Genomic DNA, 59,512 nt, shown 5'->3' with positions numbered 1-59,512 from the left:
GGAATTGAACTCAGGACCTCTTGAAGAGCAGGCAGTGCTCTTAACCACTGAGCCATCTCTCCAGCTCCACATATGATGTATTTTAACCATACTTAACCACCTAGTCTCTCTTTCAACTCCAACCAGATGCCCCCTCCCTTCTCCCTCCCTGCTATTTGGGTTGTAGGCATCCCTCAGGCCTTACCTGTTGCAGGGCATGGCTGGCATACCCTGCCCTCTACCCTGAACTTTCAAGCCCAGGGGCAGGGGCTTGCCTTCACTTTGTAATCCAGACATTTTGGTTCCCCGCTTTCTCTCTCTCTCCTCTGCCCTCCTTTCTCTTTATGTATCTCTCCTCATCTTCTCCTCCTCCTTTTTTCTCTCTTCTCTCTATACATGCCCCCCTTCTCTCCCTCCCTCCCTTTCTCCCTGCATGAAGGCAGAGAGCTACTTCCAATAAACCTGTATTTATATACTATAACTTCGCTTTTTAATTAGCTCGTTCCCCCACTTCAATCACCTACTTCCTGTCTTAATGTTTTTTTTTAATTTTATGGCCAATGAGTCTAGCTAGTACTGCCCATGTGTGCAGGACTGTGAGGCCATCCACTTGAGGATGGTCATCCTCCCAGGGACACACCTCTACAGAAAGCCAACTCTCTCTCTCCTAGTGCCATACATTGCCAATAGTTCCTCAGCCAAGGGTGGGAGCTTTCGTGCCCCTCCTCCATCCAGAAGCATGGGCTTTATTAACCAAGAGCAATAGACAGTTCATTGAATTCTGAGTATCACATGGCAATAGAGATTTATCTATTTATCATTCAAAGACAAGGCCTGATACAGCCCAGACTGGCCTCAAACTCATGACTGAGGATGACCTTGAACTTTTTTTTTTTTTTAATCCTTCTACTTCTACCTCCCAAGTGCTGGAATTACTGGTATGCACCAGCACTAGCTGGAAGTGTCACCTTTTAAATGGATGCATGACCTTGTTTATATAAAATGTCTGTGTTTAGTGCACATAACACCATGTTGAGGTAAGGGAAGTGGGCAGAGTGAGGACTGGGTCAAGGGCTAGCCTAGGGCTTGGCTTTATTGCTGGCCTGAAACTCAGAGTGTTCCTTGGCCAGATGAGTTCCTCTCCCCAGGCCCTGCTTCTAGTCTATAAAATGGGGCCCGATGGTTATCTCTGATGTCCATTTTCTCTCTCACACAAGCTTGGAGTGTCTGATTGCAAACCAGAACTCAAGGCCAACAACTTCCAAATACTAACAGGCATTTGGGGGCAGAGGAGGAGGAGGAGGAGGAGGGCAGAGGCAGAAAAAGGACATTTAGCTCAATGGCGAAGAGTTCAGGTTCTGAACATTAAAAACAAACCAACTTCCCGTCCCCCATAGCCACGTAGAAATGAACAGGAACAGCAAAAACTGGATGAATCAATGACAGGAACTGTCAGCGAGCCTTTCTTTCTACTGTGCTGTGTATCACAGTGTGTGGGCTTCCCTGTGATGACTCTAAAACGATCACAACTTTGATGGCTTAAGGTGATGCAAATGTGAATAGATGCTTTGCTATCCAATGGCTGGCAGGGCTCAGTTCACTCTGGGGTTCCAGAAAAGAGGAGAATTCATTTCCTTCTTTCCAGCTCCAGGAGGCTGAGAGTCAGCCTCTGCCTCCATTCCTCACTCTCCTGCCTCCTGCTTTTCTTATAGGAACTCTCCTGCCACTCCCTTCCCTTGCGGGGGGGGGGGGGGGGGTAGACCCAGTACAATCTCTACATCAAAATCCTAGGTAGCTGGTTAGAAATCAGCAAGAAAGGGTTTTGGCGGTAGACCCCTCCCTTATAATCAGCAGGTGTGAAACTAAAGGCTGCGCAACTGCAGGATTAATTACTGGTCTGAGGACTAAGAGTCATATCTTTGGCCACAAGAGGACGCATGCAATCTTGAACTCGTGGTAACTAATTCCCTAAACCTGACAGCTTTCTGGCAGGAGCAGCAGGAGCCCAAGCCTTTTATTGTGGAGCTGGAGGCTTTCTGATAAATAGCAGAGATATCCCAATTGCCCTCTTGTGTAAGAGTCTGATGGGGTAAGCCTGTCAATGGCTTGCACAGGACAAAGACACGCCTCCCCCGACCCCCCAGGGAAAGCCTATTGTGTTAGAGCCTTGAGAAACACCATCAGGCTGACCTAGAAGGTGTCCCCCTGTGCCCTTGAGAATGTTCTTATTCCATAATCACTCCTACACTACAGCGTCTGGCTCATCTATTTTGTGCTGTTGTTTTTTTTGTTTTGTTTTGTTTTGTTTTGTTTTTAATGTTTTGTTTTGTTTTTTGTTTTTGTTTTTGTTTTTTGTTTTGTTTTGTTTTGTTTTGAGATAGGGTTTCTCTTGTGTAGCCTTGGCTGTCCTGGACTCACTTTGTGGACCAGGCTGGCCTCGAACTCACAGTGATTCACCTGCCTCTGCCTCCTGAGTGCTGGGATTTCATGCATGCACCACCACACCTGGCCTCATCTTAATTATTTTGATAGAGATGGTGAGGCTCAGGGAGCTAAGGTTACTTCGGTGAGACCTGGGAGAAGGGGATGGCATAGATCCTGGTGACATCTGCTTTTTCTTTCTGATTTCAGCTGGATTTCCTTTGCCCTCATTGTGGGAAAGTATGGATTTCTGTGCCTTGTATTGAAACCATGCAATTTCCTGTTCCTTTGTGCTCAGAGCTTCCCTTATCAAGTACACATCTATGCTTGGCTGTTGGGTCACCTTTGCTTTTCTATTTTAGAGAATATATGTCTCAGGTCCCTTGCTCTCGTCTCCTTCAATATCCATGCTAACCTACATAACTCATGTGCCTTTTCCTCTAAGGCTACACAGTGAAACCCCGTCTTGGGGGTCGGGGAGAAGAAAGGAAGGAAGGGAGGAAGGGAGAAAGGAAATTTTAATGACCTTAAATTATAGCCAACTTCATCACTTATCTTTAAGTCTTTTTTATAAAAGATTTATTTATTATGTTTATAATGTTGTGTCTGCACATATACCTGCATGCGAAGAGGGCATCAGACCACATTATAGATGGCTGTGAGCCACCATGTGGTTGCTGGGAATTGAACTCAGGACCTCTGGAGGAGCAGCCAGTGCTCTTAACCTCTGAGCCATGTCTTCAGCTCCTATCTTTAAGTCTTAATTTCTACAAGCCTTCTTGCAAACAGCCTTCTAGTATTGTCCTTATCTGTCTCTATTTCCATTTTGGCACAATGTTTTTCTTGTAGAACAAAACTATATTTTATCATACATTTTTTTAAAATAACAAAAGCATTTTAAAAAAAAACCCAAAAATATGCTTCTACACATTTAGCGCTTTCTCACATTTGCTTGTTCCTTTCTCTCCTACTTTCCTTTACAAAAATTCCTGGTATCATTTGGGTTTTTCTCTTAAAGCCAAAAACAAAACAAAACCCCTAAACACAGGCACATCTGACCACTTTTTGTCTTTTACAGGACAGATATATTGGGAAGATGCCATTAAAGCTTTAGTGAAAAAAAATTTTTTTAAAGCCAACAAAACAAAACAAAACAAACAAACAATAAAGCTGTAATGGCCCATTATTGGTCAAACTGCACTAACATCTAACTTAACTCTCCAGTGTCATTCACTGCAGGAATCTGGGGCTTTTATTGTAGAACACTTGCCCAGCCATTTACAGACAAGATAAATAAAACTCAAACTCTTAGGCCAAGTGAACTTTCCATTTTTAAGGTAGCAATTATGATGGATGAATAAACGGGGGTTGAAGGGGAGTTGTCTGCCATGCAGAGAAAGGATACAAGGCACACCTGGAGAACTCGCCCTTCCACTTGAGCCTCACCAAAACACCAGTGAGTGAGGAATGCACCCCTCACCCTTCAGGCAGGAGTCTGGAAATCAAGTGTAATATGACTTGCCTGACTCCAGAATTTTCCTGCCTGACAGAAACCAGGCTTTACCCTGGCACTCATCTTATTTTGTTTTGTTGGTGCGCAGTAAAGGTACAATGGCTTTTCTTAGATATACTATAAATTCCTTTTCTGCAGGTTCTGCAGAGATGCATAGGAAACCCCAAAAGAAAAGCCACATATTCTCAGCATGATGTAGCAGAGGCGAGTGGCCACAGAGGAACAGTAAGCTCCCTCAGGGTCCAGGTAAGCGCTTCAGAGACAAAAGAACTTGGCATTTGAGGTCTGGTACTACCTCTTTAATCCAGTATTGACCAGTTTAATCCAATGCATCAACCTTATCCCATGGCAATAGAGACACCCAGGAAATACTGCATGAGTGTAACTCACCCATGACCCCTTTAGAAAAAGATATGTGAACCAGGTGGTGGTAGCCCATGCTTTAATCCCAGCACTTAGAAGGCAGAGGCAGGGGGATTGCTCTGAGTTTGTGGACAGCCTGGTCTACAAAGTGAGTCCAGGACAGCCAAGGCTACACAAGAGAAACCCTATCTCAAAACAAAACAAACAGACAAACAAAAACAAAAACAAAAACAAAAAACAAAAAACAAAACAAAACAAGTTCTCACAAAGTCCTGGGCTGGCCCCCAGCACCTGGTGTGCACACAAGTCTAAAGAAAAAACAGTGCTTCTCAGACGTAAGAACAGAGTCTGCCTTCCAGCAGGCCCCTCCGTTCAGCCCCTGGGCTTCTTGGTGGCTGGAAGGGTGCCTGCTCTGTGCTGAGTGGGTGCAGAGGGAAGGGAGCCCTGACAGCCAAGCCCGACTTCAGGGACAAGCACCCTCGCAGGGATCTCTGCCCCAGTCTGTCTGCACAAACAGCCTCTAGCACCACGCCAAACAGGAACAGCAACTCTACTGCCTAAGAACTCAGGGGAAATGTGAGACCTCCCAAAGGAGAAAAACGGGTGTTTCCACCAACACCAACAGGTTCTTCCTCCTTCCAGAGAGGGGCCACATCCCGTCACACAAGCCAAGTGAGTGATGCTGAGGTAAAGGATGGCAGAATCCCAGCAACACTGGCTGGCCACTTTGAATAAATAAATAAATCCCCTCCCTTTATTACCTATGGGAGCAGGGACTCACCCAGAAATGCAATTCCATGAGGGTGCTTTTCACCTGTTGACAAGATTTAAGCCCAGATCCCTGTTACTGAGTAGGCTCGTTTTGCTTTTTGACTATCTTCCTGTGAGATCAGCTACCTGTCCTTAATGGTGACAAGGATTAAGTCTGCTGCTATCAGCTTTCTGGTCAGGACACTTCTTGGGCTCTGGAGAGAGGCAGAGGGCTTGCCCAAACAAGCCCTAATTTATGGTGTGCCGTCAAGAAGTACATGGTATTGTTAATGGTTAACTCTGTAGCAGATGATATCTCGGGAAGACCTGGGTTGAAACTAGAAATACACTTATGTATATTTATGGCTTTCTGAAAGGCAGATAAAGTTGAAAACTCCATCTGTAAACAAGTAAAAAGAGGGAAAGGGCTGCAGGTCGTATGCCCAAGCCTCTCCCAGGGGCATCCCTCCAGGCTGATTCCAAGATCTCTCAACACATTTGTCAAGGTGGACAGTGTAGACTTTTCAGAAAGATTGAATTTGTCTCCCGGGTTAGGAAGCCTGGACTCCTTGCCCATTGATATTTGGGTCTAAGCTGAAGACTACGGGGGGGGGGGGGGGGAGTGTCAGGACTTCACCATGTCCCTGTGCTCTACGATAGTGTCTCTTACTTGATAGCAATTTTCCTTCAGATTAAGTTTATGGCTGCAGGATTAGGATCTGATGGAGAAACACCTCAGCTTCCATAGCTGCCACAGTTAGGTCTTGGAGAGTGCAAATGTCCAGACTCCACAGTCCTGGCCCACCTCACACTGAACTATAGAAGGATTTCTGACAGTTAGATAAATGCCAGCATTCCTCAGGAACTTGTAAAACAGGTCCCCATCTGCTGAACGGAATCATCTCCTTTGTCCCTGGCAGAAGGGACATCCAGTTCTCCATGGACAGACACCTGTGGTTGCATATCAAGGCCCATGCTGGCCTCCACGCTCCCTCAAACCCTATTCATGTGTATTTATTATATATTTCTTTCCTTTTTTTGTTGTTGTTGTTGTTTTTCGAGACAGGGTTTCTCTGTGTAGCCCTGGCTGTTCTAGAATCGCTTTGTAGACCAGGCTGACCTAGAACTCACAGTAATCTGCCTGCCTCTGCCTCCCCGAGTGCTGGCATTAAAGGCGTGCATCACCACGCTAGGCTTATTTGTTATATATTTCAAAGCCCCCATGCTAGCATCCTGGCTTCCTCACCTCCTCCACTCCTCTTCCTCTCTACTCCCCCTTTACAGCAGCCAGGTTCCCCCCCCCCCCCCACCCCTCACTGGTGTCTTCTCCAGAGGAGACGGTCTACTGTTTTCTTTCTTGCTGTTCTCCAGACTCTCTCTGCTCCCAAGGGATAGCTCTGTCCATGTCCATTCTGCTCTGGACTCTCCCAGATGCTTCTTTGTGTTCGCTCTTTCTCATCCACAATAAAAATCTTTCCCCTACCATGGAGCAGCCATCTTGGTGGTTTCTTTATTGCCCCCCACTCTCTTCCAGGCCTTTGTATGTTACTCTCTTCCCTTCCTTCTTCCCCAGAGGCACAAGAGAATAATAAATATAGCTACTTACCCAGGCCTAAAGTCTAGGTGAGTGTGTGTGTGTGTGTGTGTGTGTGTGTGCGCGCGCGCGTGTGCGCACACCCAGTGTATTCCCTGTATGTGTAAGTAGAGGGGTGAGGGAACAAACTATTTCAGAATATTTGTTGCTGCTAGACACCGAGCTCTGTACTGACACAAGTGCCAGGCTCACCCCACTCTCACTCTCAGAGAAAAGCAGGCACAGTAGGCCTAACGACAGGCAGGAAGAGGGAGCTTTTGACAAGGCTGCACACGCTCTACAAGGGAAGGTGAGGGAGAACGGCTTTCTGATCAATTCTAGAACTGTCCACTTTATCCCAAATCTAGAGATAAGAAGCCTGTCTATAACTTGATTCTCATGCAGAGAACCCTGCTACTTTTAGTGAGTATATCCCTCAGGGCTTTAAAGTGAGAGCGCTGAGTTGTAAACTGGCAGCCTGGGAGCAGGAGCCAGTTCAACCCCCCCTGCTGTGTTTGGCACATACCATGATCTCTTTTTAGAGTGAGTTGCCAACATTAGTAGAGCAAAAGTTTCACATACATATCTCAAGTGCAGCCAGTTATTGGGAAAACAGAAGATTCAGCTCCCAAAAGCCCATAGTCCACACAACAATAGCCAGGTATTTGCTGATTTAGGTGGGTCTCAGGGCTGCAGTTCACCCCAGTCCTTGTGCCCATGGCCCCCACCCCACCCTACCCAGCAAGTTGAAGCTGCCTTGTTTAGTTATTGTACCTCAAAAACCTGTATCAGGAAATGGTTTGCATGTGCTTCTGAGAGAGGGCACAGTAAAGAAACCACGGACATGGCCACTCAGTGATTGGGGGGAAGGTTTTAATGTGTGTGTGTGTGTGTGTGTGTGTGAGAGAGAGAGAGAGAGAGAGAGAGAGAGAGAGAGAGAGAGAGAGAGAGAGAGAGAGAGAGAGAGAGAGAGAGGCAGGCCAGAGGTTTTGGGGCAAAGACAAAATGGCCTGGGCCAAAAAGTCTCCATCTCTCTCTTCTAAGCAGGAATCTGTACTTTCTAAAGCCCTCAGGAAACAATGGACACAGCCAGCTCCCAAGTTCCGGATTCCAAAGTGACCGCTGGACCTAAGACCTACCCTACAGTGCCCTCAACTCACCCAATAAAGCATTTAAACTTTATTTGGTACAAATAGGTACCTCACCATCACATCAAAACTCCCCCTTCCCTGACTTTCCTTTAAGAAGCCCCTACCCGTGCTCAGCCTTGCTACTTCCCTGGCCCCTCCTTTCATGCTGAGAATCTGGGAGAAGGTCTGGGGACCTCTTTCTCTTTTGTTCTACCCTGGCTTCTTGCTGACATGTTGATTTTGGACTCAGTAACCATCTCGTGGTAGCCTTGGAGAACCTGGCACTTTTTCCAGCTGCTGAGTCCTCAGGGTTACTGGCAAAGGCTGGGAAAATGGACACCGTGGGGTCTAAACCTCTGAACCTCGATTGCCAGACACGCCAGGGGCGTCTGCTGCAACATTAATCTGAACTGGGTTTGTCTCAGACCTTGCCTGGATGAGTTGAGTCTGAACTCCCTGAGTCCAGGTGTTTTGGGACCCACACTCTCGCCCCACCTGCCCCTGCACTGCAACATGTCTGCAGGACTCAACTGCTGCTCTAACCAAACTGCTGATCTGACTTTCCTTAAGTACGTGTGCATCATTTGTCTAGGAACTTAAATACAAATTTTAGAGTTTGATTCTTTAGCCAGTACTGTCCTCCACATGGTCTGCCTCTCAGCCCACCAACATGGATTATAGGCCCTCCCACTTCCTGGCCACCTGCCTCCGGCCTGCACTTGGCTAAGCATACTCTGGTCTTTCACGGACTCAGATGTTTTTACTAATTGGCACTGATTCCCAAATTCTCACCTCCATGGGCAAATGATTCCCAAATATCTTATATCTAATCTTGTTCCACTTTACACTTAAAGTTCTACTTCCTTTTTCTTAATCTTTTATATTTGATTTTTTTGCACTGTTCTCTCTCTCTCTCTCTCTCTCTCTCTCTCTCTCTCTCTCTCTCTCTCTCTCAAAAAGTATATACATATATTTTTTTCTTAAGCTTATACTCTAAACTCTTATTATCTAAACACTTATCTAAGGATTTATAACCTGCTCATTGGGTCTGGTTTACAATCTCTACAATCTGCCACAATATTTGGATTTAAACTTATAACAAAAGATTATCTCAAACCTCATAATTCAGAGCTAGTAATTGAAAGAATGTGTTTAGATCATCTTAAAGCATGCAGCATGATTCCATTCTGGGATATAAACACCACATGGCTGGTCACCATCTTGACTATAGGATAAAGAAAGTGGAATCATAACGTCCCTGTCATCTTGATTAAAGGAAGGCAGACAGCAAGCAGCCATCTTTGTTATGGGAAATCATAGCTTCACCGCCATTTTAACTAAAGGCTGCCAACATACCAATCTATATTAAGCTATAAATTTTTAAAAATGATGTTTATCTAGCTTCTCTGGCTTTTAAGCTTTAGCTGTTTAGATAAACTAAGCCATATAGAAAACTACAGTGGCTTATAATGGTGCAGCAAAGCTGCCAATCTCTATGGACTGTATATATGTTTTATTTTGATACTAAAAAAGCTTTAATTTTAAATTGTGATTTTTTTTTTAAGACTCAAACTTAACAGGAATAAGCCTCATTTAGCCTCCTGTGTATGTTTTCAAGGTTAAGCCTAGGATGGGTAACTAGAAACAAGCAAAGTTTGTCTATTCAAATATACTTTAGATCAATAGACGGTCCGCAGACACGTCAGAGATCTACTGCATGTGGCATTTAAGTGTTTAATTAAAGAAAAAAGCTTATTATGACAGAGACTCCAACTCCTAGCCATGACCCTAAGAAAATGGGTGGGTCACCGACGATGCCACAAGTATTGTGGTAATGCTAACCACTGGGCTAGACTGCCCCAGTGCCTTGCCTGCAGCTATGGCCTGGCCTGAACTTTGGGCAAGAAGGACACTGGAGATGCCTCATATTGCTGTGGAAGCTGACTAACTTCATTTTGAAGAACAGACTCCCTTATTCTAAGCCTGACTTGGAGTTACACTGCAGGTCCAGAAGAAAATCGCAACATATGCCCCAGCCTTGTATTCTTTGGATAATTCCCCTAGCAACAGACAGTTATCTCATTCTGGGAAAGTATCCAGAGCCCATATAGACTTCCTGCCGGTCAAACTGACTGCAAATGGTCTGGCACATAACATCAGCCAATCAGGGACAGACATGTCTGTCTGTTCAAATGTCATCCAATTATATACTGTTACCTATTTCTTTGTCTAAAATCTATAAAAAAAACCCCCATATTTTCTGAGTTTGGGGTTCCTGCTCCCAATCCCCTGCATCAGGAAGGGGAGGGAGTCCCTGCCCGGGCTTGAATAAGCGACCCTGACGCACTTGCATCAGAAGTAGTTCTGAGAGTTCGAGGACAGCCTGGTCTAGAAATTGAGTCCAGGACAGCCAGGGCTACAGAGAGAACCCGTCTCACAAAACCAAAAGAAGAAGAAAAAAATTCAAAGTTTAGTTTTGACATTGATCAATGTGGTCCCGATGGTACCATAGCCACAAGCTCAGAATTCTAAATTTCCTTTGATTGTCTTTTAATTATAGACTTTTTTAAAAAGACACTCCTCGCTGTGCTGAATTTATACACACCCAGTCTTCTGCAGAGAGGAAAGAAGCCCCTCTTTCACAGTTTGTAGTCATACTAAGGAACGTTCATGCTCTCAACTCAAAACAGTTCCCCTGGCCTCTACTATGACCCCAAACTGTGAGAGCCTACTGTTTTCTCTACGATGAGTGTTTTGGCACTTGAATCCACCTCTCATAGGTCCAATGGACTCCAGATAAGTTCTGTCAATCAACAGCCTTCTCCTGTTCCTGAGGGTAGGATCTCTTCCCTTGTCCCTGGCCTTGCTTGGAACTCCCATGGGCCTAAAAGTTGCAAGTGGACACCTAAGGAAATTTCATTTCTCCCCAAGCTCAACTTTATCTTCCATCCCTATCCATCAGCATCCTACCAGTTTGGAATGTTTTCCTCAAAATCTGCTGGCTCCAAAGCAGCTAGGGCTAGGCCGCAGGTCTTAGAGAACACTGGGCCTCCTCAAGGCAGACAAGGGAGGCACCTGCTGTTCTTGGAAGAAGAGCGCTGTTTCTATGTCTGGGTTGACAGAAACTGATGTGGAGTCACTCCACAAACTTTCTGAAGAGCTCCACCAATACAACCAGATCACATCTCCACTCCACCCTTTCTGACCTTACTTCCACCTTTACCTTACTCTTCACATGGCTAGCCCCATTCATAGAGCCGGTGGTAATTGTTAACATACTGGCCCCAGTCTGCCTAGCAACCTATGATGTCACACACGCCTGCCACTAAATGGGCCAGCTACCCAGGATCTCTTTTGCTCCTCTTCCCCTCTTCCCTCTCTTCCTCTCTTCCTCTCTCTGTCTCTCTTTCTTCCTCTCTGGGGTGCCCCTCCCCTTCCCTGTTCTCCCAGGGTCCTATAACAAACTTCTCTGTATCCTATCTGTTACGTGGCATCTCAATTTCAGTCATTACATTGATGCTGAAACCCAATGGGCCATCCCTCTGTCTTTACCCTAGAATCCCATTCCCTTTACTGTCCGCAACAAATTCCTTTCTCTAAGTTAAGTTGCCCTCCCGCTGCTGCTGGCTCAGACTCAGACTTGAATCACTTGTGTTGGTAAGCATATGGCCACTCCCAGCTCGCAGCTCGCATCTGCTTGGGGAGGACTTTCAAGTTGCCTGCCACCACTCAACACCGCTGTGGCTGTGCACCACCTGGCCTTACACGATAAGTTGTTTTTCTGTTTGTTTGTTTGTTTTTTGTTTTAATTGCAATGACACAGCCACTGCCATCGCTGCCCCTCCCTGCCTGAACTGGCAGCAGCGACGGCTACTTCGGAACACATTTGCCTTTCTGCTGCCACAGCAGACCACAGGGCTCTGCCGTCAGACAACGATTTTCTCCTCTGCTGAGGTAAATTTAAAATTATGCTTAGAAATTCACCCACATGGTTCGGGCTTTCTCTCTTTCCACATGGCCTGGCTACATGACCGCTCCCTGGCTGCCTGCTTGTCCCTGGCTCCTCCTCCTTTCCCTCAGCAGGTCTGGAGGTGCACAAGTGCCATAGCTACTCCCTAACTCCCGCCTGCCCACAGGTGAGCTAGGAGAGGTCAGGGGTGGAATCGCTCCTGGCCCTGCCCTTCCACAGTGATGTCACAGCAACCTGGCAGCAGCACTCACCGAATCCCCCGCTGAGGGAATTTCCAACTCTTAAAATTAAAACTCATCTCTGATTTCTTTTTCTGCTCTCAAAAACAAACAAGCAAAAACCTTAACATTACACTGCAAACTCTTACCTAAGGATTTATAGTTTGTTTATTGGGTGTGATGTTTAGAATCTAAATTTAATCTCTCATTTGGACCATGTGATTTAAAACGACATATATAAAGCTTCTTAGTCATAATTAACTCACTGTTTGTCTCCTGTTAAGACTAAGAAACCAAGAAGTCTCATTTTATTGTACCCTGGTTCAAAATGTTTTACTTCAAAGTTATAAAGGTCTATTTAAATTAGCAAGATGAATGCTGTTTCTTCAAAGGGGAGGGGTGAGCACCTGTAGGCTTCCTGATGAACAGAGTCGGCGTAATGTTCTTCTGTATTGCTACATTAAAATATATTAATTCTAGAAAAGAATTATTACGCCCTACCTACATTCTCAAAAACTTAAAAATCACTGCCTTAGAAATAGATTTAGTCTAGTTGTTACTAATTTATAATATAGCTTTATACTTTTTTAAGCTTGTGAAAATTTTATAAACTAAATCATGCAGGAAACTGTTACATTCTCTGTTTGTGGACTATGATTATGATTTTTAAGACCTCAACTTAACAGAGATAAAACCTAAAATACTAGTCTTTAATTATTAAGATCTTATAAATGATCAAATCCTTTAGCATGTTCAAGAATATATTTTTTAATCATGGTAAAAACCCAGTATGAATAATTATATTTTCAAGGTCAAACATAGAATAGGATCATAACATTCTATTTTATGTTTGCAAAGTATAGTTTAGTGCAGATAACTAGATACAGACAAAGATTGCTTAGCTCAAATACACTAACCCTCAAGTTTGTCAGAGGTCTGCTGAATATGGCATTTATCATTTGTAAGTTTATTCTTGACAAAACAAAACAAAAAACCCAGAGATTCCCAAAATATAACAATAGTTCCCCAAGGTCTCAAAAGATTTGAGTACAATAGCAGATAACTTCAACCCTGGATTGTGGTATGCTGACCACCGGGCAAGATTGCCCCCAACACCTCACGCTATTGCTAGGGCCCAGCCTAAAATGTGGACAAACTGGACACCCAGAGAGTCATTGTCTCACATTGCTGAAAATGAGGTGAGGTCAGTCTCTCTCATGTTCTCCTTCCATAGAAACAGCCTCTTGTCCTCTGTGCCTGATGGCCAGACTGTCTCAGCCCAAGGTGCCATGCTGCCACAGGAGACAGCAGGGACAACTGGCTAGGTGCTGGGATATGAGCAAACTAGTCCTCTCTGTCATTTTTATTAATGCATAGATTCATTTAGGTTATAGTTTATCCTTCTCAGGTCTCTGATCACATTGACAGCTAAGTTAGCTTGATAGGTAAGAAACAGACAATTAGCTCCTCAGCCCAAAGTAATCTGCTGTGTTAACTGACTGGTCAATTCATTAGCTAGTTAAAACAACTAGATACTAGATCTCTTATGTAGCTTCCAGGAAGATGTTTTGTGAATGTTGGAGGGTCTAGGAAGGTATTCTTAAGGTTGAAACATGCAAATTATGAAGGTCAGAATGTGTAAAAGGTTGTTTTATTTCTTCTTGTTGCTATGCCATTGTCGTCTTAACTGTTCAGAGTGTTGGCACTAATCAATGGAGCTCTGATTTATTAATCGAACTATGGTAAAACATTATGCTATATATATGTTCCTCTATCATAGTTCCAAGCTCAAAATTATTTCTCACTGTGCTTGAATTATATACATCCACTCTTCTGGACAGATATCTTTCATGATGTGTACTGATACTAAGAAATTAAGAACAAGTGAGCATTTGCCCTTTTGCTTTACAGGAGGCTACTGTGTTCCGTGTTACCGTCTCACAGACGTTAGAAAACTCTGTAAGGCTTCTGCCTTTCCTAAGCTCACCTCCAAGAGTATTCATGCTTTTTAACACAAGGTTTTTTTTCTCCTCAAGCCTCTACTATACTACCTTTTTCTACAATGTCTATTTGACTGCAAATTGTAAACAATGATGATGCTAATATGTCTAAAGTTTATCTCCTTTTACAGCCTTAAAAGGATTCTTGTAAGCTACAGGAAATCCACCTCTCGGGTAAAATGGAACACAGATAAGCACTGCCAGGCAACAGTCTAAGTTTTCCTACCTGTCGCCTATTTCACAGGGTGGGATTCCTCCCCCTTTCCTTGGCTTTGGTATTTCCCTCACTAACTACCTGATTTCTACCACTCTGCACCCAACACCAGCTCGATTGGTGAATTCTTGCTCAGAGAGTAAACTTTGTCCGAGAGACCGTCGACACCTCTCTGGTTCACTGGGAAGCAGGGGTACCCAACCTGGGTCTGCCGGACTGCGGCTGTTCTTCCTCGCTGACCTGCAACTAGGACTTTTCCATTGGGTGAGACTGACAACACGTTCTTTTGTTTTTTGTTTTTTTGTTTTTTCTGTCCCACCAGTAAAATCCTAGTGTATCAGGTGACTGTGTCTCCACGCTCAGCTCCTTCCTGTTTGAGCTGACCTCTTCCCTGATTGCTGGCCATCATCTACAGATGACTGGAACAGATTGCACCAGACGTTTTTCTTTTTGAGTCACAATCTGTTTCTAGGAATGCCCTAAGATATTACTGACTTCACCTTCCCATGGAAATAGTCCATTCATTGCCCTCCAGGCTCCTCCAGGATGCCTTCTGGAGAATTTCAAATCCCTATGGCCACATGACGGGCTGCTAAGCTGACACACTTCTGCAACCAAACTTGGACAGATCCAGAGATCCAAAACGAAGCTTTTAATTACCCCCAGCAATTGTGTAAATGGAGGGAAGATATATATATATATATTGGGGGGTGGTTTCAAGACAGGGTTTCTCTGTGTAGCCTTAGCTGTCATGGACTCACTTTGTAGACCAGGCTGGCCTCAAACTCACAGTGATCTGCCTACTTCTGCCTCCAGAATGCTGGGATTAAAGGCGTGCACCATCACACCTAGCTAAAGCTACATATTTTTAAGCCTTTTCCCTTTTTTGCTCTTCCAAAAGTTTCAAATATACATCGAAGGTAAATGGAATTAAGTACCTCACATTCAGGCTTTTCTCTTCTTCGCTCCAAAACCTCCATCTCTGCTCACTCTCCCAAAAGTTTCAAACGTCCGCCTAAAGGGAAAGGTCTCCGTAACCTACTAACTTTGCCTTCTGCCTACATGTATGTTCCAGTGTCCTGCCAGTATTTCCTACGTTCAAGACATCGCCAAAGCAGCTTACCCACAGGTGCTCCAGTCCAACCTCACAGATGGTGCCAGCTGGACCTGCACTGTCCCTCACAGCAGCAGATGTTCTCAACTCTGGACAGTAAGTACAACAGCCTCTTCTTCCTGGACTTGGCCAACATTTCAGCCTTTTAACCCTGTCACCGTCCCAGTGTCATCAGGATGTCTTCCTCCCTTATCTATTATCAACAGAAGGCTGAAATGGTGTGTTTCATACCTGGAACAAACAGCTCCACCTTCCCCCAGAACTGCTTGGTCCTCATCTGCTGCAGGACATGGCTGACACACTGCCCTCTACTCTGAACTTTCAACTTTCCAGGGCGGAGCTTTTCATTCCCTGTGGGTTCCTTTCTCCTGGAGGCTGAAAATCTGGTCACAGAGTTTTCTTCAGTCTTCTGGAGGCTAGCTGAGGAAGGCTCTGTCCAGAGAACTGGTGGTGAGGGTGGCCTCCTCAGCACTGAGGGAGCTCTCCGGTCAGACCCCTTAGCTTGAGGGAGCCCAGGGTGGCTGCGCACTTAGCCAGGATTGAGATCATGGGAGTCCATGTCCCTTCCAGTGGGGGGAAGGGAGCATCAGACGGGTAAAAGGCCAGATAACCTCCTGCACTTGGTTAAAATAAAGACACTCAAGAGTTGAAGAGCTAGATTTTAATTCACTAAGATTAAATGATAAAAGAAAGACAAAGACAGGGAACTACGAAGGGAGAAACAGGGAGTGAGTGCCCCCATCCCAGATGTTTGGATTTTTAAACCAAGGGTATCTGAATTGCAGGAGCCACACCCAGGACATCTCCCGGGGCTTGTCTCCAGGGCAGCTTTGATATGTGTTTTTTTGAAGAGCCAGCTTTTGACACCTTTTAGTCTAAAGTCTCCGCTTTGCTTTAGAAGTGTCCCTACAAGGAACTAGCCTTTTAATACATTTTAGGGCCTAGTGGACTGTTGCCAGCAGGGGAACACCCGCCAATTTCTGAGCACTAAGCTTACCAGGAGGGAACATTCTCTCTCTCTCTCTCTCTCTCTCTCTCTCTCTCTCTCTCTCTCTCTCTCCCCTTACATGGTACCCAAGAGCTACTTCCAATGCACCTACATTTATATACTTTAACTTACCTTACACAAAAAACAATCCAACATCCTCATTTTTTAATTATAGGCAAAGGGAGGAATGCTAGCATACTGTCCCAATTCTGCCTAGCAACCTATGATGTCATACCTGCCTGCCACTAGGTGGGCCAGCTACCCAGAATCTCTCTCGCCTTCCCTTTCCTGTGTACCTCTCTCACTCTCTTCCTCTTCCTCTTTCTGTGTCTCTCTCTTCGTCTCTGGGGTGCTCCTCCCCCTCCCCTGCTCTCCCACACTCCTATAATAAACTTCTCCATATCCTATCTGTTGCCTGGCCTCTCATTTGTAATCATTTTCTCTTAGCACCTTCTCCATTTTCTGCAGGACTGCACCCACCAAATAAGGCTGTAACTCCAGTATCTCACCATCACATCACAACCCCCTCCCAGTCTCCTTTAAGAAGCCCCTACCCCAATCCCAGCCTTTCCAATTTCACTGACCCCTCCTGTGAGGTTGGTGAACTCGCTGGAGAGCTGTCCCAGTGATCCTGACTTTTTACTATGAATTCAGCTCAAATAAAAAAAAGTTTAATTAATAAAAAATAAATAAATAAAAATCTGAAGGGCATTGTGAATAGAAAAAGCAATAAATAAATACAGCTCAATTCGATTTATTATGTTGGTGGAGAAGCCATTCAACTTTACTGAGCTTGAACTTTGGCAGGCATTTGTCTCTGGAGCTAAGAAATCTTAAAATTCTGTTTACCACAGTCATTTGTGAATCATATGTAGAAAATGCATTTTGCCTCTTTGTTTTGTTTTGTTTGGAGAAGGGCCTTCTATGGTGCAGCCTGACCTTGAATTCACTGGCAAGCTGGAGGTGACCTTGAATTTCATAGCCTCTTTTTCTCCTGAATGCTAGGATTATAGGGGTGCACCCATGCAGGTCTGTGCAGCTCTGGGGATCAAATCCAGGGCTTTGTACCTGCTAGGCAAGTATAACTACCTTTGAATTATTTTTCCGTATCTAAAATGTGACATTTTAAAAATGTTTAGTGAAGAGGCTATCTTGTGGGGGTTGGTTCTCCCCTCCCTTGTGGATGTCAGGGATTGAAGTCAGGCCATTGTGTTTGGTGGCAGGTATCTTTACCCCCGAAACAGCACACCAAGATCCAGAGTTCCCATACTATTTTTTTTGAAGGCAGAAATTTACATCACACACAATTAACCATATTAAAAGTGACCCATTTAGAACATTCCCATATTCTTCAGCCTGACACATATATCTGGTTCTAAAATATTTTGTTGTTGGGCCTTTTTTAAAAATCTATTTTAATTGTCGTTTCTTATATCCCTTCCTTCTCCACCCCAATTCCTTCCAACACCCCAACACCAGGTGGGAGAGAAAGGACATTAGAGGGGAGAAGGGGGCAAAGTTCTCCTTAACTACTTCCTGCTAGTTAGGGTCGTTGGGTTTCTTGGGGCAAGTCCAACCTTTGTTTCAGGACATCTCCAACTTGTCATTAAAGTGCAGCAACAGCAACCACAAGCAGCAATGGGGAGCAGCAGTCTCTTTCTTCTCTTTGGGCCCCCTGTCTCTCTCTGGGGTCTGGCTTTTATTCCCTCTCCAGAGTCCTCAGAATTAAACTATCTGCAGCTGGCTAAGAGCCCTTCTCAGAGCCCACACAAGGCAAATAGTCTGCTGCTATGTATGGATAATCTGAATCCGCTCCATATTTCACACCTGGGATTAAAATAAAAGCACGTTTCCATAACATAACTGAGTTATTTTTTTTAAAAGATTTATTTATTTATTATTGTGTGTACAGTGCTCTGCCTGCATGTACAGGCCAGAAGAGGGCATCAGATCCCAGTATAGATGGTTTTGAGCCACCATGTGGTTGCTAGGAATCGAACTCAGGACCTCTGGAGGAGCAGTCAGTGCCCTTAACCTCTGAGCCATCTCTCCAGGCCCATAACTGGGGTTTTAAAGCCACCAAAGTCCACTACATTTTGTCATCTGAATAATCCCTCATAAATGTTAAGCAGTCAATTCTGGCCTCTCCACCCTCCTCTGTGCCCAGCTGCGTTCTGCCTCTAGGAATTTTCTCACTGTGGGTATCTCATACGAATGGAGATAGTGGAGCTTTGTCTGCTTTTACCAGCATCTTCTTTTCCGGGCTCATTGCCACAATAACAGAGACCAGCACTGCAGTCATTCTAATGGCTGAATTATGAATAAAGTTTTGATTTTTTTTTTTTTTTTCAGAGAGGATTTCCCTGTGTAGCTCTGGCTGTCCTGGCACTCACTCTGTAGACCAGGCTGGCCTTAAACTCAGAGATCTACCTGCCCCACCCCCAAGCCCGTGTGTGTGGATAATAGGCACGCACCACCTCACCCCACTGTGAATAAGTTTTTTTAATTGAAGAAATTGAGAATTTATTCTTGGCACTTCTGGATTTTTGTTTATCAATTACTAATGTAGCAAAAGGAACCGAGGCTTAAGACGAAAGGAGAAAAAAATTTTTTTTTAATCTTTATAAGACTTATCCCTGAGAAGGTAGACAGAGTTTTCCTGTGTAGCCTTGGCTGCCTTGGACTTGATTTGTAGACCAGGCTGGCGTTGAACTCACCTGCCTCTTCCTCCCGATTGCTCATCACAGGTGACCTTTCAACAAGTGTAGGGTACTTTGCTATTAAAAAAAAAAAAAAAGTCAAGCTTTTTGTTTCCTTTTTTTTTTTTTTTTTTTTTTAAGTTTTTGTTTGTTTGTTTTAACATGCATGGATGTTTTGCCTGCATTTATAAGTTTTGCCTGCCATGTTCATGCTTGGTGCTGGAGGCCGGAACAAGATGTCAGATCCTTTGGGTCTGGGGTTTCAGGCAGTTGTAAGCTGCCCAATGTGGGTGCTAGGAACAGAGCCTGGATCCCCTGGAGGAGCAGCAAGTGCTCTTAAGCCCGGGGCTGTCTCTCAGACTCCTAGCCTTTCATTCACCTAGCCAACAGCAGAGGGAAAGCCGGAGGACCTGAGAGACATCCGTTTTCCTTTTCCATAACGGCAGGCCAATGATGGTCCATCCCTTCTATAAAACCCGCAGTTAACCTGTAAACACAAGGACCCGGTAACTTCCTGGAATACTGGGAGTGGTAGTTCTTGGATAATAGCAAAGCCTCATGGGAAAATAAGGTTGTGGTATGGATCTGTGCTTATAAGCCCCTGCAGAATGCATCTCGAGCTCACTCAGCTGGGAATCCCAGAGAGTGGTCCCAACCAAAGCCCATCCTGGTCAGTATTTAATTCAGTGCTTGCTTCGAAACAGGCTCAAATGGTGGAACTCGTTTTTTCTCCAAGAATCTCAGGCTTAACCTGTACCCCAGAAGACTGGCCGTTAGGATTCTGTCCCAGTCTGCCTAGCAACCTGTGATATCACTGCCTACCTGCCACTAGGCGTGGCCCTGCCCAGGAGTATATACAAGGACAAACCCACCTACCTCTCTTACTCTCTTGCTCTCCCTCCTCCACTCTCTTGTCCTTCTTCTCTTTTATTGTCTCTTTTTCTTGTTTCTCTCCCTCTCTTCTTTTGTCTGTCTCTCTCTGTTCCCCCTTCCTTTTCTCCCCATGCTCATATAATAAACCTCTCCATAGCATATCTGTTGTGTGGTGCATATGTCATATCTCATTGGAATTTTAAACTGACAATAGACATAATGACTTTCACCATGAATGTGGTCCAGGGTCTTAGAAAAAAAATCCTCTCAGGCTCCATTCTCAGGTGGGGAAAATGACAGCACAGCTTGGGGAGGAAATCAAGTCTCAGAAGTTCCACAGCTTAGTGGGATAGAAAGACAGGAATGCAGTTTAAGTGACTCCGTTTTGCACATGCGTGTTGAGGTGCTCGGAGTTCTCCAGGCTTGGAGGGTAGGTGGGAAAGGAGAAGTCAGCACGGTAGGGCCTGACATTCACAAAGCTCAAGGAAGGCTGTCTGGCCTAGGTTCCAGCACAGTTGGTCTCTACGCAGTCTTGGACATGTGGCCCAGTCCAGGAAGACCCTAGAGGACATCACGGCTGACAGTTTTAGTTTATGTAGGCAGCACAGTCTGCAGGGCCCACCCTGTGGAGTCTGATGCCGTAAGTGGGTTAGACAGGAAGCTACCAGGTAGTTCCTCTGTCTGAGAGAGATTGGCCATACTTTCATGTAAGAGCTGCTGTTGCCATCTTCCTCTTGGGAGCGTCTTGGAAATGCAGCAGCTGCAGAGGCTGTTTTAGATCCAGCAAGAACCCAAAGAAAGTCATGGCTCACAGGCCAAGTGAGATTTGCCCAGGACAGACTTTGTGAGCTTAAGGGAAGGCTGGTATTTTGGGCGAGCACTGGTAGATGTGCTGAGCTCTGGCAAGTACACACTTCATGAATATTTAAGTAGACTTGAACAGCCCATTTTCGACACGGAGAAAATTCAGTTAAGTCAGTGTCCAGCAGCCTCCAATTTGCTGAGTCACAATACTCTCGGTACCAAGTCACCTGCTTCACCTAATTAAGCCCATGGAAAAATACAAATAAGTGCTGGATGTGTGACCCTCAAATAAATGCCCTAAGACATTTATTTATTTTACTGGGTTCTTTTTTTTTTTTTTTTTTTTAAATAGACTATGAAGGATGGAAGAGAAAACCTAGAATCCAGAGACAATTAAAAATCACCAATTCTCTCAGGCCAAATGCAGAATTTAAAGAATTATTTTATTAGTTCAGGAAATAATTATTGAAGTATTAAGCTTTTTAGTTTAGAAAGGCATTTGGGCCTTAAGGTATATCTTAGTGGTGGAGCACTCGGTTGACTTGTGGGATACTGGGTTTGATCCTTAACACTTCCGGGGGTGGGGGTGGGGTGGGGGAGAAAAAGACAGAAAAAGAGAAAGAAGTCTGGGTGAGGTGTTATCCATCTGTAATTCCAGCATCAGGAGCCAGAGACAGGAAGACTGCTATGAAGAGGGCAGGCTGTGCTGCAGTCAAGACCCTGCCTTAAACAACAACAGAGAAAGAAAGAAGGAAGGAGAGAAAGACAGGAAAAAGGAGCAAAGAAGGAAAGACAGGCAGAAATGCTTGGAGACTACCAGCCAAACCAGCCGTTTGACACTGTATTCCCTTGTTGGATCACAGCCACGAGTGCTTAATTATAAACAATCTTCTGGAGAACGGAGACGACAGCACTCCACACAGAGCTTCTGAACACTGAACATGAGAAGCCAAAGGTGGAAAACAGAGAAGGGAAAATCATCAAACGTGAGAAGCCAAAGGTGGAAAACAGAGAAGGGAAAATCATCAAAGAGTCACCTTTGATTCCAACTGTGTGAGTGGACACATCACTGCTCTGATGCCTACTCTTTCTGTCTTAATGTTTGTAACGTGAGCGTTTCTGTCCAGTATGAGACTGACTTGGAAACGTTGTTTTCAACCTTCATGACCCAAACTCTGAATATTATGATTTATTTGACTTTTCTTCTGTCTTATATATGATAAATCACTTTTCTTTTCTTTTCTTCCTTCCTTTCCTTTTTTTTTTTTTTTTCCCCCCAAGACAGGGTTTCTCTGTGTAGCCTTGGCTGCCCTGGACTTGCTTCATAGACCAGGCTGGCCTCAAACTCAGAGATCACCTTGCCTCCCAAGTGCTGGGATTAAAGGTGTGCACCACCATGCCCAGCATTCTATTTTAAATGTTTTGCAGTACTGGTGGTCTCTTTCTCTTCCTCCCTTCCTCCCTCCCTCCCTTATGTTGGAGACAGGGTTTCACTCTATAGCTCAAGCTAGCCCGAAACTCACTCTACAGGATCGCAATAACCCTCCCACACTGGAATTACAGTCATAAACCACCATGCACAACTCATTTTTGTGTGTGTGTGTGTGTGTGTGTGTGACATATCTCTATGTAAGAAATGACTCATAAAACTGAGGTTGATTTTTTGTTTTTTGTTTTGTTTTAGGCTCCTGGTGTACCTTAAATATATACCTTTCCAGAAGGTTTATTCCAAAATATATCCCACTAGCACTATGTAAGTTCTATTACTGAAACTTGTAAGAAGTGCCCGTTATTTGACAAATAACCTTCTCAGCGTAAATTACATTTGTACACCTACCCCGTCGGTCCTAAGGGTGAACAGTACACACGTTTACCTTAAGGTCTTTCTTCCTTGTCTGCAGACACAACACATACAGACAAGATGTATGCTCTTTTGGGTTTTTATACTTGTAAATTCTGTCTCAGTGTTTGGTCACTTGCCTTTTATTTTCTCTTCTCTTCCTTGTTGGTTTGCGCATGTGTTTCCGGAGTGCCCAGTGTATCAGTGGAACAGAGAGCGCTGCCTTGGGAGCCCCTTTAGGTTCTTCAGCTACTAAGTAGGAGTGAAGTATTTTCTTTTCAAAGTCTGTACTTAGCACACTGTGTGACTCAGCAGCTATTCATTAAATTACAGTTGTTGTTGTTATTATTATTATTATTATTATTATTACTATTACTATAACTATCAATCTGTTAAAAGGAGACAGCACTAGCCCCAGTTTTCTGTGTATGGTCCGCCTTCCTCCTCTTCCTCCTTTTTCTTCTCACCTTCTGTAGCCCTGGATGGCTTGGAACTGTGTAGACCAGGCAGGCTTCTAATTTGGTCTCCTGTTTGTGCCTCCCGAGTGCTGGGGTTAGACATTCAATGTTTTTTGTTGTTGTTGTTGTTGTTGTTGTTGTTTTTTCAAAGATAGCCTCTTTACCTATCCTACTCTGGACTCAAAACAGGGATCCTCCTGTGGCCATCCTCCCTAATGCGGGGATTACAGGCCTGTTTATCAACTCCCGCTTGTGAAGTCTTTTTGTTTTTGTAGCCAGAACTCTACTTTTTCAGAGGCAAGCCGAGTCTTTGTATTTGTCTGCCCAGTGCAGGGTAAATTGCTCGTGCATTCTGTTAAGAGCGGCTTCGCACTTTTCTTTTGCTTGGTGCAGTTCACTTCTAGGTTTATGGGTGTTTTTCCATTTGACAATCTGCTGGCACCAGGCTAGGGAGCAAGCACACCCAACACGGCCCGCCCGGGGCCACCAAAGATCACCCCGGCGAACGCCCGCGTGCAGCTAGGCGGGCCAGCCAATCAGAAGAAGTTTGGCCCTATGCAGTTTCCGTCCGCTCACTAGGAGGCGCTGCGGCGGCCGAGGTTGCCGGGGCTGTCGCGGGCTGGGGCGGTTGGGGCTGGCGGCTGTGGCGATGGAGTCAGCGGCCGTGAGACGGCACCGTGGCGCGGCGGAGCGTCGGGAGGGACCGGCGGCCTCGCCGCACCCGGAGAGAGGGGCCTCCTCCTCGCAAGAGGACGCGAGGGGCGGCGGGAGGATGCGGAAGGGGACGGAGAGCGGAGGCGCGAGCCGCGGCGCGGGGACGGCGCTGTCCGAGGCGCGCACGGTGCTGGCGCTCGCGCTCTACCTGCTCGTCCTGCGGGTGACCGTGCAGCTCTCGCTGCAGCGGCTGTTGCTGAGAGGGACGGCGGCGCTCCCGGGCGAGTTCGACGCGCGCCACGCCAGGTAAGGCCGACCGGCCGGGCCGCCAGTCCTCTGCGGCCCCGGGCGGGTGAGCCCGGGGTGGGGGAGCGCCGGGTCACTGTGCCCCAAGCGGTTGCGTCCGGCGCTGCTGTGTGCTGAGTCCCGGGAGGTCTCCGCGCGCACGTGGGTGAGAAGTGGGATGGTCCTGCGCATCCTTCTGGGGGGTACCCGCGGCTTGCCAGGCTCCCTCTTTCTTTTTCGCAGGGTGGCCAGGTGGGTTGAGTTTGCTTTATTATCCGCTCGGCCCCGCCTGCAGAGGATTGGTTCCCCGCCCCCCCCCTTCCCCGCCGCTCCCGTCGTTCTCCTGAGAACTTCCACTTTCTTTTTCCTTTGGTTAATTCTCCTCATTTAAAATGAGGTGGAGAGTGAGGTTCATGTACCAAGGCTGCATTATAACGTCTTTCTGGGATGGTGTTGGAAGGAAAGGTGTAATGCAGTGTGCTGCGGAGACTCTTCAGAGTACACCCATTCAGACTTTTGCCTACAATTTCTGAAGTTCGCACTTGGTCTTTAGCTCTTCTGTACTATGGATTTTGTAGGGTTCAACCTTTTAAATTTTTTTTTTAATTTTTAAAAAAAATTTTTAAAAAATCTTTTTTCCTCCCCCCCCCCCCCCCCCCCCCCCCCCCCCCCCGAGACAGGGTTTCTCTGTGTGGCTTTGGCTGTCCTGGAACTTGTTCTATAGGCTAGGCTGGCCTGAAACTCACAGAAATCCTTCTGCCTATGCCTTCCAGGTGCTGGGCTAAGGGGCCAACCTTTTTAAACGACCTCAGGTGTACTTGGAAATGCGAGCTCCTTGATACTGTAACTCAGGTCTTAAACTAGATGAATCCTAAGCTAGGGAGTTGAAAATGTATTTTCTTAAGGTTTTGGGATTTTTTTGTTTTGTTTTGTTTTGTTTTTTGTTTTTGACAGCACCCTTAGCACTCCCTCCCCGCCAGGAGTACAGTGAAAGGGGGATCCCCCTGCATTGGAGTAGGGTTAGTTTTGGCCTGAAGTATTTAGGTTTGGTGTGTACAGTAAAAGGCTTGTACTTATTCCTTTCAAATATTTGTCTTCTCGACTTGATCTCATCCTGTGGTTTCACTCATTGGTTCCTCACACAACAATGCATAACTGGCCTTACTAGTCATGCCTGTGAAATTGCATGGCTCTGCCTAGCCTTCAGCAGTTATACATATTAAATATAAACCCTAGTCTTGTTATTGATTTGATGTGGAGTTAGTGAAGGAAAGTTTGCCAGCATTAGTTCCTGGGGTGCAATGTCAAATGAAGCTTCCAGGTAATTTTCTTGGGATATCTGTTTGTTTGTTTTCTGTTTTTTGAGACAGGGTTTCTCTGTGTACCCTTGGCTGTTCTGGACTCGATGTGGCCAGCCTCTGCCTCTCAGAGTGCAGGGATTATAGCCAGGCCCAGCTTGATTTTTTTTTTTTTTTTTTTAAAAGCATCTTTAGTCTCAGCACTCAAGAGGCAGAAGCAGGTGGATCTCTGAGAGTCTGAGGCCAGCTTGGTCTACAGAGTGCCAGGACAGCCAGAGACCGTGCTTCATGAAGGGTGGGTGGAGAGAGCACAGGTCGTTTGTTTGTTTTAATGTGAACAGTCAGAAGAACTAAAGTTTCTGAGGTGGGAGGGAGGCACAGTGGAAAGTTGCTCCAGGAAGTGCTGATATTACGTCCTCAGGAGTTTGTCATCATGAGCCTTTTGATTGCCTCCAGGGATTATCTGGAGCACATCACAGCCATTGGCCCCAGGACTACAGGGAGTACGGAAAATGAAATCCTGACGGTGCAGTACCTTCTGGAGCAGATCAGACTGATCGAAGCACAAAGCAGCAGCCTTCACAGCATCTCAGTGGATGTACAGCGGCCCACAGGCTCCTTTAGCATTGACTTCTTGGGGGGCTTTACAAGCTACTATGACAACATTACTAATGTTGTGGTAAAGCTGGAGCCGCTCGGTGGAGCCAGGCATGCTGTACTGTCTAACTGTCACTTTGACTCAGTGGCAAATTCACCAGGTATGTACTTTTTAGTCATTTAAACTCACTGCAGCCCAGGAAGCTTATTAACTGAGCCCTAACATGTTTGAGCAGTTGTGGGAGCTGTTTTCCTTTGACCAGCATTTTCTCATTGTGATGGAAGGCATGATAATTAATATTGGTTTAGGTCTAACAATTTAACGTTCCCTTGGTTCATTATTGTTACAACTATGTCGCTGTAACTATTAACTAGTGGTCTACAAGCTGCATGACAATACATCAGATGCTTTTGGTAGATGAAGTAGCCTTATTAGTTTACCAATGTGCCTGCCCACTGGTAAATGCTTACACAGCCAGAAGTTGAGCTAGGGTTTGGGGGTACTGGATAAAGGATCCCCATGTTTAAGGGATGAACAGATTGGAGGAAATTACTTCTGGAAGTTTCTGCTTACTTTAAAAGTTATGGTCCACCTAAGGTGAGACATCCTGGTAGAATACTTAGTTAACATTGTGCTTTGAATAGACATTGGCGAGACAGAAAACTTGATATTTAAGACAATGCCTCACATAATACATATCTGTCAAATCAGTATGAATCCTTCGAATTGAACTTGTTTTTTTAAATAGTAAGATTTTACAGAAACATGACTTCAATACTTTGAGTAGTTTTTGATGTGCCCTGAGACCAGACTCTGGGTGTCTTTCTTCTTGCAGTGGCACCAAAGAGTACAAGCTGCGTTGGCAAGGATCGGTAAGAAAGGCATGTAAAGCTTCCTTCAGCCGTTTGGTAGGGTGTTGGTTGAAGTGATGTAGCCAAACCTTAAACCAAGAGAGGCATTAAGCGTCCACATAAATCTCAAACAAAGCATTACAGTCAGCACTAGGAGCTTGGAGGTGGAGAGCGTCACTAAGCCTGGAAGCTAGAGATCGCGTTCTCTCAGAGCGTGGAGGGCCGGGGTAGTGGTGAGCTACAAGGACTCTTTCTTGCTTTTGAAAAAGATGTATTTATTAAATATTTATTTTATTTCTGTGGATGTGTGTGCTTGTGGGTGTGCATGCACGCATGCATGCAGACCAGAAGAGGGTGTGATCCAAGTCAGAGTCCTTGGAGCTGGAGTTTGGTTATCTATGAACAGCTGTCACAGATGGGAGTTCTGGCATCTGAACTCTGGTCCTCATGACTGAGCAGCAAACGATCTTAACTGCTAAGTCATCTTTCCAGCTCCAAGGATTATCCTTTACTTAGAGATTGTGATGTTTTTGGAAAGTTTTATAGAGTAAAACAAAAATCACTATTGAAATTATAAGTTATGAAGCCTGCTCATTGTACTAAAGTTCTGACATCTTTTTTGTTTGTTTGGCTGGTTTTTTGAGACTGGTTTTTTGAGACAGGGTTTCTCTGTATAGCTTTGGCTGTCCTGGACTCAATTTGTAGACCAGGATGGCCTCAAACTCACAGAGATCCTCCTGCCTCCCAAGTCTACAAAGAGAGTCCAAGATAGCCAAGGCTACACAGAGAAAACCTGTCTCAAAGAACAAAAACCAAATAACCCAAACCCCAAACCCCAAAATACTCCTCCCTGCAAACCATACAGCTTACGTAGGCAGATACGAATACAAAGTAGTATTTACAATGGCATTCTGAGATTTTATACCTAAAAAGGCTCCCTTCTCTGACTGGTCCCCACTGGTGAGAAAAGAGCTGTGGTGGGTGCTGGGCCTCCTGACTAGGAGGAGAGTATGTGGCCTCCATTTGGCATCTTGGTTAACTTATTCCTTCTTGAATTTCTTAACTGTTAAATGGAAAAAATATTTTTTCCTAATAGTGTTGCTCAAGAGTTAAGTATAAGGAAAACATTAGGATAGCATCTTTCAGGGAAAGTCTTCCTTTGGTGGTAGTACTGTTGAGAACAATACTTTTGGATTGCTTGAATGGATAGCAGGCCCAGTATAACTATCTGGAATTACATAGATAGAAACTAGTCTTTCCTTGATGAAATGATATTGTGATGAGACATTTCTTTGCATTTAGAATATATTTTGCTTGTTCTGAAATCAGTATCCATACATTCATTTAAAACAAAACAGAAATGCCTTAACGTGTGCAGGTATGCTAGAAGTCACCCTGTGCTCACTCTGAAGATGCTTAAATTTGGGGGCTGGAGAGATGGCTCAGAGGTTAAGAGCACTGGCTGTTCTTCCAAAGGTCCTGAGTTCAATTCCCAGCAACCACATGGTGGCTACAACCATATATTCTGTGACCTAATGCCCTCTTCTGTCATGCGGGTGTACATGCAGGTAGAGCACTGCATGTATAATAAATAAATCTTTAAGAAATATTTTTATTTTATTTTTTTATTTTTTATTTTTTGGTTTTTTTGAGACAGGGTTTCTCTGTGTAGCCTTGGCCATCCTGGACTCACTTTGTAGACCAGGCTGGCCTTGAACTCACAGCGATCCGCCTGCCTCTGCCTCCCGAGTGCTGGGATTAGAGGCGTGCGCCACCACGCCCGGCAAGAAATATTTTTAAAAAGATGCTTATATTCTGGAAAGGGACACATAAATGCTGTGGTTACTTAAGAGCATCATATTAGAAAGACTGGATATACAGGTATCAATCAAATGTAGGACCCCCTGATTTTTCCTTTACCTTTCATAATTCCTATGTGGAATGAATCCTTTTAAGAAAAGATAATCAAGAGAAAAGGAGACAAGGTTATTGCCATGCACAGGTGTATCTGAGTAATACCAAGGGAAAATGAATTATTTCAAAGAAGAGGTTCAGCTCTCTGGCTTGAATATTGTCTTCATCAAAGAACATTCCTTTTTTGGAAAGTGACAAGACAAAGGGAAAGAAACAGGTTGGGCATATCTTAATGGTAGAGCCTAGTTTGTGCCAGCCCAAGTCTATCCTTAGTGCTGCAAACCAAACCAAACCAGATGAAATCCTGAACCAAAGCAAAAAACCACAAAAGTGAAAAAGGAGAAAGGACCTAGAGTCTGTGTGGGCAGCAGGTTGTGGGAAATGACGTAGATGGTAAGTAAAGTCTAGTTGGAAATTTGCTGTCTGTATGCTCTTCAGAGTCTAAGGTTGTCTTTGGAGATTAACCTTTGTCCTTCCGGGTAGATGGGGAAGTGAAACACCTGCGTAGATTATGTTCTGTTTTTAGCCAAACAGGAGGAGAGCAGAGAGCTGTTCTGTATCTTGGGATTTCTTTTAACACCAAAGAGTCTTGTATTAAAGTAACATATTTTGAATGGCATTTTCTGCTGCTCTTCACATAGTGCCAGGTGTACAGGTTACATGTGGAGTCCACTAATGAAAAGATTCTCTAGAGAGCCATTAGAATGTTTCCCCCACGTCTTTTTCTTAGACACAGGATCTCATGTAGCCCAAACTAGACTTGAACTGGTCTCATACTTTCATAGCTGAGGAAGACCTGGAATCTTCTGATCTGAGTATGCCAGCATGCATGGTTTAAATGATGAAAAAAATGTTTTGCTTTTTATTAATGAACCTATACAAATGCTCTACTTATAGTTCAGAAATACTTTTTACCTAAAATGCTATAATCCCCATACTGACGGTGTGAAGGAAGCATCTATCAATAATAAGCTAAGAGTAGCTTTTCTCTCCTGCACCTCCTAGTTGTCACCTGACTCCTTTCTGTGGACTAACTCACTGAAGCATGAATATTTGTGTGTGTGTGCACACTGTGCTGGGGGTGGAGCCCTATACCTGTACACACCCTGCCTCTGAGCTGTACCCCAGCCTCAGGAGTGTTATCGAGGCATCCTGAACCATGTGGTCTGGGCTGGCCTAAGTCTTATCAGCAATTCTTCTGCTTTAGTCACCCAAGGGCTGGGATCACAAGCCTGCACAGCTGGGTTTGCTTTTCTGTGTGTATTATTTTAAAGCTCTCAGCAGCGTATCTGGACCAAGGGATTGATACCAATTAGAAGTAATGTTGCCTACAGAAGGTCTTATTTATCTTCTCAGGTCTGCTATGTACTGCCAGGTCACTGGTAAAAGACATTTGAATTATTTTGGGGTGTCTTCAATTTCAAGGTTGATTCTAAATGGAAAGGGAAGCCAGGTCATCACTCAGCCTTTTTACTGTCCTATGACTGTCACTTTCCTAAAGATATTTTGATCCCTTTCTTCCCTAAGACACTAGATCCCTTAAAGTAGGTGGATGAGTGGGAAGTTTAATTTGTTAGTCAGCTGTATAAAGGTAAATGTTTTTAAATTTTACTTCTACTTTGAATAAAAAGTATTCTTGTTTGCTTTTTATTTTAAAAAGAAAATGTTTATCTGTTTTCTAAAAAGCGGCACACAGTAGGCATGTCAGCCTAACTTCCCGCTCTAATGGTAACTAGGTAAGCGTTGTTTTGTTTCACTTTGGCTAATGACTAAATACAGTCCCAGTGATCACCCAGACTAGTGTCATTAATACTGCTTCTTTTTGAGCATAAGTGGGGTTTGGATTTAATGGAGCCCCAAAATAAGCATTTTACTTTACCTGGTTACAGAGCCTTCCCTAAGGTTTCAGAGAGAAGAAAGAAAACTAACATGGGATGTTTCCCAGGTGCCAGGCAATCCGCAATGTGCAAAAAGCCTGCGGATGCGGTGGAGTTATCAGTCTGCTTTCTAGACCTGGAAATACTGACTGAAGTGACAGAGATAAAATTCACTCTGCATCCTTCCTACTCTTGAGTCCTCACTGAACACTCACCACATGCATGCCCAGAAGTGCAGCTGCCTGAGTTGTGGTCATGTTCACGTACTCTGAATGCCCTTCAGAAAGCAGAATTATTTATTGAACTCTGTGTGTCCCCCCTATTCAGTCCAGTCTTACTTTTTTCCACCTCAGCCCTCCCACCTGGTTATTTCGATGGGGGCTCTTAGCTGCATTGGCGCCTCTGTATGTCAGTTTATTGGTGAAGGATGAGGATGCCCTTGAACATGCTAACAATATTATGAGCTACCTCACTTAGAAAATTTAGCAGTTGCTTTTTAATGTTGTCAAATAACCAGTCAGTTCCTTTAACTACCTCTCACAGTGCTTTTAAAATTAGCACTTGGGCGCAGTGCTTAAAGGTGCCTGCCTCTAAGCCTAACTGCCTGAGCTTGGACCCACATGATGGAAGGAGAGCATGAACCCCTGCAGATTGTCCTTTGATTTCCATGTGTGCACTGTGGCAAGTGTGCTGCCCCTGCCCCTGTGCACAAAATAAATACGTACAAATGGTAAAGTAATGGCTTTCATTAAAAACAGTCAGAGCAATAGAATTCTTTGTGCAATCTTTATATGATGGTTTTTTGATGTAGAGGCTGGAGCATCTGAGTGCTGTTCTTTCTGTCTTGTCTGTCTGTCTTTTTCTACCCGCCTCCTCCCCCGAGACAGGGTTACTTATGCAGTCCTGGCTGTCCTGGACTCACTTTATAGACCAGGTTAATCTCGGTGCTGTTTTCAATGCTGGGACAGGGCACAATTTCCTCTTTTGTGTCTTATCATTTAGGTGCTTCTTTGTACTTCCCCATTATTTGATCCCTCTAGAAAACTAGAAAAAAAAAAAAAAAAAAAAAAAAAAAAAAGGCAGAGTGTTTCTCTCTCTGTAAATGTGAAGTGCTACAGCTTTTATGATTTTGAGAGTTGTGGAAGAAGCTGTGAGTGCCAGAAGCAAGACTCTTCAGCGGAGGGGGATGAGGGTAAATTCCAGTTGGCCCTAGGTTCCATCTGCTTAATTTATTCCACAGGTATTAAGTACATGTTGTAAGCACAGTTCCACCACCTCTGTCACTGAGCAGCCCAGTGGATTTTATGGGGCTTGTCTTTGTTGAGCATAGTTGTCACTCTGTGATGACAGAGTTATGCTTCTGGTCATGCAGCTTGTATAGTGCGTCTCTGGGGTAAACTCCATTTCACAGCAGTAATGAAAAGCACTCAAACTCTGAGAAGTGCATCTATTTTTCTGACTCCAAGGTGCCAGTGACGATGCAGTGAGCTGTGCAGTGATGCTTGAAGTTCTCCGAGTCATGTCGGTGTCTTCAGAACCCTTGCAGCATGCTGTGGTGTTTCTCTTCAATGGTGCAGAGGAGAATGTCTTGCAAGTAAGGTTTTATTGTTTTAAATATCTGAGTTGAATAATAATGAGAGTAATAATGATTGGTAACAATGTGTTTATTAGTAATACGAGTTGTATCATAAAATAATATAGAAAATAAGAACTGTATCTAGCAGCACTTTAAAAATATCTATGCATACCTACATGCTCAGTGTGTTAGAAACTCAACCCAGAACAGCTCATCTTGCTAGTATATAATTCTTTTTGTTTATTTTTACTTTCAGTTTTTGAAACAGGGTCTTGCTCTGTCTCCCATGTTGGCTTGGTACTTGTGAGCCTCCTGTCTCAGCTTTTTGAGTGCTAGGATTTCTGAGTGCGTGTGCCACTGTGACCAGAAAAGTGTCTGAATCAAGGGCTTTGTTTGTTTGTTTGTTTGTTTGTTTTTCAAGATAGAGTTTCTCTGTCTAGCCTTGGCTGTCCTAGACGTGATTTGTAGACCAGGCTGGCCTTGAACTCACAGCGATCCGCCTGCCTCTGCCTCCCAAGTGCTGGGATTAAAGGCATGTGCCACCATGCCTGGCTTTAGGGAGGGCTTTTTAATGGCATAATTATTCTCCTGATTTTTTTTATCCCCTGAGTTTAGAGAGATGATTTAAGGAAGGTACATATGCCTAACCATATGGATAGTCTCTCCTGTATTTTCTTATCTTTTCTTTCCTTTTTTTAAACTTTTGCATATACTCACAGTGACTTTTCACTTGGCAGACTGAATGAACACCACCATTTTATACAGGAAGATGCATTTTGAGAAATGGTTATTTTGCTCTCATAGTCCCTACCTTTTCAAGATAGCCAATCTGTCATGAGAATAAGCAAAATAAAAACATAGCTTAACTTACATTTTTTTTCTTTCCTCATTCAGGCTAGCCATGGTTTCATTACCCAGCATCCCTGGGCTAGTTCCATTCGTGCATTTATTAACCTGGAGGCAGCAGGTGTAGGAGGGAAAGAACTTGTGTTCCAAACAGGTATGTGAGGCTGTGCACTGAACATTTCAGTGCAATTCTAGTTTTATGACAATGGAAAGTTTTTCAGTGTAAGTTATCTCTTTAATGAGCTGTCTCTTGAATGAGGTTTATTTTTAAGGCATGAGGTAATCTGAACTTGTCTTTGTGAAATTTTGTTGTGTATGTATGTATGTGGTATATGCACACGTTTGTATGGTACACATGAATGTCTGTGTGTGCATGTGTGTACATACGTGTTTGCACATGGGCGTGCATGTGTGCACACACACGCTTTTGTGGTAGCTAGAGTTGCTTAGATGTCTTCCTCAATTGCATCCTACTTTATTGAGACAGAGCCGGTTGCTGAACCTGGAGCTCATCCATTGAGCTAGGCTCACTGGCCATTGAGCTCTAGGAATCTTCCTGCTTCACCTTGTTATGTTTATTTTTTTAACAAAAGAGTGTGACATATATATATATATATATATATGTCTATATATATGTATGTCTATATATATGTAATTTACTATATGCAAATGTTATTTGAAACATTTTATGTACATTCAGTTATTTAGTTCTCAAAGCATAAGGAATACATGCTGCTGTTTCTGCTTTATAGATGAAGAATAGAGGTGAGAGAGCTTAACGTGTGCAAGGTTTTCCAGTTGGTATGTGACAGCATGATTGGCGCCTAAGTGATAAAGGCTTAGCATCAGTGGAGAGCCAGGAAGGATTACAGTATATTTTCTTGGCAACATGACACAAATTCGGAGTTATCTGAGAAAAGAGAGCCTTAGTAAGGACTGGCTTCCATCAGATTGGCCTGTGGGCATTTCTTGATTAATGATGGGTATGGAAGGGCCCAGCTCAGTAGAGGTGCTGTCACTCCTCTTCAGGTACCTGAGTTTTATAAGAAGTAAGCTTAGCAAACCATGGAAAGCAGGCCAACAAGCACCACTCCTCTGTGGCCTGTCCTTTAGGTTTTGCCTCCAGGTTCCTGATAGAGTTTCTATTCTGGCTTCTGTTGGTATGGGCTCTATAACTTGTAAGCCCATTTCTCCCCAAGTTCCATTGGCCAGCATCTTATCACCGCCCATTTCTCCCCAAGTTCCATTGGCCAGCGTCTTATCACCACGGCAGGGAAGCAGATGAGGACATGCGGCAACATAAATATTGCTTTTATTAATTATGGATAATTATGATATAAGGGATTTAAAATGATAGTTATGAGTTAAAATGAGAAAATTTACTCATAGTTTAAGGGATTTAATTCCATCACTGAGTTAATTTGAATGTCAAGAAATCCAATAAGTATAATAGCCAGAGAGCGTTTAAATTTCAGGATGAAGCTTTCCTGAAGATAACAGGGTATAATTGCTAAACAGCATGGACTTTTTTCTTTTTTCTTTTTTTTTGAGAAAGGGTTTCTCTGTGTAGCCTTGCCTATCTTGGACTCGCTTCGTTGACCAGGCTGGCCTCAAACTCACAAAGATCCACCTGCTTCTGCCTCCCAAGTGCTGGGATTAAAAACATGTGCCATGATTCCTGGCTAGGAATTGTCAATCTTAGCAGAATCTAGACTGCATAGACTTGATCAGCAGGATCTGATCTATTTTTAGGTATTTCCATATAATTATATACCATTTTCATAATTCTAGAGCATTTTAAGAAATGTATGCATATGCTAGAAGGCATCTTCTTCTTTCCTGCCTCTGCTGGAAATTGGGGCTGCTTTTGTTGTTGAGAGTCAAGATGGTCTCGCTTTGTATCCATGGCTGCGCCAGAACCCCTGATTCCTCTGGCTCTACTTTTAGAGGCTGCAATTATAGGCATGAGCTTCCATGCCTGCCTTGCCAGGAGTGTTTTGTGTGAGAGGAGCTAGAGGAAGTGAGTAAGGCAGTAGAAACTTACTTTGTAACATTTGAAAGAGAAATTGTACTGTTTAAGTTTTGAAATTTCACTAAGTACTAAATGTTTTTAGTAACCTAAACAGTATCATATTTCAGTACTGTCTCAAATTTACTTTAAACTCTTACCTTTGAAAATGGTCCTGTATTGTACTTCAGTTACACTTTTAAGGAATTCAGGGTTTCCAGGTTGTAGTGTAGGCCTTTAACCCTAGCATGTGGCAGGCAGAGATGGGCAGATCTCTGAGTTCCAGGTCAGCCAAGGCTACATAGGGACACCTTGACTCAAAACACACATATGCACATTCATGCATGCGCACACATGGAATTCAAGGTCACAAGGTAAGATACAGCAAGACGTTTTTAGTTCCCAATTTTTTCTACTCTTTCTTTAATCACCGAGATTAGACAGCTGAACTCTGTTATCTGTAGGGATAGGTAGCTAAGAGCGTTTAGAGTACCTTCTAATGTTCCAATCTATTTCTCAGGATTTGTCTCTCACATCTGATGCCACTGCCCATAGAAAACCAGCTTTCTTGTTCTTTTTTCTAGAAAGCTCCTTAGTGTTGATTCCATGTGTGACTAAGTCCAGCAGATTTAAACTTGTGTTTGAGAATGTGTCCTAGATGGCTCTGTCCTCGGCTTTTTTTCCGCGTGGTGACACTTGTCCTGTCCTGTCTTTTCAGATAAAACAGTTTATTCTCTCCAAAGCTGCATTGCCACTTGAGAGGGAAGGCTCAGTTGGGGAGCTTCTGGTGGCTGGGGTCATCTTCTTTAGCATCAGAAGGGAACACTGTAGTGAGTCAGGAAGGCGTGACTGCGTCATTTTTGAAGGTGTTAGTGTTAAGAAAATATTACTAAGATTTAAACAGATTAAATCATTAATATATGTCCTGTATTGAAGTAGTCAGGCTTTGCCATCTAAGTACAAGAAATCCAGTAAGCCAGAAACTCATGCCATTTCTACCGCTCTGAGCCAACCAGTGTTAATTTGCTCTACAGCCTTTTGAGGTTTAAAAAAATGTATATTTATGCACATGAACACATACACACATTAATATCTTACAATTGTAGCCTTCTTTAGAATATATATTTTAAAATTTATGGCTTTATTAAAATATAATTTAAATGTCCTATAATTCACCAACTTAAATGGTAAAATGAGTGTTTTTTAGGTATTTCCATATAATTATAAACCATTTTCATGATTCTAGAGCATTTTAAGAAAAGGCTTGTTTATGTGCATGTGCATATACATGTATGAATGTGGGTACAGGTGGCCAAATGTCTGAAGAAGTCACAGGATCCTTTGACACTAGAGTTACAGGTGTTTGTGAGCCTCCTGACATGGATGCTGGGAACTGAACTCTGGTCCTCATAACTGAGCAGCAAACCTAACCACTGAGCCGCCTCTCCAGCTCCTAGAACATTTTTCTTCACTCCTAAAGGAATCCCCGTACTCATCAGTGCGCTGTCACTTATGTTTGCACAGTGCAGCCTACCACGTGTGGGTGTGTTGAACAAGCTGCAGAATTTATCTTGTGTTGTTTTGTCTTGTTTCATTTCAGGCCCTGAACATCCTTGGTTGGTCCAGGCTTATGTTTCAGCAGCTAAACACCCTTTTGCTTCTGTGGTGGCTCAGGAGGTTTTCCAGAGTGGAATCATTCCTTCTGATACCGACTTCCGAATCTATAGGGATTTTGGGAACATTCCAGGTATTTCTGTCTGTGCTCACAGGGCTTCTGTGGCAAAGGCAAACCTTATCTGTTGAGAGTTGTAATAGGTTCTGAGAGGCCACTGTATAAGAGAGCTTTGCCTTCCGACTCACCACAGTAGAGTTCTTGATGGCATCTTTGATAAGGCCCCACAGTGATTTAAATGCCTGCCTCTTCTAGGGGTTGTCATGTCCTCAGTGTGGAAGATGGAGAGAACTGATTAGCACCTCATTCCCCATGGACTCCAAGGGTCCTCAGGACCTTTGACTCCCATGCTGGTGTCTTGCTTTTCCAATTCCTTTGGTGACTTGTACAGTTTATTTGAAATTTCAATTTGGCTCTTAGCTGCCTAAATCCTAGTCCCCAAACTTTCTTCCTCTAGTGTGTGACTTTAAAATACTTCCTTAATTATATATTTTAAGTTGTGGACCATAGTAAACGGTTTATGTCATTCATGAATACAACCTCATGTTATAACATTTTGTCTTTCAGAATTTAAAATGTTAAGTAGGCAGGCTTAACAATGTCTGATCTTTAAAGTAAAATAACTTTTCCCATTGTCTGTCTTAGGAATAGACTTAGCTTTTATTGAAAATGGATACATATATCACACCAAGTATGACACAGCAGACAGAATTCTCATAGGCTCCATTCAGAGAGCAGGTTAGTATCAACAGGTTTGACTTTTGATACACAATGGTGGACTGCTAGGGATGGTGGATGAAGTGCGTTCTGCATCCTGTGTGGGAGAGAGGCAGTATGTGGTCGAATGAGTTACAGATTTGGAGATGGAAAGACAAGGGTTTGAATTTAGTCTTTGCTTTCTGATTTAGCAATTAAAAATGTAGAAATAGTCACTGTGAATACTTGGAAAGGGGTGGCTCAGGGCTGTGAAAGAGTAAAGAATGCAGTCAAAGTGACAGTGGTGACGTGGGGTTGTGACACCAAATGAGATCAGAGAATAGATGGGGCCCATGACAGGCTGGTGAGGACAGATGGGGCACCTACATAGCCCCGAGAGCTAGAGGCTTTAGGGGAGGCCAGCCTGAGCCTTGAGTAGCTGGCAGGGAGAGACGGTGACTTTTAACACACAGTATGGAAAAGGAGGAAAGGTGGGTGGGCGGTGCGCTCTCTCTGACTGGAACAGAAGTAGTGTTTTCAGAACTAGAAGGACATAAAGTTGACGTATATGGAGGAAGGACATTGTAGATGGCTTCAGAAATTATTAAGGATTTGCTGGTAGAGTGCTTGCTTAATATGTGCAAGGCCCTAGATTCCATCCCTAATGTTAAAAAAAAAAAAAAAAAAAGTGGTTGATGAAATGGCTCAGCAGATAGAGGCACTTGCTGCCAAACCTGACAATGCGAGTTTTATTCCTGCACCCACTTGGTGGAAGGAGAGAGCCAGCTCTGAAAAGTTGTCCTCTGACCTCTGCATATGTGCAGTGGCAGGAGCACCCCAGGAGATAAAAGTGAGAGAACCTAGAGGAATAAGGACTCATTGACGGTCTGTTTGAGTCTATAATGAACTCATGAAGATGGCTTTCAGGGTTACTAGTCTGGCAGTGCAGTGTGGATAGAGAAGGAGGGGCTAGCATTCTGACCGTCATTCATAAGGACTAAGAAGAACCCTGACTGGGGCTAAGAAAAGAGGAACAAAAGGAGGAGTTGTGAGAAAGTACATTTTGAGTATTTGTCTCTTATCCAGGATGCTCGTGTGTGTGTGTGTGTGTGTGTGTGTGTGTGTGTGTGTGTGTGTGTGTGTGGGCGCGCGCGCGCGCGCACGCATGCATGTGTGTTTGGAGCCTTCTCCTCTTCATGGACATAGGACTGTCAATCTGGACAGTCTCTTCATTTAGCTAGGTTCTACCCATTACTGTATAGCCCAACTGCCTAGTACTTGTCAGTTTCCTGCCTCTGCGTCTACACGCTGGCATTACGGGCATATATGATAATACACCTGGCTCACCTTGACTGCTTATTGTTTTTCTCCTGAGGTAGGACTTCACTGTGTAGCCCAGGCTGGCCTTGAGGTTGCAACCTTTCTGCTTCCTCTCTAAGTGTGCTTTTTATTGTTATGTGTTCTGGTTTGGCCTTCAGTACTGGGAATCAAACTCAGGTCTTGTATGTGCATCACTAGTCCCAGAGCCAACTCTCCAGCCACTTTTTGGAAAAATTGTTTTATTTTTAACAGAAGGTCTTGCTGTATAGCTCAGGTTATCTTTGTAACCTGTGTAACCTAGGCTGGCCTTGAATTCATAGTCCTTCTGCCTTTGCCTCTCCTTCCTAATAATAATTATTTTTTAAGACTTATCTTTATGTGCATTGATGTTTTGCCTGCATGCATCTCTGGAACTGGAGCTACGGACAGTTGTGAGCTGCCATGTGGGTGCTGAAATTGAACCCAGGACCTCTAGAAGAGCAGCCAGTGCTCTTAACCACCGAGTCACCTCTCCAGCCCCTCCTAATATTCTTAACATGCTTTAATAACTTTTAATAACTTGTTCTGTGCTGATGAACTTCATGAGAGGCTTTTTTTTTTTCTTGATTCTGGTCTTTAGAACAGTGTCTTGCATGGCTATAGTGTATCAATGAGCTTTGGGGTTGTACGGTTGGTCTTAGAGGCTCAAGGTTGAGCTTCTGAGTGGCGAGGAAGACGAGCTGGAGCAGGGGCCTTATCTGGGGAAATTGGCAGGAGAGGGGAGAGCAGTGGAGGGCGGGAGGCAGGGTCTGTTTGCATTCTTCCCAGGTACTTCATTTTCAGATAGTGCCTGACCTACTTTTGCTTCACATGGCTATATGTGGAAGTCACAATCAAATAGCTTACTAGGCCTCATTATCTCTCCTAATAAAAGGTGACAACATTTTAGCAGTTCTTAAACACCTAGCCACATCTGACATGCTGTCTTCTTCGTCTGAGTATCGACATGGAAACATGGTCTTCTTTGATGTGCTCGGCCTGTTTGTCATCGCATACCCTTCTCATGTTGGCTCAATAATAAACTACATGGTGGTCATGGCTGTTGTTCTGTACCTGGGAAAAAGACTGCTGCAGCCCAAGCACAGGAGTAAGTACTTCCCTCTAGACTGGGGCACTGGAATGGGGTTGGGAGTCGGTGAAGAGATTTTAGCCATTGTGTTTGTTTCTTCCCAGAAAGTACAGCATCTTAGGAGAATATTACTTGATTTATATTTTTAGGAACCGCTAGGTAAGTGTTGAGTCAGCATGCTCACCACACTTTCAGGGTTGGGGAAGACAGCGGCTTTTATGCACTTGCTCTGAAACTGGCAAAGTTAATTAACTTGTCTTTCTTAGCCAAACTAATGAAAGGCAAAGCCAAATAAGTCCAACAGCTGTGGTGCAGTGTGATGCCCTGTGCCCTGCAGGGGTCTGTTACTCATTTGATGGTTGTGTTCATTTAGTCTTTTGTTATGGTGTGAAATTACTAATAATACTGAAATGGAACTTCAGTAATGTAAGATGTGTGCGTTTCAAAAAAGAAAGAAATTGCTAGAATGTTTTCCCTCCTTATGAATAACAAATTTTAATATTTCTTGAAGTTCAGTAATATTTTACACAAAGATCAACTCTATAACCTGTGTTAAAACTAAAATTTACACACAACCAAAAAGAAAAAAGGTCTGTAGTAGGCGACTTATTATTTAAAAATGTATTTATTTATTTTGTGTGTGTGTGTGGGCACATGCACAGTGTGGAAGTCAGAGCGCAGCTTGTGTAGCTCCTTCTACCGTGTGGGTCCAGGGGATCAGACTAAGGTGGTCGACTTGGCTTGCCAAGCCATCCTGCTGGCCCTGTAGATTGACTGTTAGAAAGTTCCATTAAGTCTCCTACAATACAGGACATTGGTGCACAGTCTAATGGGTGCAGCACTTCTGGTTAGTGGTCCCTTCTGCCTGAAACATTTCTGCCTGAGGTGTTTCAGGGTCTAAGTTGTCACATGTTACTACAGTATGAGTGTTTAGCAGCAGTTTCGTCACCACTTATCTTCCCTGGCATTGTTTCCCAATGTTAGTGTCTTTACAACCATTTTTACATTTATTGATTCATCTCTTCATTTGTGTCTGTGCACGTGTGGGTGGTAGTGTGCCACAGTGTGCATGTGCATCAGTAGACAACTTGTGGCTTCAGTTCTGTGGGGTCTGGGCATTGAACTCAGGCTGGCAGACTTGCATGGCTAGTGCACTTGCCTGCTGGAACCATCTTGCCAACCTTTGTCTTTAGCAAGAGTTTAGATGGAACTTTGCCTTTTGAAATCTTTGCTAAGATTTTGATGAGCAGAGAACCCTAAAAGTGATGAGGATTACCACCTCTTTCCTTAATCAGCAAGGCGTCTCAGTCATTCCTCTGAGACATCTTAGAGTTGTTAATATCCTTGGATTCTTAGTGTGTTCTTTGAATATCATCTTTCCTCTTACCCTGTTTTTGTGTTTGACTGTTCTTTATACTAGGACACTCACATCTCTTCAGTTACAGTAGTGAATTGTTTGTTTTGTGATTAATTTGATGAAGATGGTAACAGTAACTTTTTCTTTTCTCCTCATTAGATGCTAACTACATCAGAGACTTCCTGTGTGGACTTGGTATCACTTTCATTAGCTGGTTCACTAGCCTTGTTACAGTTCTCGTTATAGCAGTGTTCGTCTCTCTCATTGGACAGTCTCTTTCATGGTATAACTACTTTTATGTCGCTGTTTGCCTGTATGGAACTGCAACTGTGGCCAAACTGATACTCATACATAGCCTTGCAAAAAGATTTTATTATGTGGTAAGTGGTTGATGTATTTATTGCTTCCTTTTTGCTGTTTTCAATAATTGAAGACAAACAAGTGAAATTTATTGTGTATGGTCTTTCAGAGCTATGAGAAATTGCTCAGCATGGCTACAGAAAAAAATGCTGCCATAGTCATGTTAATTTTCTGGAGTTTTCTTATTCTGAGACTTAGGGTGCAGAGTTCAAGTGAAGCTACAAAGCTGTGTTTTCAGCAGTGTTTAGAATGGTGGTGAGAGTGAGGCTTGCTTGTGTGGCGCTCTGCCTCTGCTGCTGTTTCTGTAACTGTTTGTCTGTTCATCAACCCATATTGGTTTACTCAGTTATCTAAGTGTGAATAAACTGTTTCTTTTCTGGACTCTATGGCTGATGAAGGTAGGATTGCTGAATTCTCTGCTGCATCGCCTGTACTTAGGCAGTGTCTGACGCAACTTGACACCGTAAGCACTTCTTCGTTAAAAGAATACTGCATTTAAAATTTTCTCATTGGTTTTTCTTTCACTTTTTCCTTTTTGACATTTTATCATTTTCTCCTTTCCTTTCTACCTTCTAACCCTTCCCACAGACTCTTCTTTGCTCTTTCAAATCCATAGCCTCAGTTTTCATTAGGTGTTAAACTCATATATGCATAAGTATATATGCATATGTTCATAATATAACTTTTTTTTAGTCTATAAATTGTATTTTTTTGAGCTGACCATTTGCTATTAGGTAACCAATTGTGTTCGTCCTTGGGGAAGACTATTGTTCTCTCACTCTCAGCAATCTTTAGTTGTCTGCAGTTGTTTGTGTAGGGTTGAGGCCTGTGGTCTTTACCCTGTCTACTTTACCATGTCTATCGTGGTTATCTTTGTGCAGCTAATACTTAGGCAGTCATGTTGGTGACTCTATGGATGTAGCTTCTGACATTAGGAGACATAATCTCATAGCAAATTCCTTGATCCTCTGGCTCTTAGAATCTCTGTGTCTCCACTGCTGAAATGTCCCCTTAGCCTTAGGTTCTACAGTTGTTTGTAGATGTACCCATTGGGACTGCGATCTAAAACTTTATATTTTGATTGGTTGTGGTTTTCTGTAACGGTGTCCATCTGTTGCACATTTTCCTTGATGCAGGGTGAGGACTACACGCATCTGTGGGTATAAGGACAAATATTTAGAATGTAGCTAGGGATTGTGGTGGTTTGGTAAAGTGGAGATTGTAGGTTCTCCAAGATCCATGACATAACAAGCCCTGGGTCATTCTAGGTTTCCAGTGCCAAGTATTATTTTTCCATCTTGTTGAGTAGCTCTTAAGTCTAGAGTTTGGTTAGCACCAAGATGTGTGTGCCATTACCGCGCCCTTAGGGTTTTCTTGCCATGCTGGTTGTTGCGGTTCACAGGCATCATAGCTGGGTGGGTAAGGCTATTGATTGCTTCCCTCCTTTGGAAGCTTCTAGAACCATGCGAGCTAGTCCTCAGGAAGGATACACTCAGGGCAGTTTCAGTTCGCAGGCCTATGGGTCCAATGTCTGTACATGGTATTTTCAGCAATAGGGACTTATCTGCTATCTCTGCAGGGCAGCCAAAGGTAATTAACAGTGGCCTGCAATGTTCTGAGAGTCTCTTGGGGGAACCCTGACCAAAAAGTAAAAGGAGGGCCTCTTATGCTAAAATGTCATATGGTGTGGTTTTGTACATTTTGTGTAGCTTTCCCAAAAATTCTGTCCTTGCTACTCTTGCCTACCCAGGATGAAGGGTATCAGTGACCATTTGCTTTCTCTGAAGCAGATGCTTAGTCATGAACCTCCTTGCCTGGATTGTTACTATGTTCTTGATGGCTGCAAGCCTGGAACAGTGAGGAAGGAAAAGAGCACCTTGTTTTGTGACACTGCGTCTCTCACTGGTCTGCGGCTTGCTTGTAAGAGCCAGTTGGCTGGCTGATTCCTAGAGAGAGACCTGCCTCTCTGTTGACCCAAGCTGGGAGTACCACTGAATGCCACTGTACACGGCTCATTTATATGGGCTCCTGGGACAGAACACACGTCCCTACGCTTGCATATGAAGGACTTACTATCTCCTAAGCTTCTTTCCTTCTTACTTATTTCCTTCTTATTTTTGCTTTTGAGACAGGCTGATTTCCTCAGGCTGGCCCTGAACTCATCCTGTATCCCAAGGGTGTCTTGGATGTGTGCTCTTCCTGCTTCAGCTCCCTGAGGAGCTGGGACTGCAGGCCTGCACCACCAGCATGCCTCATTGCTTTACAGAGACTCTTTAGCACTCAGTTGGCTGAGTGCCCCATGAGAATGTGATCTCTTTCTTTGAGCTCAGCTTCATTTGGTAAGATGTAAGAACTACAGTGATTCTTGTACATTGTGCAGTGATGTGAAAAAGCGTGGCATAAACAGTTCTGTCAGAATGCAAGGGCAGGAGACATGGGCTTCACATTGGATGATCCTTTATTCATGAAGATGGTGACATTTGAATGGGGCTCAGTCAAAAGTAGGAACGTGTAAGACACATTTGAACCATAGTGAAAAAAAAAAAAAAAGGGTTCAGTGTGGTGAAGGTGAAGACAAGGTAATAAAAACATTAGCAAGCAAAAAGTAGGTCAGGGTGAAATTTGAGATTGGAGGTTGGCTGTAAAAATCAGGGCACCATTAACTTTTTCTTTTTTTAAAGCAAGATAAAGTTAAATAGTTTTGTGATTTAGTAAGAAAACTCTAGCACCTATATTGGAAAAGGACAGGAGTGAGGGAAGGATCAGTAGAGGTGTATATGAAAAGAGACTTGAGGAATATTATTTCATTTGTTTAGTTTTGGACCTTACTGTAAAACATGCACAATAATCAGTGTTTCTTACTAAGCTCTCTGAGTTCATTCAGTTTCAAATTGAATTATTGCTACTCTTACTGTTTTGAATTTTGTGATTCAGAGTCTCACTATGTTCCCAGGTTGGGTAAGAGTCTTGCTCTGTAGCCCAGCCTGCTTCAAACTCAGGCTGCCCTACCTCAGCCTCTGGGGTGCTGGGATTACAGGCACACAACACTCTATCAAGCCTTCAGATTGAGTTCTGAGAATTATTATTTTTTTTTTAGGACCATGCTCCTTAACAGTGGGTTAAACATCTAAGTATTTAACAACTCAAATCGGTTTTGCCAGTGAACTTTAGAGAGAGGTCTCTAAAGACATAAATGTCTGGAGAAGTAGAGATGAGAATGAGAAAAAAGAAGCTGAAAGGCACCTAGTCTTGTTTGGTGTGCATGCATGGTAATAATACCATGGAGGTTTGCACTTACAGAGCCCCTTCTGCACGTGTTACAATGTTTAAAGCTCCTTAGGCAGCCTTCTTCTGAATAGTGTAAGGTGCCCTTGGACTTGACATCTTTAAAAGGTACTTCAAAGTTTGCAAGAAAAGTATCAAGAAGAAAAAAAAAAAGGTGGCAGCAAAGGTGATGAAGTAGCAATAGCAAAGACAGGAAATGACGTCACACAGCCACCGTGGCCATTGCTGTGAAGGGTGGATGGTTTGCTATGTGTTCTGTGATGCTGCAGCAGCTGGTAATGCCCTTCATGGACCACTGCTGTAGACTGCTTGAACAGTATTTGGAAGTTGCAGAAGCAGAAAAATAACATGGAATGGATGTCTTTATTGTGGATGTTTCCAAGCTTTATGACAGGAGCAGCGTTACTCTTGGTTTCTTTATCTTGTTGAATTGCCCTGTCCTTTGTAGCAGTTGGAATCAGTAACATCTGGCAGGAGCCAGCAGAATTAGTGTTTCCTTCAGTCAGTTGAAGGGTTGACCTGGCTGAAGATAAGATGCATTTAGCCTTGAGATAGAAATTGCAACAAGAGATTGTTATGAATGATGATGAATGAGACTGTATTTCTCTTTTAGAATGCCAGCGGCCTGTATCTGGGAGAAATATTCTTTGACACCTCATTGTTTGTGCATTGTGGTTTTCTTGTTACTTTGACTTATCAAGGATTTTGCTCTGCATTCATAAATGCTGTCTGGGTAGCATTTCCATTGCTCACAAAGCTTTTTGTGTACACAGACTTCAAGAAACATGGTAAGGTGATTTTGTTTCTTGGTAAAAATGGGAAATATGTTAAAAATACAAGGCTCCCAGAGATAATTTATTTAACCAGATTAGCTTTCTAAAATGTTTTAATTTTTTATGCCATGCAAGTATTTATCTTACACTATATACTCCTTCCTATTTTCATGTTTCTGAACATAACACTATTATATTACTTTAATATTATTTGTATTTTATCCTCCCTAATAAAAATGTCTAATTGTACTTTATTACATGTACCAAAGGTACTAGAGTCAAATCTAACTCATTTTCTGTCAGGTGCTATAGCAGGTGAGCACTGTGAAAACGAGCCATGCATCTTATATACTTTCATAGTTTTTTTTTTTTTTTTTAACCCCCTAGGTGCCCAAGGAAGATTTATTGCTCTTTACCTTTTGGGGATGTTTATCCCGTATCTTTATGGACTGTATCTCATCTGGGCTGTCTTTGAGATGTTTACTCCTATCCTTGGAAGAAGTGGTTCAGAAATCCCTCCTGATGTTGTGCTGGCCTCCATTTTGGCTGTCTGTGTGATGATTCTCTCCTCCTATTTTGTAAGGAAAATGACTTTCTTTGTTTTTATTTTTTTATGCATGTGATGCCTGGATTCTGTGAAATAATGTTGCTTATACTTTATTAAGAAAAATTTAAACAAAAACTGGTGTCAATGTCTATGTCTATGTCAGTTCAGTATGACAAGAAAATGCAAAACGATATGGTAGTGTACACGTTTAAAAAAATATTTATTTACTATGTATATATTGCCCTGACTACAAATATGCCTGGACACCAGAAGAGGGCAGCAGATCACATTATAGATGGTTGTGAACCACCATGTAGTTGCTGGGAATTGAACTCAGGACCTCTGGAGGAGCAGCCAGTGCTCTTAACCTCTGAGCCATCTCTCCAGCCCAGTAGTGCACACTTTTAATCCTAGCACTCAGGAGGTAGAAACAAGAGGATCTCTGTGAGTTCCAGACAAGCCAGGGGTACATGGTGAGACCCTGTTTTGTTGTTACAGTTTTTATGTTTTAATATAATAAATATATAATAAACTAACAACAAAACAGGGTCTCATTTTCCCCTTCCTAGCTCTTTAGATCTCCCCTTTCACTTTTTCTCACTCCGGTTAGAACTGAGATGGCCCTGACTTGTGGTACTCTGCCTGCCCCAACCTCCCAAGGGCCGGAAGCCATCATATGTAGTGTCTAAGTCCTCTTTTCAAGTAGCCTTCCATCCTGAGCACGTATGAATGTGTGGGACCATACACTGTGTGGACTGTGAGATGTTCTGTTCCCGATCTTCCAAAATAGTCCCTACGAGGCCAATACATAGTAGTTGTGTGTGTGTGTGTGTGTGTGTGTGTGTGTGTGTCCCTGAGGTGCTCTCATTATCATTTTACTCTTTCATTGCTGTCACGTCAACATTCATGAAGTTTGCCTCTTGGGAGGATACGCAGACATGCTTTTGTCTCTCTGAGTAGACTGCCCATGTGTAGTCTAACCTTTGCTTGTCTGTACTTCTTTTCCCATGAGAATCTTTAAAGGAAAGAAGAGATGGTTGAATCAGTGTGGACCAGACCCCTCAGGCGAGGTTCTTTGGCATGATGTCTGAGGCTGATGCTGAGCCTCTCTAGAGAAAACATCTGTTTTGTGCATTTTCTGTTGCAATTCCTAAGTGTGCACCTATAGGTATGCCAAACAGAGACAGGGATTGAAGTTCTTTACAACTTAGGTTTTCTCGGTTTTTTGTTTGTTTGTTTGTTTGTTTGGTTTTTCAAGACAGGATTCACTGTGTAACAAGAGCTTTGGCTGTTCTGGACTCACTTTGTAGACCAGGCTGGCCTGGAACCCTCCTGTGCTGGGATCAAAGGCATGTGTGCCACCATGCCCAGCTTACAGCTTAGTTTTTCATGGACAGAATAGTGAGCTTTCCCATACCATTGTTGTAAAGGGCATTCCTTGTAGAAAATAGCTTCTGAAGACCTAGGGAGCTAAGACGGATACGACAGTTATAGTCCACATCATGCATTGAAATTTCTTCAGTTACCAGGGAAGTACTGCATACATAGCTTTGCATGTGGAGTCATGTAAAGTAGTTGTGTGCAGTGCTTGCTGATGGCTACACTAGTACTAAAAGAAACCTGACAACTTTGCCTTTAAGATACAGAATACAGGCTGCAGCCTTAGCTCACGGAGAAGGACTTGCTTTACATGCCTGAGGCCCCACGCTCACTTTCCCAACACTGAAAGAAACCCCTCTCCCCCAGACAAACAGCAAAACCTGTAAGGTTATGGTTAGCTTTTGCTGGCACTTACAGAGGTGGATGGAATCCTAATGTGTGTTGCTTACTTCTTTTATTATAATATGAACGCTTCAGTCCTGTATTTCTGGATTTGTTAAATGTAGTTGCTTTTCTTTCCACTGTGGCAAAATACCTGATGAAAGGAACATTTTATTTTGGCTCCAGGCTCCTGAGGGCACAGCCCATCATTGTGAGATAGGCATAGTGGTGCTTTTGGTGGCAGGAGTCTGTGGCAGGTCTGGCTTTTAGCATGTGCCGGAGATTCAAACTCAGCTCCTCATATGTGCACAGTGAGTGCTCTTACCCATTGAGCCGTCTTCGCAGCTCCACTCATTAGTTTTGGTGTTTTAAGACAAGGTCTGGTGTGGCCCAGGCCAGCCTAACTTTCTAAAGTTAACCTTGAAGCCCTGGTCTTTCTGTTTCTCCTTACCAAGTGCTGGGATTACAGGACTGTGCTACCATGCTTAGCTTCTTCATTTGATTCTGTACCCAATCAAGATCTTAAAAGTGATATAAGATACAACATTTATGACAGAATACAATTGTAAAGTGCTTAACTATAGAATGCAAGCACTCTGTCAGTCATGTCGACTCCTTTATCTTCTTCATTCTGTGATCCATTTGCTTATAAGTACCCAGAAGATGAGCCTTATGATTTAGAAAAGAGGGAACTTCAGTAGGAGGCAGTAGCTTAAAGTTGGGTTTTAGGATAGCTTTGGCAGTAGCTAGCTAGCTTGGGAGTGCCAGAATGACATTATAGTAAGGATTTATTTATTTTTAAATTATATATATATGTATAATTTAATATATATTACTAAAATATATTAACTTCCCTCTATTTCCTTTCCTTTATCCAACTCTAACCGAACAGCTTCTGTATGTCCAGACTTAGCAAGATTTCAGTAGAGGGAGGAAGCTCATTACTTGGTGGGACATTTTGAGCATATTGCAATTTGGTAGAGGAACAGATAGGGCTACAAGTTGTTTCACTGTCTCACTGCCTTAAGTCCTGGGGTGTTTATTCCCTAACATGGTATGTAAACGTAAGATCTTTGGCCCAAGTGCAGTATCCTTTTGTTGAAATTGCCAGGTAAGGACACTGGAACACTAGATATGAAGAGCCATTAACTTTACACAGGCTTTGATTCTTTCTTATTTTTTTATTTTCCTCTCATGGAAAATATCTTTATATTCATGTTCTTTATGAGCTTAGGGGTAGGCAGGAAGATGAAGAAACAAAAATAGGAGCTAGATTCAGAAGTTTCTCAGAACTGAGGGGACTGTGAATATATTGTGTGTACTCATATTTCAATTTGCTGATTTTGTTTAAAAAAAAAAAAAAAAACTAAGTATATTTTGTTGGCTCTTTTGGATGCCAGCCTAGCAACTGAGCCATTCATGTTTACTGTTCCAAGTTTAAGTGTTAACCTAAAAAGAACAGTATTGTTTCATAGTATAGTTTTTCCTCAAATGCAATGTCTAGAAGGTCCATCTAAAAACGAGTCTATATAACTCCAACTCTCATTAGCATATTATAAAAACAATAGAGGTAGAATCTGAATTTTATTGAAACACATGCTTAGGCATGAAAACTTACCTTTGACAGTTTGGTGGCTTTAATGCCATGTTTGGGTTCAGTTCCGTGGTGTCTGCTGTGCAGGATGCCATTGCTGGCCAGTGAGTCATAGAAGGCAATGCCTTGGCCACTGACGAGATTCTGGTCCATTTTCCTCTGGTGCTTGAACACAGGCCCACCGTGCTTTGTCTCCTCCCTGCTGCCCTCTGGCCCACTGAAGGCATCTGCCATTTTCTAGGCTCTCATGTAGGATGGAAATACCCAAGGAATTGTTTTGTTTACCAGTTCACAGTTCACACCCAGGCTCCTAGCTTTTATTTTATTGTGTGTTAGATAATACCTACTAAAAGTTATCATTTAAAAACACCTCTCTACCAATGGTATGAATCATAATTTGTTTCTGTGCTTGTAGATTAACTTCATCTACCTTGTGAATAGCACAAAGAAAACCATTCTGACCCTAACACTGGTGTGTGCAGCCACGCTCCTCCTCGTCTGCAGTGGAGCTTTTTTCCCATACAGCTCCAATCCCGCGAATCCAAAGCCAAAGAGAGTGTTCCTTCAGGTAAGGGCAGTTCTTCCTAAGGTTCAGGAGATGAAGTTTGCTTTGTGAATTTTAAGCCTCACAAGTGAACAGAAAAGCTCACTTTTCTGCTATTGACATAATTTAGTTGATTTTGATTTCTTTGTGTATAAAGCAGCAAGAACATTGACCATCAAGTGGGCATTCTTATTACCTAAACACATTTTCCATTGTGTGTGCACGCGCGTATGTGTATGTGCACGCACACACAAAATATGCATACACACATACATATACACACATATATACATATACACACATACATACATATACACACATACATACATATACACACATATATACATATACACACATATATACATATACACACATACATACACACATATACACACATATATACATATACATACATACACACATACATATACACACATATATACATATACACACATACATACACACATATACACACATATATACATATACATACATACACACATATATATACACACATACATACATATACACACATACATACGGTGGATCACTGTGAGTTTGAGGTCAGCCTGGTCTACAAAGTGAGTCCAAGACAGCTAAGGCTACACACAGAAACTTTGTATCTAAAAACAACAAAAAACCAACCCCCCCCCCCACAAAAAGCCAAAAACAAAACCCAAAATCCTTAAATATCTGTAGGCTGACTAAAAGGTCTTAAACTATATTTTGGCAAAATAAAATAGAAATTAAAAATTGTTAGTAAAATTGAGCCATAGTAATAGCCAAAGTGGTAAGTGATGAAAATAACCTAAGAAAGGGTTATTAAAATGAGGTTTAGGACGTTCTTTAGATTTCATGTGTTTTTGTTTTTGGTTTTTTTTTTCCTCCAAAACCTCTCAGAAGTAAGTGGTCCTATATAGCCAGAGCTTTGCTTCCATTTTTGTTAGATAGAGGCTGTGGAAAGTTTAATTCCAAATGAGGCATAATTTAGTAGTTATTCAAGAATTGAAAAAAATCAAAATACTGGAACTTGAAAGATTTTGAAGGAGGACAAACTGACCTTTGGTCTTAAAGGACCACGATTTGTTTCATGTAAAAACTTTGGTGAAAAACAGCTTTTACAGTGGCCTGGTGTGGCTTTCAGTGGTGTGTGAGTTGTTCCAACTATAGTGGTAGTGTTTAGGAAAAGCTACATTATAATTTTTATAAGGACTGTGATTTGCTTTGGGCCCGTTTCCCTATAAGGGGCAGGGGGTGGGGGGTGGGGAAGCTATTTTAGGCCTTGCCAGGTGTACAAGTTACTATCAACCCAAAGCTCAACAAAACATGCGTCAGCTTGCCAGCCTATGTCACACAGGTCTGTTCTTTGCTGTTCCCTGGCTTCAGGGTATTTTCCACTGCTGAGTAGCTATTTTAAATGAATTGTAGGCCTGTTGGTAATGAGGACTGACATGTTGTGTGCTGCCATACCTGTCTGTCTGCATATAGATTAATTTCATGTTAACACTATAGAGGAAATAAGAATGAATACACATATGCTTCCTATGTTTTGTTTTAAATCTTTTTATGAAAGGGATTCTAACTTAAATTTGAGTAGAGTTTCAATTTTTTGATGTTTGGTTGTTAAGATATTTTATTTTTGATTATGAATACACGTGTGTCTGTGTTGGTGTGCACACAGAGTGCACGTGCTCTAGGAAGCTAGAGGCATCAAGTCCCTGGAGCTGGAGTTACAGGTTGTTATGAGCCACCTGCTGTGGGAACTGAACCATGGTCCTCAAAGAGCAGCAGTACATGCTCTTAACCACTAAGCCTTCTTCCCAGCCCCCATTTCACTTTTGGGACATAACTATTTGCAATATTACCTAGTTTTGCCTTCAGCCCCTGGGCTCAAATGACTCTCTATTGAACCTCTGAGTAATTGACTCGACAAACATACACACTCTCTTTGATCAATTTATATATATGTTTTAAATATTCATTCAACTATATTTGCGGTTTATAATAAAAATCGTTTACATATCTGTCAACTAGTTTAAAATAAAAAAAACCCCACTAACAATAACTTAGTAATTATTAAGTCTCCTTTTTGTTTTCCTGCTTCCAATCAATTCTTGGAATGGTCTTTTCATCTTGATTGAACAGGGGTAGGAATGTGGGTGAACTAGCTGAAACAGTTTTCTTATGAATCTTGTTCTTTTCAGCATGTAACCAGAACTTTTCATAACTTGGAAGGAAACATAGTAAAAAGAGACTCTGGAATATGGATCAATGGGTTTGATTATACTGGAATGTCTCATGTAACACCCCACATTCCTGAGATCAATGATACCATCCGCGCTCACTGTGAGGAGAATGCCCCACTTTGCGGCTTCCCGTGGTATCTTCCAGTGCACTTTCTGATCAGGTTAGTTCATTACTTTTTCTTAAGTTGGAAGGTATTCCCTAAATTCTATCATTGTGTCAAGATTCTTTTTAATTGAAACTTATCTTTAACCCAGTCAAGTGCTGTCTGTAATGTTTCAGTATTACTACAAAATTTCCATTTCTTTAGTCAGGTGATGAACTTCGGAGAATAGTTTTCTTTTTTAAATGTAGTAAGTCTCTCTTCAAGAACCTGAATAGTAGTTGGAGTGACACTCCTAACTAGTATAATACAAACAACAGTTACCACTTCATCCACGTACGAGATGCTCTTACAGTCGGCACTTCAGGATCCATCAGAGGAAATGGGATGGGTAGTAGAACTGTCTACACAGTTCTTGTTCTTTTAAAAATATTTACTTAATTCCATGTGTATGTTTCCCTGCACTTATGGCACAGTATGTGCCTTGTGCCCGGGCAGGCCAGAAGACAGTGCAGAATCTCTGGTTTGGAGTTACAGGTGGCTGTGAGCTGTCATGGGATGCTGGGAACTGAACTTGGGTCCTCTGTAACAGTAGCCTGGGCTTTTAACTGTTGGGCCATCTCTCCAGCCCTTAGCTTTTTTGATCTTAAAAAGTTGGGAAGGGTTTGTTACACAACCTAGGCATCAGCTACCATATTCACCAGGTGCTTTCATAGTCCCTTGTGTGTTCTGAACTGTTCTGTGAGTTATGGATTACTGTTAGTTAATTAAGCATCCTAAATATTAACACTACCTTTCCAATAGGAAAAATTGGTATCTCCCAGCTCCAGAAATTTCTCCAAGAAACCCTGTTCATTTCAGACTTATATCCAAAGAGAAGACACCATGGGATTCTATAAAGTTGACCTTTGAAGCAACAGGTGAGCCAGTTTTCTTCTCAGCTCACTTCCTAAGCTTTCAGCACGTTGCTATGTGTGTCTTCTCATCCAGTATATCAGAGCAACATTTATTTATCTATGGATTGATTGATTGGTTAACTGAAGCTGTCTCACTGTAGAACCCAGGCTAGCCTATTATTAATGGCCTCCCTGCCTCGGTGCTGGAAACATGTACCCTCACACCTTGTACCTTATAGTATTTTTAATAGCAACTGAAAGGTGCTTCCTGAAGAAAATCTAATGTATTTTATTGGTTAGAACAGTTTTAGGATGGCAAAAGTTTTAGCAGAAAGCACAGTTTAAAGTTTATCAAGTTTGTTCATTTTTTCCCCGAAGCCAGCTTTTGGTTTTGTTGTAGTCTTCTTTGAACTCTGCTCCAGATTACTATTGTTGCACTGTTCCTGTTTTTTCATTTACTCTTCCTTTTCTTGTCTACTAAAGTGGAAGTTTAAATTACCCCTTTAGATTGTTATTCCTAACAATAGGAATTCACTAGTATAAATTTCTCTTTGAATACTGCTTATGCTCTTGGTCAAGGTTTCTTAAAATTTTTACACCTGAGAAATTTTTATTTGGCTCTGGGGCTATAAAATTGATATATAAATCAAACACTAATAATAAGTCAGAGGAATTTATTTTAATACAGCTCTTTGTATACATATAATTTTACCAGTTATTAAAGACAAAAGCAAGTTTGCACACTGGTGAGATACATGGATGTGGTTGTCTATTTCCTACATAAAAAATTTATCTGAGTACTTGCTGTTACAGGTTTTAGAGCATCTTCTGTACTTTACAAGTATTGATGCTGAGAGTACCACTGAGTAAAAATGTAGTACAAAATGGCAGATGTATGTTTAGGGCCATTTCAGAAATTGTAAAATTTTGTCCTAATCCCAAGACAAATTTCACTTAACAACTCTTAAGTGAAGCTTGTCAGGAACTCAAACAGGAAGTTTGAAGATTAAAGTCTAGTCCACAGTAGTTAGCTTATATAACATTATGCTTCTGTAGGAGAAGGACATTTGTGTCGACAGTATAAATACTAATTCATAACCCAGTGAATATTGAATCTCAGTATTCAGGCAGCATTTGGTGGCATCATATACGTATTAGAAAATATCCAGGTTGTGTGTTCAGAAAGTTACAGCATGCAGCATGTGCAAACGCCGCTAGAAGTAGCTTGAATTCATTACATGTTTGTCTTAATTATTTTTCTGTTGCTGTGCTAAGACACTATAACTAAGACCACTTATAAAATAAAGCATTTAGTTTGGGGCTCACAGTTCCAGAGGGCTGGAGTCCATGATCACTCTGAGGTGGAACAAGGTGATGGGCTCAGCGCAGGAGCAGTAGCTGAGAGCTTATCTTTTAATAAGTGGAAATGGTACGGGCTTTTGAAACCTCGGAGCCTACGCTCCTCTAGTAAGGCCACACCTTCTAGTCTTTGCCGAACACTTCTACTACTGGGGACTAAGCCTGTGGGGCGAGTGACATGCAGACTATCACAATGTTTGATTTTGAGTTTTTGTTTGTTACAATATTCAGAAACCTATTACTGTTGCTAATTTTCCCTTGAACCTGACTTTGAGTTATACATCCCATAAGGTGCTATGGCCTACTTTATGAAGCTGGCTCTAGATCCCACTAATTTTAAGCTGTATTTTAGTAGTTAGTTCAAAATACTAAAACCAAATCCTTTCTCATGTTACTTGTTACCAACACTTTACCCATGCAAGGCAAGAGTTCTACCACTGAACTACATCCCAGCCCTTGACCCATTTGTTATCAGAAATGTGGTTTTTAGTTTCCAAATAATGCAGAATTTCCCAGCCTCTTCTCTGATGTCAGTTTTGTTGTTTTAATCTCATTTTGAGCCAACAAATCATAGTTTGCCTGATTTCTGTTCGAAATATGAGGGTGTGGTGGCATGGGCAATGCACCTTGTGAGCTGCCTCTGTTAGCTGTGTACTCTATGGCTGTCATGTGGTCCAGCTCTGAGTTTCTGCCTCACCCTTCTTAAAAATTTTCTGTTAGGTACATATATTTCAAGTATTCATTATAGATGCTTCTTTTTGACCTTATGTAATGCCTTTTCACCAGTAAAAGTTTTTGCTCTAGAGTCAACTATAGCTCTCCAGAGCTTTCTTTTGGTTACTGTGAATTCTCAGTTACAACTAGTTACAACTAGGAAAGGCAGCAAGTATTCTCACCTGCTGAGCCACCCCTCTTGCTGCAGTTTTGTTTTTATTGATTAGCTGTGTATTTACAGCTAATCCAGTTTCATTTCCAAACAACACTGTTGCTGGGTGAGGATGCCTTTGGTTTGCTTGAGACAGGGCCTTGCCCTGTAGCTGTCTATTCTCAGCTTGTGGTCCTCCTGCCTCTGCCTTATATATGTGTCACCACACTTGGCTAACTACCTTATAATAAGAATGATTTTAATTTCTTTCTTTCCCAGTGTCATTTTTGCCATCCAGACATAAGCAATTAAGTATACAGAGTCAAATACATTGCTCAGGTTTGAATGAAAGAAAATCCATTTTTTTTGAAATGCCAATTAAAACCAGGATGGATGTGGTGTGCACACCTTTAATGCTAGCACTCTAGAGGTGGAGGCAAGCAGATCTGTGTGTTCAAGGCCAGCCTGGTCTATATATGGAACTCTAGACTAGCAAATGACACAGTGAAACAGCAGGTGCTCTTAATAGCTGAACACTCTCTAGCTCCAAATTAAACTTTTAGACTTGCAGTAAGTCTATTTCCTTCTAAGTTAACCTCCTTTAGGAGTATATGAAGTTGGCCTCAGAAGCCACAGGCAAATCCTGTGACACTTCCTTGCTTTTTCATGTAAACCTTTTAATAAATTGTATATGGTTCCCTTCAAACTTAAGATGAATAGAGCTTATTTCTTTTAGGTTTTTTTGGGGGGTGGGGTAGGGAGACAAGCTAGCTTCAAACTTGTTCTGTTTCAGTCTCCAGAGGGATTGATTACTGGAGTGTGCTACTTGGTCTGGTTTGACATTTTCTTTCTTTTGTGACAGGGCTTCTCTGTGTAACCTTAGCTCTCCTAGAACTCCCTCTGTATTCCAGGCTGGCCTTGAAACCAGAGATCCACCTGCCTCTGCCTCCTGAGTGCTGTGGGACTAATGATGTGCAACACCACTGCCCAGTTTGGTTATGATTTTTAAGACACTTTACTGAACGTCTTAAGTTTTAGACACAGTTCATTGTCAAACAGATCTGCATTGACCTGGAAACTTTTCGTGTACATTCTGTTCATCTTTCCATGTTGTAGCTCGTCCAGATCCCAACTAGTGTTTTGCCTCTAAGTCTTGTCCTAGGATTTCCCTCACAGTGCTGCCAGGTAATCTTCTACTACTTGGGTGTCATCTCCCACCTTAAAATGCAGTTAGGTTCTGCTGCTTGCAGAATGACTCCAGACTTCTTAGAGTGTTCTGAGTCTTTGGCATAAATCAGATAGGCAATGGGATGGTTAACTTTGTGTCAAGTTGGCTAGACTCTAGTACCCTGACATTTGTGATAACATGTAAATAGTGGATTTGAGTCAGGTTGATCAGTTACCCTAGTCCAAACACTGAGAGCCTTAAAGAACTCACTATAGGCAGATTACCTTTCAACTCTCCCTGCAGCCTTTTCTGGGGGTAGAGTAGAACTGGAAATTAGGTAAATTCCACCACCAGTTACCAAGTCACTTTTCTCATTTAGATTCTGCCTTTTCTGTTCTTTCATTAATCTTGGTGCTAGATACTGAATATCCAAACTGTTAAACCTACTTGAGCCTTGAAGAGAGTCCATCTGAAGTCATACCACAGATGAAGTTTAACAGTATGGTTTGAGTGTTAAATGTATTGTTTATCACTACTGATTGACTTAAAATGATCCTCTTACAGGACCAAGCCATATGTGTTTCTATGTTCGAACCCACAAAGGATCAACGCTTTCTCTGTGGTCTCTTGGCAATGGCACTCCTGTCACAAGCAAAGGAGGGGACTACTTTGTGTTTTACTCCCATGGACTCCAGGCCTCTGCATGGCAGTTCTGGATAGAAGTGCAGGTGGGAATTTCTCAGACTCCTAGATAGTACTTAACAGCCTTAGAATTTAGCGTTCTGGCTTTGGAGAACTAACTGATGTTTCTCCAGCAGGTCTCAGAAGAACAGCCAGAAGGAATGGTCACTGTGGCCATTGCTGCCCACTATCTATCAGGGGAAGACAAGAGATCTTCTCAGCTGGATGCTCTGAAGGAGAAGTTCCCAGATTGGTCATTTCCCTCTGCGTGGGTTTCCACCTATAGTCTCTTTGTGTTTTAACATTGTGGATGAACTTTTGGCACGTGCCTTTGGACATGCCACAGGACAGTTTCTCTCCCATGGTTGTTTGTAACACAAGTCAGTGAAGTTTAAAGAGCTTATGTTCAAAGAGTTTTTGGGTTAACACTCTTCAGGGCCAAGTACTGTGTGGGTTACACTTTGGGATAGTGATGCCAGGCCTTTTTGTCACTTGAAAATTCCTGTTTTCTGGCACTTAAGCACATGTGGATACTGCCACTCATATGTCATTCATATGACTCTAAGGACTCAGCAGCATACCACTTCAGCAGCTTTTCTTTGAGGATCAAGAAAGATGTTGACTCTTTGACCACTGTTAATGAAATAGGTAAGTCCACTTGTTGTCAATGGATGCTGGGTAAAATACCATTCAGTGCAGGAGTGCCTCTCCTTGCGCTATAGCTGCTGGTCACTGGGAAGTAAATGCCATGAAGCTGGAAGCAGTGCAGCACCTTAGGTGCCTCAAGAGCAGTCGTATGTCTATTCTGAAGCCTAAACGCTGGTGCAGAGTCCTGGGCCTGACTCCCTGTTGTGGAAGCTGCTGCCACTTTCCTGAAGACTCAGTGTCTGTTTTCCTCTCAAATATATTCCTGTCATTTACCTGGGGAAGAGAACATTTCTTCAGCTACATTTTCTTCTTATACTTCATGGGTTGTTTTATTTGTGCAAGCACTGGATCTAAACTTCTTTCCTGGAGTACTGAGTTGCCAGCATAGCTATTCTGAGGTGGAAGAGAGTGGGGAGTATTGGGCATTTATAATATTTAGTCTCTTTGTTTTATAGGAATCCTGTTACATAAGGTTAATCCTTTAGAAAATAATTTTATTGCTGCATTGGGTTTTCTGTTTTCTAGCAGGTGAATAAGTTCTTACTAACTTGCTGTCAGTGAGCCTGGTTCTCCTGACACTGAGCTGAGGCTTACAGAGGACAACCATACCTGTGTCTGTTACTGTTCATTCAGATCCTGCATAAAGACTTAATGGTGCTTTTCATTTTGAAGACAGGTTTGTAGCTTCTGAGGTATGTCCTAGCAGTGCCCGTGGCTTCTCTAGTTCCCAGCGCTGACAGACATGATGAGATTAAAAGGGGCTCATTTCCCTTTTACAGTCATAAATGTGAGAAGACAAAATTTGAGTTAGCCAACAAGCATGACCCAAATATAGTTGAGAAAAGCCATAGTAATGCAAAAATAAAGCAAACTAATATACTTGTCAGGCAGGAACAAGAAGGCATCTCAGAACCCTGAAACTTCAGCAAGAGCACAGTCAAGTGTACAGTGCAAGAGAAAACCTTAAAACTGCTTGTGTGATATGTGTCAGTTTCTTAATCATGTTCCTTATATTGCCTGCCTAATCTCCTTAAGAACTTGACCATGGAGACATGAGGGGCGCAGCGAGCTGAACGGCAGATCTGCTGACTGTCACAGGATCTTAGATAGTGAGTGCTTCAAGTGACTGGCTCCTAGTGTGTACACATTATCTGCCAGGCAGTACTTAAAAGTTTGAGGGTTTGTGTATCGCTTATAGAGAACCACAGCTGAGGAAGATAACTAACAGTACTAATATAGCTCAATGAAGTCCAAAATACAGGTGTTTGTCCTGTATCTACGCTAATCTGAAATTGAACACTATAAATTATGGGGGAGGGAAGCAAACTGTCATGCTGAGGAAGCACATAAAAAGCCAAGATGTTCTCTGATTTTTTTTTGGCAGGATGCTTTTTTAGTATAATCAATCATGGTTTTCTTTTTGTCTTTGGGTTATTTCTCTATGCATACAATTTAGTCTTCTTTAACATAACATTATGCAGCCAGTAACAAGATGCTCAATTGATTTCAGGGCATGCTTAAAGGACATAAATGGTCAAGTAATTACACACAGTATTCATGGCTTTTAATAAGCACACATTGTAGTTATCAGTAGCCCTCCCCTTTTAAAGATTATCTGATCACTAGTGTAATTCACTTCTAAAAAGATATTTTCAAGTTCTTAAGTAATGTGTTTCCCCTAATGAGTGTAAACATAGAGAGAAACATAGGGAGAAGT

General features: G+C 42.7%; 1 protein-coding gene across 2 annotated transcripts; it reads left to right on the top strand.

Moving 5' to 3' along the window:
* Positions 1-23,504: 23,504 nt before the first annotated feature.
* Ermp1 (endoplasmic reticulum metallopeptidase 1) lies at positions 23,505-57,507 on the top strand. 2 transcript variants are annotated; one of them, XM_051146318.1, is made up of 15 exons: positions 23,505-23,867; positions 25,601-25,902; positions 31,851-31,978; positions 32,855-32,960; positions 36,415-36,561; positions 37,132-37,224; positions 39,416-39,628; positions 41,127-41,347; positions 45,226-45,400; positions 45,773-45,963; positions 49,703-49,855; positions 52,036-52,238; positions 52,983-53,098; positions 57,031-57,194; positions 57,282-57,507. In XM_051146318.1, the coding sequence occupies exons 1-15, from the start codon at positions 23,557-23,559 to the stop codon at positions 57,447-57,449; spliced, it is 2,691 nt and encodes an 896-aa protein (XP_051002275.1). In that variant the 5' UTR covers positions 23,505-23,556; the 3' UTR covers positions 57,450-57,507. The 2 variants fall into 2 exon arrangements, with proteins under 2 accessions (XP_051002275.1, XP_051002276.1); XM_051146319.1 differs by having other exon boundaries at positions 23,506-23,867; positions 57,285-57,507.
* Positions 57,508-59,512: the final 2,005 nt, after the last annotated feature.

The sequence above is a fragment of the Acomys russatus genome, chromosome 5 (assembly GCF_903995435.1).
Source record: "Acomys russatus chromosome 5, mAcoRus1.1, whole genome shotgun sequence".
NCBI classification, from domain to species: Eukaryota; Metazoa; Chordata; class Mammalia; order Rodentia; family Muridae; genus Acomys; species Acomys russatus.
Note: the sequence above shows the minus strand (reverse complement) of the source record. Positions and strands in the feature narration are given on the sequence as shown.

Excerpts from the sequence above, each read along its gene's own strand:
- Ermp1 (XM_051146318.1), top strand. The coding sequence starts at position 23,557 with ATGGAGTCAGCGGCCGTGAGACGGCACCGTGGCGCGGCGGAGCGTCGG. Across the intron at positions 32,961-36,414 it reads AGAACTTGTGTTCCAAACAG|GCCCTGAACATCCTTGGTTG; the intron begins GTATGTGAGGCT and ends GTTTCATTTCAG. Across the intron at positions 52,239-52,982 it reads CCAGTGCACTTTCTGATCAG|GAAAAATTGGTATCTCCCAG; the intron begins GTTAGTTCATTA and ends CCTTTCCAATAG.